This window comes from Tachypleus tridentatus, unplaced genomic scaffold (assembly GCF_004210375.1).
Source record: "Tachypleus tridentatus isolate NWPU-2018 unplaced genomic scaffold, ASM421037v1 Hic_cluster_1, whole genome shotgun sequence".
NCBI lineage: Eukaryota > Metazoa > Arthropoda > Merostomata > Xiphosura > Limulidae > Tachypleus > Tachypleus tridentatus.
Genome location: NW_027467777.1, coordinates 32512727 through 32584815, shown reverse-complemented (window position 1 = coordinate 32584815; position 72089 = coordinate 32512727). Strand labels below are relative to the sequence as shown.

At 33.3% G+C, this 72089-nt stretch overlaps 3 protein-coding genes across 3 annotated transcripts in view; 2 read left to right on the top strand and 1 right to left on the bottom strand.

The window, feature by feature from the left end:
• The window catches only part of LOC143241670 (uncharacterized), a 15081-nt gene extending 5393 nt beyond the window's left edge, over positions 1 to 9688 (top strand). The window contains exons 4-7 of the mRNA XM_076484898.1: positions 320 to 412; positions 3110 to 3205; positions 3674 to 3736; positions 6225 to 9688. Of these exons, the coding sequence (XP_076341013.1) occupies positions 320 to 412; positions 3110 to 3205; positions 3674 to 3736; positions 6225 to 9095 (3123 nt within the window). The 3' untranslated portion in view covers positions 9096 to 9688. The remainder of the gene's footprint in view (positions 1 to 319; positions 413 to 3109; positions 3206 to 3673; positions 3737 to 6224) is intronic.
• Positions 9689 to 11796: 2108 nt separating this feature from the next.
• Positions 11797 to 28621, top strand: LOC143241671 (mediator of DNA damage checkpoint protein 1-like). Its single transcript, XM_076484899.1, has 7 exons — positions 11797 to 11931; positions 12419 to 12487; positions 12728 to 12827; positions 14090 to 14245; positions 23867 to 23892; positions 25810 to 25970; positions 26181 to 28621. The coding sequence occupies exons 1-7, from the start codon at positions 11893 to 11895 to the stop codon at positions 26197 to 26199; spliced, it is 570 nt and encodes a 189-aa protein (XP_076341014.1). The 5' UTR covers positions 11797 to 11892; the 3' UTR covers positions 26200 to 28621.
• A 14340-nt stretch (positions 28622 to 42961) lies between these two features.
• On the bottom strand, positions 42962 to 61512 carry LOC143241854 (uncharacterized). The gene is made up of 7 exons (XM_076485132.1): positions 61368 to 61512; positions 59938 to 60000; positions 57446 to 57542; positions 56244 to 56324; positions 52020 to 53450; positions 47830 to 48720; positions 42962 to 44217 (listed from the first exon to the last, which is right to left on the bottom strand). Exons 2-7 carry the CDS (start codon positions 59956 to 59958, stop codon positions 44195 to 44197), a joined length of 2544 nt encoding a protein of 847 aa, XP_076341247.1. The 5' UTR covers positions 59959 to 60000; positions 61368 to 61512; the 3' UTR covers positions 42962 to 44194.
• Positions 61513 to 72089: the final 10577 nt, after the last annotated feature.

The following is a 72089-nucleotide window of genomic DNA, read 5'->3' as shown; positions in this document are numbered from 1 at the left end:
ACATTGCTCTGTTGGTGTTAACAATGAATTGTGTTAATACCATGATTCCACAGTAATACTAGAGGGATTATCAAAATACGAATTTTGTAATTTGGGACAAGTGGAAATGAATCACACTTTGTTTTCTGTGTGTCTGACATTGGAACAGTCAGTGTATTCATTATACACTATATTGATTTGTGTACTTTCAGCACACTGCCTGATATAGATAAGGAGTAACTCTTCATGACAGTTGTTGAAAACAGTGATTTTAAAGATTTGATATACTTGTAAGCAGCTACTGTGTATTTATATGGACATATTTGTTTTACATGCTTAGGCATTATCAAAACAACATGCTCTGGTTGAAATCCACAACTTCTCAGCTCTAATATGTGATCTGGGAAGTCTGAATAAAACAAGGAAAGGAAAGGTAGGCTGTTATTGTCAGACTCATGTATATTTGTATTGTCATGGATGTAAAATAGTTTCTATGGATAATTATGTCAGTAATTAATAGTTCTTGAATAACCTTAATAACAACTGTATTCCAGGTTTCTAACATTACACTGTAGTCCAGTTTCTAGCCCGCTTTGTAACATGAAACTGTATGTATTCTAGTTTTCTAACATTACACTGTAGTCCAGTTTCTAGCCTGTTTTGTAACATGAAACTCTATGTATTCCAGTTTTCTAACATTACACTGTATTCCAGTTTTCTAACATTACACTGTAGTCCAGTTTCTAACATTGCACTGTATTCCAGTTTCTAACATTACACTGTAGTCCAGTTTCTAACATTGCACTGTATTCCAGTTTTCTAACATTACACTGTATTCCAGTTTTCTAACATTACACTGTAGTCCAGTTTTCTAACATTACACTGTAGTCCAGTTTTCTAACATTACACTGTAGTCCAGTTTCTAGCCTGTTTTGTAACATGAAACACTATGTATTCCAGTTTTCTAACATTACACTGTAGTCCAGTTTCTAGCCTGTCTTGTAACATGAAACTGTATGTATTCCAGTTTTCTAACATTACACTGTAGTCCAGTTTCTAGCCTGTTTTTTAACATGAAACTCTATGTATTCCAGTTTTCTAACATTACACTGTATTCCAGTTTTCTAACATTACACTGTAGTCCAGTTTCTAACATTGCACTGTATTCCAGTTTCTAACATTACACTGTAGTCCAGTTTCTAACATTGCACTGTATTCCAGTTTTCTAACATTACACTGTAGTCCAGTTTTCTAACATTACACTGTAGTCCAGTTTTCTAACATTACACTGTAGTCCAGTTTCTAGCCTGTTTTGTAACATGAAACACTATGTATTCCAGTTTTCTAACATTACACTGTAGTCCAGTTTCTAAACTTGCACTGTATTCCAGTTTTCTAACATTACACTGTATTCCAGTTTTCTAACATTACACTGTAGTCCAGTTTTCTAACATTACACTGTAGTCCAGTTTCTAGCCTGTTTTGTAACATGAAACTGTATGTATTTCAGTTTTCTAACATTACACTGTAGTCCAGTTTCTAGCCTGTTTTGTAACATGAAACTGTATGTATTCCAGTTTTCTAACATTACACTGTAGTCCAGTTTCTAGCCTGTTTTGTAACATGAACTGTATGTATTCCAGTTTTGTAACATGAACTGTATGTATTCCAGTTTTCTAACATGAAACTGTGTGTATTCCAGTTTTCTAACATGAAACTGTAGTCCAGTTTCTAGCCTGTTTTGTAACATGAACTGTATGTATTCCAGTTTTGTAACATGAACTGTATGTATTCCAGTTTTCTAACATGAAACTGTGTGTATTCCAGTTTTCTAACATTACACTGTAGTCCAGTTTCTAGCCTGTTTTGTAACATGAAACTGTATGTATTCCAGTTTTGTAACATGAAACTGTGTGTTTTCCAGTTTTCTAATATTACACTGTAGTCCAGTTTCTAGCCTGTTTTGTAACACCTAACTGTATGTATTCCAGTTTTCTAACATTACACTGTAGTCCAGTTTCTAGCCTGTTTTGTAACATGAACTGTATGTATTCCAGTTTTCTAGCATGAAACTGTGTGTATTCCAGTTTTCTAACATTACACTGTAGTCCAGTTTCTAGCCTGTTTTGTAACATGAAACTGCATGTATTCCAGTTTTCTAACATTACACTGTAGTCCAGTTTCTAGCCTGTTTTGTAACATGAAACTGTATGTATTCCAGTTTTCTAACATTACACTGTAGTCCAGTTTGTAGCCTGTTTTGTAACATGAAACTGCATGTATTCCAGTTTTCTAACATTACACTGTAGTCCAGTTTCTAGCCTGTTTTTCTGACATTATTCAGAAAGCTACAATGTGATACTTTCTACAAAATCGATCCAGTTGTTTTCTAATATTTGTTTTTTTTCTTTCTGAAATAACATTACTTAAAGTAATGAAAACAACAACTTTCTATTTGCACAGTGATTTGGTTACATATATTAACCTGTGAGTTTCTAAATTTGACCCTCAGTAGTTATATTGGTAAATTATGGTAGGGGTTTTGTGGGTCAATAGAAGTAGAAATGTGTGTAATAAAGTTGTGGTAGTTGTTTGATAATTATTATCTGAGTTTGGATAATCACCAGTGTCTAATAATTAATTAATGGTTTTAGTTTTTAATAACTAGATACTTGTTAGTGTTTTAAATATTAATTACTAAAACGTTTTATTCTATTTAGTAATTATTATCTAATTATGAAAATAAAATTACCTGGACTTACTTGGAGCTTATGGACTACTTTACCTAATTACCTTTATTATTAATCCATGACTGATTTAACATGGACATTGGTTACGTTAACGGGTATAACTTAAAATAATCCAATGAACCAAAGTTACTATTAAATCGGTTAATACCACAAAATAATTATCTGACCGTTTAAACCGTCCAAGTCTTGTGAGAACAGTTGACGAGCCTGATGGTTAATTGGTTGTCCAGCATAATTAATACTAGTAACAAAGACAGTGAAAACTGTGGGAATCTACTTGTCTGTATATGTGACTGTTGTAAATTTGTCTTTATGAGGTGTGTTTATTTAATTAAAACTCATCTACTCAAATATGTAAAGTAATTTATGATTTTACACAGCTGTTCCTGAAGCCACATGTTAGGTACAACTTGGAAACAAACGAAAAACTTTTGTTTGGAAATATCCGTGCAAATTTCTGTTGGAGCGAACCTCTGGTATAAGTTCTTTGTTGAATAATACATTTGATGCTTAATTTAAAATGGTTTCTTTTATTAGTACTTTTTATTTGTACAAAAAATCAAATTTTCATTCATATGATTATTGAGGTACTTTATTATTGTCATCACAATATCCTACTCTTTGTTTGATCTGTTACGTGACCTTTAAAAAACAACGTTCAAACTGTGTTGTTTTATATGTTTTAGAGGAAACATATATCGTCAAAATTGTTTTGTTTTCAGTTCAAGACCAATGGTTAAAGTCATAAAAAGTCACTCTGAGTTTATTAATTGTATATACTGCTAACCTTGATTGGATGATACAAATTATAATCACTAGTTTCTATAATGTATTAGGTATTTAACCCCCAAGGGAGATGTCAGTTCTGTTGTGAATGTAAAACCATACAGAAGTTAGGCTGAACTATGACATTTAATAAGATGTTATGTTTTTCTTTCTTACAGCATTACATTCACAAGGATTCAAGTTCTGACACAGAGTCTGAGTCAATGTTACCAGTGCAGAAGGTCAGTAATAACATTTACTAGTCCATTGTATGTCTGCTGGATTCATTTATCGATTCAGGGTGCAAACTTTTATTTGTAAATGTTTCATGTCTGAAGTCTTTTTTTTTTCTGTTGTTCTGCGTATGGGAAACTCAAATTATAAAATGCATAATTTATGTTGATAGAGTTTTTTAGGAATATTATAAATTTCATGCAAGGTAATTATTGATCTGTAATCTATTTTTAACAAGAACTACATGTAATGAAGGTGGTGTTTGTATGTAGATATGAGGAATGCAAAACATACAAGTATTCCTAAAGAATAAGATCTATTGTAGAGACACCTGGTGACTTAATAATTTGTTCACCGTGTCTTTAAAGTTTACTGAGGTGTCATAGTATTGATTGCAAAGCATTTTTACAGACGTTTCAGTTGCTCAGTGGTTTAGGAATGAGGAATTTTTCTTATTATTCCAGTGCAATCCTTCCCTCTGCTTGTAGGATCAACTACTCTCATTTTCTTTCTTCCCTTTATGTACAAACTTTTCTTATTAAGCATGCCACAAGCCTTCTGCAGCCGCCACCCACCCCCCCTTCACCAATAGGAGAACAGTACACTCGCATGATGCACGTGGCTCCCTCTATGAACAAGAACAAGAAGCTGCTGCACATTGATATCTTTCTATAATTTAACTTCATTTCTGTTAAAGTATTCAGATTCCACTACTATTATTCTAGTCGCACGTTTTTTTTCTTCTGTTCACTGATGCAACATTAATTCAAAATTAATGTCGCCACTTTGGGTGTCTCATGTTTGACTGGTGCTTTACCACAGTATTCAGGTGCTGGTAACCTGTCAGGATATTTACCTATGTTTGTTTGCAGGTAGATTATATGGGTCATCTTCTATCTTCAAAACTTTCTGCACTTTCTCCTGAACTTCTAGAACCAGGACAAACAGACTAGGATTTTAATTCATGTTTCCACATCCTGAATTTACTGTCTTTCCATAACTTACCTGAAGATTCTGTTTGGCCTTTCGTGATTTTTTTGTACTTTTTTCTCATGCACGTAATGTTTTGCCATTTGCTACTATGTCTTATGACCCGAGTCCTTCATTATTGCATTGGTTTTTCTCCATCTCTTGACATTTGGGTTCATACAGAACAATTCTCCTCTCGGTTGAGTGATAGTGATAATATGCCTTGTTCTTCATAGTCTTTGGGTCAGTTTGCCTTTTAATATCATTGGATTGACTATTCCTTGGGTTTAGTTTTACCTTTTTGGGGAACAGACCCCAAACCTCTAGTTTGTCTCATCCATGCCCAGTGTTTCCTGATTCGTCTTACTCTCCTGACTCTCTTGCAGTATCTTTACACAGCTCTTCTCCTGCCTGAGGTGCTTCATGGAAATCCTGAAGGAGTTTCAAGGAACATCCTCTGCCTCCTTCCTTCCATGTTGGTTCATTTATCTTCTTTGGCTCTGGCTTTGTAAATGTGGCATATGTGTTGTTGTGACTTTTTAGGTCATGATGCCATCTTATCTCCAAACCCGTTTATCTACTCCTTATCTCTGGGATTTGCATATGGCTCTGTTTTTAAAACATTTCATTTCTGATATGGTGTTAAAGTCCTTGGAGTTTTTGATGGCACCTGTCCAGCGACAACCTACCCTTTCACATATGGTAACTTGTTTATCTGAGTCAGAGCCGGGTGTGGTGCCGATTCTGGATTCCTGTCCTTCGCATATTCAGCCCTTACCTGTCCCTTCTTCTCACAGTGCCAAAGTTTGTTGTTTTTCTCAAAAATGGGTGATATATTGCTAATAATACTGGTAACTATCTGGTAAATTTTGGCCTAGTGGGAGTTTCACTCTCCCTTTGTCACCAATGATTGGGTTTGAATTACTGTATCTTTCTTTGGTTAGGACCACTTTCCCACCTCATTCTCTCCCATGTGGATGTGCTCCTCTCATTTTCTGCCTTGATTTTTTTTTCACATTACACAAATGGACAGAGTTTTCCTGGATCAGAAATGGTTCTTTTACTCTCTTTGTCCATCCTCCTAATCCAGCTAATCTTGTGAGAGAAGGAAAGTACAATATGACAAGTTTTATAATTTTCCTAATGTATTGCTGATAAGTACTTCCCTCCACTTGCACATCTTCCCCACTCACTTCTGGTGCTTCTATCATCTACCAGATTTCAAAGTGATAGTTCAGTAGAGACACCTAGAGTAAATTGCACAATCATGAGTGTACTGTGCTCCTATTGGTGGAGAAGCAACATAGGATGATTTACAAGAGAGACGAGTGGAGGGGTGCAGAAGGCTCGTGACATGCATAATAAAAAGTTCACATATAGAGGGCAGAACCAAACAGGAACAGTAAGGCTTGTGAGGTTAGCGAAGTATCTATTGGAAGTACATTTTCAATATAAAAAAATTGTAACTTCTTAACATATGGAAATGTTTTGTAAAGTGTTATTTGTTACTGTTGTGTTGTCCAACAGGAAGAAGAAAACGAAGAACCACACAGAGAACTTCCACAAAACCAAACAGGTGTGTCTTTAGAAACTGAGAAGAAGGATGGTGGAGAAGAAGGGAACCTTCAGTTGACTGGTAACATTTGTAAGCAAGTTGTACGTACCGAGTCAGAGGTATTTGGTGCTAGTGATAGTGTTTTAGCAACAAGAAGGCATCCAGGAGAGGAAGATGATTGGAAAGGAACTGATGAAACTACTGTAATAGCAACAACCACTCAGCCATTTCAGCCTGATGGTGAAGATGAAAATGACAAGATTGCCATGATGATGGCAGAAACCCAGCCATATGAAGTAGATAGTACTGACAAAGATAATGATGAAACTGAGTTAATGATGGCAGCCACTCAGCCATATGAAGTAGATAGTACTGACAAAGATAATGATAAAACTGAGTTAATGATGGCAGCCACTCAGCCGTATGAAGTAGATAGTACTGACAAAGATAATGATAAAACTGAGTTAATGATGGCAGCCACTCAGCCATATGAAGTAGATAGTACTGACAAAGATAATGATAAAACTGAGTTAATGATGGCAGCCACTCAGCCGTATGAAGTAGATAATATTGCTAAAGATAATGATGAAACTGAGTTGATGATGGCAGCCACTCAACCTTACGAAGACAACAGTGGTAATGAACACAAAGAAACAACTTCTCAGATGGCTGTTGTGGGTGAGTCAGTTAAAACTTTTAGTAAAACAGAGGTGATGATGGAACCCACTCAGATGTACCTGGATGATGATGACGAAACTGACGTAGAAGGTTCTGGTGCAAATGATGAAGTCTTGGAAATGGAGACTCAAGCTTTTGATGAAGAAATTAATTGTAAAGAGACTAAAGATGGTGAAGTTCTGACAACTGGTGCTGATCACATTAAACCTCTTGTCTTTCCAATAGATGGAAGAGACATTGGTAACACCAAAAATAAGAGTTTTAACTCTGGCATAGATTTTCTTGAGAACAGTGATGATGATGATGAAATACTAGATACACCACCACAAGCGTCTGCACGTCCTGCAGAGGAGGAAGATAGGTCGGATGTAAATTTTCAGATGAATGCTGATGTTAGGGATCAGAAACGGAGACTTAGACAGTCTGTTAGTGGAGGTGTAGAAGTGGAATTTGAGGCCAGACTGATGAACTGTACTTCATTAATAGAAGATTCATTATCAAAACAAGATGAAACATTTACTGAAAGTATTCTATGTCCTGCTACTCAGAAAAAATCTGGAAAAGACACCGAAGATGATGAAGATGGTTTTGAGGCGAGAGCACAGACCCCACCTTACGTTGAAGAACTAACAGACGTGACGACTCTTGTTGCAGAGACTCCTCCACGGCTTACGGAATCGACGGATAAACCCTGTTTTGTTGTTTTGCCACGTTTGTCTCGTGATGATGATGGCTGTATTCAAGTTGATGGTCATCTAGCTTCATTAAAGAAAACGGATAAAGGACAAGTGGACGTCAAGCCACTGAAGTCAAAGTCTTTTACAAACCCAGAAAATATTTTGTCAAGAGAGAAAAACAGGGATGAATTAAATAATGAAAGACTGGACTTGGTAAGGGAGTCTGCATTAGTCCATGACCAGTCTTGTACTTATTTTTCTAGGAAGAAGGACACTACATCTGAAAAATGTTATTCTGAGAGTGAAATGTTGGGAAATGATACTTCAAAGGAAATGCTAGCAGCTGAAGAAATGATGGGCAAGACAGATTTTGTTAAAATTCAGAGGAATATCATATCTGAAAAAGCTGTGAGACAAGATGTAACCGTTGAGGGAAAAGAAGAGAAGTCCAAGAGTTATGACTCAAGTACATTGTTAGAAAATATGGGCAAAGAAACTAATGAAACTATGGAAATTAGAAAACCTCACTCGAGCTCAGATGAACAAGAAGAAAGAATAATGGGGGAAAATAAACAACAAGTAATAACAGATGTTAAAGTTTCTAACTTACCAATGAAATGGAATAAAAGAAAACAGAATTTAAAACTCAGTAAGCACAAAGACGTGGTCTTTGAAGAAGAAAGTCATTCACTCGGTGGATTCTCAGGATGTGACAGAAGTAAACGAAGTGGGTGTATAAAAGCAAACAAACAAAACCAGGAAGTACATTTTAAAAAGATGTTTTATACCAACAGTGAAGATATCGCATCACTTGAATCAGGACGTAGAAAAAGTAAAACTAACATTGGTGAGGAGCTAGAAAACAGCCGTACTGCTGACACAAGCACTGAAACTCTCAATACGTCACTTGGATCAGGAAAAAGACGTGGTAGGAAAAGTAAAACTGATGTTGGTGAGGAGCTAGAAAACAGCCGTACTGCTGACACAAACACTGAAACTCTCAATACGTCACTTGGATCAGGAAAAAGACGTGGTAGGAAAAGTAAAACTGATGTTGGTGAGGAGCTAGAAAACAGCCGTACTGCTGACACAAGCACTGAAACTCTCAATACGTCACTTGGATCAGGAAAAAGACATGGTAGGAAAAGTAAAACTGATGTTGGTGAGGAGCTAGAAAACAGCCGTACTGCTGACACAAACACTGAAACTCTCAATACGTCACTTGGATCAGGAAAAAGACGTGGTAGGAAAAGTAAAACTAACATTGGTGAGGAGCTAGAAAACAGCCGTACTGCTGACACAAACACTGAAACTCTCAATACGTCACTTGGATCAGGAAAAAGACATGGTAGGAAAAGTAAAACTGATGTTGGTGAGGAGCTAGAAAACAGCCGTACTGCTGACACAAACACTGAAACTCTCAATCGCCACTTGGATCAGGAAAAAGACGTGGTAGGAAAAGTAAAACTGATGTTGGTGAGGAGCTAGAAAACAGCCGTTACTGCTGACACAAACACTGAAACTCTCAATACGCCACTTGGATCAGGAAAAGACATGGTAGGAAAAGTAAAACTGATGTTGGTGAGGAGCTAGAAAACAGCCGTACTGCTGACACAAACACTGAAACTCTCAATACGTCACTTGGATCAGGAAAAAGACATGGTAGGAAAAGTAAAACTGATGTTGGTGAGGAGCTAGAAAACAGCCGTACTGCTGACACAAACACTGAAACTCTCAATACGTCACTTGGATCAGGAAAAAGACATGGTAGGAAAAGTAAAACTGATGTTGGTGAGGAGCTAGAAAACAGCCGTACTACTGACACAAACACTGAAACTCTCAATACGTCACTTGGATCAGGAAAAAGACATGGTAGGAAAAGTAAAACTGATGTTGGTGAGGAGCTAGAAAACAGCCGTACTACTGACACAAGCACTGAAACTCTCAATACGTCACTTGGATCAGGAAAAAGACGTGGTAGGAAAAGTAAAACTGATGTTGGTGAGGAGCTAGAAAACAGCCGCATCTACTGACACAAGCACTGAAACTCTCAATACGTCCACTTGGATCAGGAAAAAAGACGTGGTAGGAAAAGTAAAACTGACATTGGTGAGGAGCTAGAAAACAGCCGTACTACTGACACAAGCACTGAAACTCTCAATACGTCACTTGGATCAGGAAAAAGACATGGTAGGAAAAGTAAAACTGATGTTGGTGAGGAGCTAGAAAACAGCCGTTACTGCTGACACAAGCACTGAAACTCTCAATACGTCACTTGGATCAGGAAAAAGACATGGTAGGAAAAGTAAAACTGATGTTGGTGAGGAGCTAGAAAACAGCCGTACTACTGACACAAACACTGAAACTCTCAATACGTCACTTGGATCAGGAAAAAGACATGGTAGGAAAAGTAAAACTGATGTTGGTGAGGAGCTAGAAAACAGCCGTACTGCTGACACAAGCACTGAAACTCTCAATACGTCACTTGGATCAGGAAAAAGACGTGGTGGTAAAAGTAAAACCAATGTTGTTCAAGAAGAAAGCAACCAGCAAGGAAAAGAAGGAAACTTGGAACAGACAGAACAAACTTTGTGTATAACCACCACTGAATTTGATTTACAAATTACTGAATCAAAATGGAGTAGAATTAGCAGTGGATCTCTAACAACAGTGGATCCTAAAATGATCGTATCTGAAAGTAATCAGGATGTGTCCTGTACTAAGACAGCAAAACATGTCAAAAAAATTCGAGCAAAAAGAGAAAGAATAACAAAAGCCACAGAGGTAGAAGAAAATAAAATAAACATTTCTCCAGAATCTTTTATTTCAAACAACTCTGAAGTGAGGAAGACAATAAGTTTAGGAAAATTAGTAGAACGTGCTTCAGAGAGTGAGAGAAAAAACATAAGAAAAACTAAAGTTGAGATCACTGACAATATTTCTGTATTACATCCTTTCAGTACTGAGGACAACGATGTAGACACTAGCAGAGTTAATTCTGATGAAAAAGTGTAAAGTATTCAAGTAGAACAAAAGTGTCTGGTGTGTCAGCTACTGAGGTTACTGGTTCGTCACCCGTGGATATAGTGTTGAACTCAAATTTTTCCCGCGTAGCAACAAGGTCTCGGAGAAGAAAAGGAAAAGCCAAAGTTGCTAGTGGTGATCGAGATGACAAAGAAGAATGTAATGCTGACAAGGAAATGAAAACCCTTTCACTGAAGACAGAAAGTAACGAGTCTCTGAATGTAACAAGTGACAGAACTGAAGATAAACAAACTAGCAGTAGTTTTGAAAGTGTAAATACAGATTTAAGACACGGTCGTGATGATATGTCAGTTCTACAAGTGGAAAGAGAGGTTAGGACAAGAGGCACGAGGAAGTCGGCTTTACGAGGCAAGCAATCGGGGTGCTAAGGAACTTAACAAAATTGGTATCTTGATGACCGGAAAGAGACATCGCAAAAATAAAACTGAAAATTTGGTAGGTGTGGATGAATATACAGAACCACACACAGCGCATAAAAGGCCCAAAAAAAATATTCTGATGTCTTCTGCTACGAGCACTGAAACAGTTTGGGAAAAACCGGAAAGTAAAGGCACGAATCAAGCCATTCTAGAAACTTCATATGTGCAGACTAAACACTTGGAGTTGAAATGTGAAAATGGAGAGGTAACCCTATAACTGTGGAAGACTACATGTCTAAAGATGATGAAAAGCTTGTCTGTGATGGCTTCTTTGAGTCTGTGGAACGTAATGATACTGAGAAAAGATCTAACAGAAAGAGAACTTCGACAAACATTAAGTGACTCGTTCCCCTGTGGTACTTCTGTGGCCAGTAAGTCTTCTGAAGTAAAGAACAGAAGGGTAAAAAAGGAACTTGAAACCAGTTCTGAAGAATCCGAGTCGTGTGTGTCAGTAAATAGAAATGGAAGAGAGAAAAGTACTGGTGATAGTGGAACTTGTTCCATTTCTCTTCCAAAACAAAAAAAAGAAGGGGAAAAACCTCAGCTAAATGTGAAAGATAAAATGGTATTGAAGAAGAAAACGTCAAACAGTGACTCCTGTGACCCAAGCGAAGAACACCAGCTCAACAGGTGACAAGCTTATAGTAGGTAGTGTCAAACATAGTCGAGATACGTCTCCTACGCTAACTCCTAAAAGCAAAAGTAAACGGGGCTTGACCACTTCGGTCGTTGATGTTACCCCACAAGATAACATCTTAGTGAGCAACTCTGGACCATCTCCTCGAAGAAATAGATTGGTTAAGTCATTAAAACCGAAGGTGATGTTTACAGGCCTGAATGACGAGGATAATGGAAGAAAGGTAGCTCATTAATATCTTCTGTGTGTTTTAAATCATCATTAATATCACTAAATCTTAGAAATAAAAAAAAAGAGTTTTTTATAAAAGAATTGTCAAACATTAATGTTTGTTCTGTAGATTTTGTAATTGTTTATGAACAGTCATGACTGTTTGTTAAAACAAATTTAAAGACCAAAGATATAAATATATTTTTCTACATCCAACTCTAAAAGATCACTGATGTTATACAGTAAATATTTTTCCTTTTTTTACATTGAATTTAGTTTCACATTTCAGTCATTAAGTATGTGCTGTTATGTGTTATATACTTCTAGTTAATTAATATGTGTGAGAAATTGTTTTAAAGAAATATTAAGACCTGCAGCTTTACTCTGTTGGATGTTTTAACAAGACTGTTGCTGTCATCACAAACAGTTTCTGTTGTACCCGTCTAGAAAGAACTTGTAGTGGTATAGACGTGTACTATAATTGTTCATTTTTCTTCCAGATCGTGTCTTACCTCGAATGGGACCTTGTGGACTCTGTCATGGAGTGTAGCCATCTGGTGACAGATAAGGTAACTATATGGATTGGTATTGTGATAAAGAGTAGAATAAAGTATTGCCTGGCGAAAATGGAAAGCTTTCCTTGAATACTTTGTTCTCTTGTTGTAACACTATATATAATAAATAATAACAACTCGTTTTGTTATTACATAACATCTTTATTATCTATATCATTTGTCCACCTGTTTCGTGTCATTTTAAATTGTTTTTATTGACAAATCTGTAAAACAAATGTTAACAAATTCTTTTAGTTCCATCGCACGGTTAAAATGCTCTGCTGTGTTGCCAAGGGAATACCAATTGTGAGCACAGAGTGGCTAAAGAAGTGTTGTGCTTCAAGAGCATACATCGGTAAGTGATTGAATCTTTGGTTTATTACTGTAGAAAGTTCTTAAAAAAACTAGTTTCCAGTGGCTAACGTTAACGTCCACATGTGTTGACTGTAGTTTCCAGTGGCTAACGTTAACGTCCACATGTGTTAAGACTGTAGTTTCCAGTGGCTAACGTTAACTTTCACGTGTGTCATGACTGTAGTTTCCAGTGGCTAACGTTAACGTCCACGTGTGTTAAGACTGTAGTTTCCAGTGACTAACGTTAATGTCCACATGTGTTAAGACTGTAGTTTCCAGTGGCTAACGTTAACTTTCACGTGTGTCATGACTGTAGTTTCCAGTGGCTAACGTTAACGTCCACGTGTGTTAAGACTGTAGTTTCCAGTGACTAACGTTAACGTCCACGTGTGTTAAGACTGTAGTTTTCAGTGGCTAACGTTAACGTCCACGTGTATTAAGACTGTAGTTTCCAGTGACTAACGTTAACGTCCACGTGTATTAAGACTGTAGTTTTCAGTGGCTAACGTTAACGTCCACGTGTATTAAGACTGTAGTTTCCAGTGACTAACGTTAACGTCCACGTGTATTAAGACTGTAGTTTCCAGTGACTAACGTCCACATGTGTTAAGACTAGTTTCCAGTGGCTAATGTTAACGTCCACGTGTGTTAAGACTGTAGTTTCCAGTGGCTGACATTAACGTCTACGTGTGTTAAAACTGTAGTTTCTCTGTATGTCTTTTTCATAGTTCCATATTAGTTTGGTTTGTATAAGTTGTAACTCATCTTATGATACTTACACCTGGAATAATTTATATGGATTGTGATGTTACATTGTAGCTTGTGGTGTTACTATATGATTTATATTTCATTCATTTTGTCCAAATAAAAAAAATCAGTTTAGAAGATAATTAAATTATTTAAGATAAACTCAGGTAAGGAAGCTAGGCCTAAACTCAGGAAAGGAAGCTAGGCCTAAACTCAGGTAGCGAAGCTAGGTCTGTTTTCTTTTTGTTTGAAGCAATTTGTTAAATAGTAACATGGCAAAACACATTACAGAAAAAACACTTCTTTTAGAACGCCCCCTTGTAACTGTTTGTAAGCTAATAGGCTTCTAATGCTACACTTTGGGACTTAACACCCAAATAACCCTTTGTGCAGCTTAACAATGAAAGTTGATGAATTTTGTAATAATTAATCGATGACTTGTCTTTCTGTTGAACTTTTCTTAGTGTCGGTTTTTTTATCTTTTGTTGTATAAAATAATGAATGGCTTGCTTTTAGATCACAGTCTGTACATCATAAACGACAAAAAGGCAGAAAAACATCACAATTTCAGTTTAGCTGAAACGTTGAAGAAAGCAGCCGAACAGCCGTTGTTAACAGGTTGGAGCATACACGTTACACCAAATGTTGTTCCTAGTCCTGATCAAATGAAAGGTGAGTATCCCGAAGTGTAAGTAATCATGATAGCTGATTGGCTCTCTGAATACATGCTGTTAAAAAGAAATGGATAAAAAATTACAACATAAGCACTTAATCTCTTTCAGTCGTGACATCTTATTGGTTCTTCCTTTGAATACTTTCTTTCTGTATATATATACACGCACATGCACAGACCAATCAAACTAAAATATTAGTATCAGACTGGTGTGAAAGCAGTTGGTTTTTGTTATCAACACCTGAGGAAATATATTTTGTTAGTTACTAGTTCATGTTTAATAAGTGTTCTAGATAATTAAAGTGATTTTCATAAACCTAGAGCTTGTACTTATTTATATGTTTGTTAGTTACTAGTTCATGTTTAATAAGTGTTCTAGATAATTAAAGTGATTTTCATAAACCTAGAGCTTGTACTTATTTATATGTTTGTTAGTTACTAGTTCATGTTTAATAAGTGTTCTAGATAATTAAAGTGATTTTCATAAACCTAGAGCTTGTACTTATTTATATGTTTGTTAGTTACTAGTTCATGTTTAATAAGTGTTCTAGATAATTAAAGTGATTTTCATAAACCTAGAGCTTGTACTTATTTATATGTTTGTTAGTTACTAGTTCATGTTTAATAAGTGTTCTAGATAATTAAAGTGATTTTCATAAACCTAGAGCTTGTACTTATTTATATGTTTGTTAGTTACTAGTTCATGTTTAATAAGTGTTCTAGATAATTAAAGTGATTTTCATAAACCTAGAGCTTGTACTTATTTATATGTTTGTTAGTTACTAGTTCATGTTTAATAAGTGTTCTAGATAATTAAAGTGATTTTCATAAACCTAGAGCTTGTACTTATTTATATGTTTGTTAGTTACTAGTTCATGTTTAATAAGTGTTCTAGATAATTAAAGTGATTTTCATAAACCTAGAGCTTGTACTTATTTATATGTTTGTTAGTTACTAGTTCATGTTTAATAAGTGTTCTAGATAATTAAAGTGATTTTCATAAACCTAGAGCTTGTACTTATTTATATTTTGTTAGTTACTAGTTCATGTTTAATAAGTGTTCTAGATAATTAAAGTGATTTTCATAAACCTAGAGCTTGTACTTATTTATATGTTTGTTAGTTACTAGTTCATGTTTAATAAGTGTTCTAGATAATTAAAGTGATTTTCATAAACCTAGAGCTTGTACTTATTTATATATTTGTTAGTTACTAGTTCATGTTTAATAAGTGTTCTAGATAATTAAAGTGATTTTCATAAACCTAGAGCTTGTACTTATTTATATTTTGTTAGTTACTAGTTCATGTTTAATAAGTGTTCTAGATAATTAAAGTGATTTTCATAAACCTAGAGCTTGTACTTATTTATATGTTTGTTAGTTACTAGTTCATGTTTAATAAGTGTTCTAGATAATTAAAGTGATTTTCATAAACCTAGAGCTTGTACTTATTTATATGTTTGTTAGTTACTAGTTCATGTTTAATAAGTGTTCTAGATAATTAAAGTGATTTTCATAAACCTAGAGCTTGTACTTATTTATATGTTTGTTAGTTACTAGTTCATGTTTAATAAGTGTTCTAGATAATTAAAGTGATTTTCATAAACCTAGAGCTTGTACTTATTTATATATTTGTTAGTTACTAGTTCATGTTTAATAAGTGTTCTAGATAATTAAAGTGATTTTCATAAACCTAGAGCTTGTACTTATTTATATTTTTGTTAGTTACTAGTTCATGTTTAATAAGTGTTCTAGATAATTAAAGTGATTTTCATAAACCTAGAGCTTGTACTTATTTATATATTTGTTAGTTACTAGTTCATGTTTAATAAGTGTTCTAGATAATTAAAGTGATTTTCATAAACCTAGAGCTTGTACTTATTTATATATTTGTTAGTTACTAGTTCATGTTTAATAAGTGTTCTAGATAATTAAAGTGATTTTCATAAACCTAGAGCTTGTACTTATTTATATATTTGTTAGTTACTAGTTCATGTTTAATAAGTGTTCTAGATAATTAAAGTGATTTTCATAAACCTAGAGCTTGTACTTATTTATATATTTGTTAGTTACTAGTTCATGTTTAATAAGTGTTCTAGATAATTAAAGTGATTTTCATAAACCTAGAGCTTGTACTTTCATTTATATATTTGTTAGTTACTAGTTCATGTTTAATAAGTGTTCTAGATAATTAAAGTGATTTTCATAAACCTAGAGCTTGTACTTATTTATATGTTTGTTAGTTACTAGTTCATGTTTAATAAGTGTTCTAGATAATTAAAGTGATTTTCATAAACCTAGAGCTTGTACTTATTTATATGTTTGTTAGTTACTAGTTCATGTTTAATAAGTGTTCTAGATAATTAAAGTGATTTTCATAAACCTAGAGCTTGTACTTATTTATATGTTTGTTAGTTACTAGTTCATGTTTAATAAGTGTTCTAGATAATTAAAGTGATTTTCATAAACCTAGAGCTTGTACTTATTTATATGTTTGTTAGTTACTAGTTCATGTTTAATAAGTGTTCTAGATAATTAAAGTGATTTTCATAAACCTAGAGCTTGTACTTATTTATATGTTTGTTAGTTACTAGTTCATGTTTAATAAGTGTTCTAGATAATTAAAGTGATTTTCATAAACCTAGAGCTTGTACTTATTTATATGTTTGTTAGTTACTAGTTCATGTTTAATAAGTGTTCTAGATAATTAAAGTGATTTTCATAAACCTAGAGCTTGTACTTATTTATATGTTTGTTAGTTACTAGTTCATGTTTAATAAGTGTTCTAGATAATTAAAGTGATTTTCATAAACCTAGAGCTTGTACTTATTTATATGTTTGTTAGTTACTAGTTCATGTTTAATAAGTGTTCTAGATAATTAAAGTGATTTTCATAAACCTAGAGCTTGTACTTATTTATATGTTTGTTAGTTACTAGTTCATGTTTAATAAGTGTTCTAGATAATTAAAGTGATTTTCATAAACCTAGAGCTTGTACTTATTTATATGTTTGTTAGTTACTAGTTCATGTTTAATAAGTGTTCTAGATAATTAAAGTGATTTTCATAAACCTAGAGCTTGTACTTATTTATATGTTTGTTAGTTACTAGTTCATGTTTAATAAGTGTTCTAGATAATTAAAGTGATTTTCATAAACCTAGAGCTTGTACTTATTTATATGTTTGTTAGTTACTAGTTCATGTTTAATAAGTGTTCTAGATAATTAAAGTGATTTTCATAAACCTAGAGCTTGTACTTATTTATATGTTTGTTAGTTACTAGTTCATGTTTAATAAGTGTTCTAGATAATTAAAGTGATTTTCATAAACCTAGAGCTTGTACTTATTTATATGTTTGTTAGTTACTAGTTCATGTTTAATAAGTGTTCTAGATAATTAAAGTGATTTTCATAAACCTAGAGCTTGTACTTATTTATATGTTTGTTAGTTACTAGTTCATGTTTAATAAGTGTTCTAGATAATTAAAGTGATTTTCATAAACCTAGAGCTTGTACTTATTTATATGTTTGTTAGTTACTAGTTCATGTTTAATAAGTGTTCTAGATAATTAAAGTGATTTTCATAAACCTAGAGCTTGTACTTATTTATATGTTTGTTAGTTACTAGTTCATGTTTAATAAGTGTTCTAGATAATTAAAGTGATTTTCATAAACCTAGAGCTTGTACTTATTTATATGTTTGTTAGTTACTAGTTCATGTTTAATAAGTGTTCTAGATAATTAAAGTGATTTTCATAAACCTAGAGCTTGTACTTATTTATATGTTTGTTAGTTACTAGTTCATGTTTAATAAGTGTTCTAGATAATTAAAGTGATTTTCATAAACCTAGAGCTTGTACTTATTTATATGTTTGTTAGTTACTAGTTCATGTTTAATAAGTGTTCTAGATAATTAAAGTGATTTTCATAAACCTAGAGCTTGTACTTATTTATATGTTTGTTAGTTACTAGTTCATGTTTAATAAGTGTTCTAGATAATTAAAGTGATTTTCATAAACCTAGAGCTTGTACTTATTTATATGTTTGTTAGTTACTAGTTCATGTTTAATAAGTGTTCTAGATAATTAAAGTGATTTTCATAAACCTAGAGCTTGTACTTATTTATATGTTTGTTAGTTACTAGTTCATGTTTAATAAGTGTTCTAGATAATTAAAGTGATTTTCATAAACCTAGAGCTTGTACTTATTTATATGTTTGTTAGTTACTAGTTCATGTTTAATAAGTGTTCTAGATAATTAAAGTGATTTTCATAAACCTAGAGCTTGTACTTATTTATATGTTTGTTAGTTACTAGTTCATGTTTAATAAGTGTTCTAGATAATTAAAGTGATTTTCATAAACCTAGAGCTTGTACTTATTTATATGTTTGTTAGTTACTAGTTCATGTTTAATAAGTGTTCTAGATAATTAAAGTGATTTTCATAAACCTAGAGCTTGTACTTATTTATATGTTTGTTAGTTACTAGTTCATGTTTAATAAGTGTTCTAGATAATTAAAGTGATTTTCATAAACCTAGAGCTTGTACTTATTTATATGTTTGTTAGTTACTAGTTCATGTTTAATAAGTGTTCTAGATAATTAAAGTGATTTTCATAAACCTAGAGCTTGTACTTATTTATATGTTTGTTAGTTACTAGTTCATGTTTAATAAGTGTTCTAGATAATTAAAGTGATTTTCATAAACCTAGAGCTTGTACTTATTTATATGTTTGTTAGTTACTAGTTCATGTTTAATAAGTGTTCTAGATAATTAAAGTGATTTTCATAAACCTAGAGCTTGTACTTATTTATATGTTTGTTAGTTACTAGTTCATGTTTAATAAGTGTTCTAGATAATTAAAGTGATTTTCATAAACCTAGAGCTTGTACTTATTTATATGTTTGTTAGTTACTAGTTCATGTTTAATAAGTGTTCTAGATAATTAAAGTGATTTTCATAAACCTAGAGCTTGTACTTATTTATATGTTTGTTAGTTACTAGTTCATGTTTAATAAGTGTTCTAGATAATTAAAGTGATTTTCATAAACCTAGAGCTTGTACTTATTTATATGTTTGTTAGTTACTAGTTCATGTTTAATAAGTGTTCTAGATAATTAAAGTGATTTTCATAAACCTAGAGCTTGTACTTATTTATATGTTTGTTAGTTACTAGTTCATGTTTAATAAGTGTTCTAGATAATTAAAGTGATTTTCATAAACCTAGAGCTTGTACTTATTTATATGTTTGTTAGTTACTAGTTCATGTTTAATAAGTGTTCTAGATAATTAAAGTGATTTTCATAAACCTAGAGCTTGTACTTATTTATATGTTTGTTAGTTACTAGTTCATGTTTAATAAGTGTTCTAGATAATTAAAGTGATTTTCATAAACCTAGAGCTTGTACTTATTTATATGTTTGTTAGTTACTAGTTCATGTTTAATAAGTGTTCTAGATAATTAAAGTGATTTTCATAAACCTAGAGCTTGTACTTATTTATATGTTTGTTAGTTACTAGTTCATGTTTAATAAGTGTTCTAGATAATTAAAGTGATTTTCATAAACCTAGAGCTTGTACTTATTTATATGTTTGTTAGTTACTAGTTCATGTTTAATAAGTGTTCTAGATAATTAAAGTGATTTTCATAAACCTAGAGCTTGTACTTATTTATATGTTTGTTAGTTACTAGTTCATGTTTAATAAGTGTTCTAGATAATTAAAGTGATTTTCATAAACCTAGAGCTTGTACTTATTTATATGTTTGTTAGTTACTAGTTCATGTTTAATAAGTGTTCTAGATAATTTCATAAACCTAGAGCTTGTACTTATTTATATGTTTGTTAGTTACTAGTTCATGTTTAATAAGTGTTCTAGATAATTAAAGTGATTTTCATAAACCTAGAGCTTGTACTTATTTATATGTTTGTTAGTTACTAGTTCATGTTTAATAAGTGTTCTAGATAATTTCATAAACCTAGAGCTTGTACTTATTTATATGTTTGTTAGTTACTAGTTCATGTTTAATAAGTGTTCTAGATAATTAAAGTGATTTTCATAAACCTAGAGTTTGTACTTATTTATATGTTTGTTAGTTACTAGTTCATGTTTAATAAGTGTTCTAGATAATTTCATAAACCTAGAGCTTATTTATATGTTTGTTAGTACTTATTTATATGTTTGTTAGTTACTAGTTCATGTTTAATAAGTGTTCTAGATAATTTCATAAACCTAGAGCTTGTACTTATTTATATGTTTGTTAGTTACTAGTTCATGTTTAATAAGTGTTCTAGATAATTTCATAAACCTAGAGCTTGTACTTATTTATATGTTTGTTAGTTACTAGTTCATGTTTAATAAGTGTTCTAGATAATTTCATAAACCTAGAGCTTGTACTTATTTATATGTTTGTTAGTTACTAGTTCATGTTTAATAAGTGTTCTAGATAATTTCATAAACCTAGAGCTTGTACTTATTTATATGTTTGTTAGTTACTAGTTCATGTTTAATAAGTGTTCTAGATAATTTCATAAACCTAGAGCTTGTACTTATTTATATGTTTGTTAGTTACTAGTTCATGTTTAATAAGTGTTCTAGATAATTTCATAAACCTAGAGCTTGTACTTATTTATATGTTTGTTAGTTACTAGTTCATGTTTAATAAGTGTTCTAGATAATTTCATAAACCTAGAGCTTGTACTTATTTATATGTTTGTTAGTTACTAGTTCATGTTTAATAAGTGTTCTAGATAATTTCATAAACCTAGAGCTTGTACTTATTTATATGTTTGTTAGTTACTAGTTCATGTTTAATAAGTGTTCTAGATAATTAAAGTGATTTTCATAAACCTAGAGTTTGTACTTATTTATATGTTTGTTAGTTACTAGTTCATGTTTAATAAGTGTTCTAGATAATTAAAGTGATTTTCATAAACCTAGAGTTTGTACTTATTTATATGTTTGTTAGTTACTAGTTCATGTTTAATAAGTGTTCTAGATAATTAAAGTGATTTTCATAAACCTAGAGTTTGTACTTATTTATATGTTTGTTAGTTACTAGTTCATGTTTAATAAGTGTTCTAGATAATTAAAGTGATTTTCATAAACCTAGAGTTTGTACTTATTTATATGTTTGTTAGTTACTAGTTCATGTTTAATAAGTGTTCTAGATAATTAAAGTGATTTTCATAAACCTAGAGTTTGTACTTATTTATATGTTTGTTAGTTACTAGTTCATGTTTAATAAGTGTTCTAGATAATTAAAGTGATTTTCATAAACCTAGAGTTTGTACTTATTTATATGTTTGTTAGTTACTAGTTCATGTTTAATAAGTGTTCTAGATAATTAAAGTGATTTTCATAAACCTAGAGCTTGTACTTATTTATATGTTTGTTAGTTACTAGTTCATGTTTAATAAGTGTTCTAGATAATTTCATAAACCTAGAGCTTGTACTTATTTATATGTTTGTTAGTTACTAGTTCATGTTTAATAAGTGTTCTAGATAATTTCATAAACCTAGAGCTTGTACTTATTTATATGTTTGTTAGTTACTAGTTCATGTTTAATAAGTGTTCTAGATAATTTCATAAACCTAGAGCTTGTACTTATTTATATGTTTGTTAGTTACTAGTTCATGTTTAATAAGTGTTCTAGATAATTTCATAAACCTAGAGCTTGTACTTATTTATATGTTTGTTAGTTACTAGTTCATGTTTAATAAGTGTTCTAGATAATTTCATAAACCTAGAGTTTGTACTTATTTATATGTTTGTTAGTTACTAGTTCATGTTTAATAAGTGTTCTAGATAATTTCATAAACCTAGAGCTTGTACTTATTTATATGTTTGTTAGTTACTAGTTCATGTTTAATAAGTGTTCTAGATAATTTCATAAACCTAGAGTTTGTACTTATTTATATGTTTGTTAGTTACTAGTTCATGTTTAATAAGTGTTCTAGATAATTTCATAAACCTAGAGCTTGTACTTATTTATATGTTTGTTAGTTACTAGTTCATGTTTAATAAGTGTTCTAGATAATTTCATAAACCTAGAGCTTGTACTTATTTATATGTTTGTTAGTTACTAGTTCATGTTTAATAAGTGTTCTAGATAATTTCATAAACCTAGAGCTTGTACTTATTTATATGTTTGTTAGTTACTAGTTCATGTTTAATAAGTGTTCTAGATAATTAAAGTGATTTTCATAAACCTAGAGTTTGTACTTATTTATATGTTTGTTAGTTACTAGTTCATGTTTAATAAGTGTTCTAGATAATTAAAGTGATTTTCATAAACCTAGAGCTTGTACTTATTTATATGTTTGTTAGTTACTAGTTCATGTTTAATAAGTGTTCTAGATAATTAAAGTGATTTTCATAAACCTAGAGTTTGTACTTATTTATATGTTTGTTAGTTACTAGTTCATGTTTAATAAGTGTTCTAGATAATTAAAGTGATTTTCATAAACCTAGAGTTTGTACTTATTTATATGTTTGTTAGTTACTAGTTCATGTTTAATAAGTGTTCTAGATAATTAAAGTGATTTTCATAAACCTAGAGTTTGTACTTATTTATATGTTTGTTAGTTACTAGTTCATGTTTAATAAGTGTTCTAGATAATTACATAAACCTAGAGCTTGTACTTATTTATATGTTTGTTAGTTACTAGTTCATGTTTAATAAGTGTTCTAGATAATTAAAGTGATTTTCATAAACCTAGAGTTTGTACTTATTTATATGTTTGTTAGTTACTAGTTCATGTTTAATAAGTGTTCTAGATAATTAAAGTGATTTTCATAAACCTAGAGTTTGTACTTATTTATATGTTTGTTAGTTACTAGTTCATGTTTAATAAGTGTTCTAGATAATTAAAGTGATTTTCATAAACCTAGAGTTTGTACTTATTTATATGTTTGTTAGTTACTAGTTCATGTTTAATAAGTGTTCTAGATAATTTCATAAACCTAGAGTTTGTACTTATTTATATGTTTGTTAGTTACTAGTTCATGTTTAATAAGTGTTCTAGATAATTTCATAAACCTAGAGTTTGTACTTATTTATATGTTTGTTAGTTACTAGTTCATGTTTAATAAGTGTTCTAGATAATTTCATAAACCTAGAGTTTGTACTTATTTATATGTTTGTTAGTTACTAGTTCATGTTTAATAAGTGTTCTAGATAATTTCATAAACCTAGAGTTTGTACTTATTTATATGTTTGTTAGTTACTAGTTCATGTTTAATAAGTGTTCTAGATAATTTCATAAACCTAGAGTTTGTACTTATTTATATGTTTGTTAGTTACTAGTTCATGTTTAATAAGTGTTCTAGATAATTACATAAACCTAGAGTTTGTACTTATTTATATGTTTGTTAGTTACTAGTTCATGTTTAATAAGTGTTCTAGATAATTTCATAAACCTAGAGTTTGTACTTATTTATATGTTTGTTAGTTACTAGTTCATGTTTAATAAGTGTTCTAGATAATTTCATAAACCTAGAGCTTGTACTTATTTATATGTTTGTTAGTTACTAGTTCATGTTTAATAAGTGTTCTAGATAATTAAAGTGATTTTCATAAACCTAGAGTTTGTACTTATTTATATGTTTGTTCATTTTTCCAGAGATTATTCTTTGTGCAGGAGGAAAAGTAAGTGAAAAATATTATTATAACCAGTTTTTAACTTTATAACCAGTTTTTAACTACCTTTATAATCAGTTTTTAACTACCTTTATAATCAGTTTTTAACCAGCTTTATAACCAGTTTTTAACCAGCTTTATAACCAGTTTTTAACCAGCTTTATAACCAGTTTTTAACCAGCTTTATAACCAGTTTTTAACCAGCTTTATAACCAGTTTTTAACTAGCTTTATAACCAGTTTTTAACCAGCTTTATAACCAGTTTTTAACCAGCTTTATAATCTGTGTTTAACCAGCTTTATAATCTGTGTTTAACCAGCTTTATAACCAGTTTTTAACCAGCTTTATAACCAGTTTTTAACCAGCTTTATAACCAGTTTTTAACCAGCTTTATAACCAGTTTTTAACCAGCTTTATAACCAGTTTTTAACCAGCTTTATAACCAGTTTTTAACCAGCTTTATAACCAGTTTTTAACTAGCTTTATAACCAGTTTTTAACCAGCTTTATAACCAGTTTTTAACCAGCTTTATAATCTGTGTTTAACCAGCTTTATAACCAGTTTTTAACCAGCTTTATAACCAGTTTTTAACTAGCTTTATAACCAGTTTTTAACTAGCTTTATAACCAGTTTTTAACTAGCTTTATAACCAGTTTTTAACCAGCTTTATAACCAGTTTTTAACCAGCTTTATAACCAGTTTTTAACCAGCTTTATAACCAGTTTTTAACTAGCTTTATAACCAGTTTTTGATCATTACGTGTAATGCTAGTTAGATGTATTTTAACCGACATCCAGTTTTTGATCGTTACGTGTAACATCACGTAAGATGTATTTTTAACCGACATCCAGTTTTTGATCGTTACGTGTAACATCACGTAAGATGTATTTTTAACCGACATCCAGTTTTTGATCGTTACGTGTAACATCACGTAAGATGTATTTTTAACCGACACCCAGTTTTTGATCGTTACGTGTAACATCACGTTAGATGTATTTTAACTGACATCCAGTTTTTGATCGTTACGTGTAATGCAGGCTAGATGTATTTTTAACCGACATGCAGTTTTTGATCGTTACGTGTAACATCACGTAAGATGTATTTTAACCGACATGCAGTTTTTTGATCGCTACGCGGTAACATCACGTAAGATGTATTTTTAACCAACATCCAGTTTTTGATCGTTACGTGTAACTCACGTTAGATGTATTTTAACTGACATCCAGTTTTTGATCGTTACGTGTAATGCAGGCTAGATGTATTTATACTTACAGGTTAAATGTAGTGTTACTCCATATTCATTTTGTGTTTTTGCCAGCTCTGTGTTGACTATCACAACCAAACCAGACCATGGAGAGTCCAGGATAGAATAAATGTTTATATTTCATTATTAATTTTGTGATTGGTAGAAAGAATCTTCTATATTAAATATTTCTTAGAAACATATTATATCAGTGTTTTTTCTGAGTACTTTGTTTTATGCTTACATTATAGATGTAACTTGGTTTTTTTATACTCAGAGTTCTGATGTACTAGTAGTTTATATGTGTAGAAAGTTAACTAGAAATCAACATTATCACAAACTGTATGTAGTTGTGCATTTAGAATTATTGGAGACTGTAGCTAAAAGTGTTTATATTTTCTCATATACAAATTTTATATTAGTTGGAGAATATCACCTTTTTATCTTGCTTATTTCCCTGGTGTCATCTCTGCTCTGCATGATACCTTAAACTTACTGGTTGTGTGGACTCAGATTTATTGTGTCCCTTCATTGGTATGATTTTCACTATGAAGTGGTGAACGAGTTAGGAGATGGTGACAGTTCCTTTTCAAGCTAGAATGTAAATTAGATATAGTCTGGCTTGTGGTATATCTTGTGTTTGTTAATATTTGTTACAGTAAAAACTTTGTCTCTTTGTACAGTTTGTTCGGAACATGCCCACTCGACTAGCTCCTCGTCTGGTTATTGTCTCAACTCCAGAAGATGTGAAACTTTTGAAACATGCCGTAAAATGTGGGATTCCAGTTGTGGAAACAGAATTTATTCTAACAGGGCTTCTTCGCTATGAGTTAAACACAACCATATATCCTTTTTTGTTTAAAAAGAAAAACTTATTGATATCTTTGTCTTTGATTTCCAGATTTCTCCCTAAATATCCTGTTTGTCTCAGATTTGTTTTATTTTTCAAAATTTCTTAAAATACCCTATTTCTTTCTTGTTTCTCCTGTTTTCAATACATTTTCTACATATTCTATTTGTTGTTCCATTGTTAACAGTTCTTAACTTCAGTTACTTTTTCATTGAATATTTAGAAATTCCTCACTACTTCCTTGTGGCTAATTCATGTGAACATATTCCAACAAAAATAATCCTCCTCACTTGTCCAGTTTGGATGTATTCTCACAGAAGAATCCTCATGAATAGTTCAGATTGGATGTATTCCCACAGAAGAATCCTCATTTATAGTTCAGATTGGATGAATTCCAACGAAAAATTCTTCTGGCTAGTTCAGATTAGATGTATTCCCACAGAATAATCTTCATTAATAGTTCAGATTGGATGAATTCCAACAAAAAAATTCTCCTGGCTAGTTCAGATTGGATGAATTCCAACAAAAAATTCTCCTGGCTAGTTCAGATTGGATGTATTCCCACAGAAGAATCCTCATGAATAGTTCAGATTGGATGTATTCCCACAGAAGAATTCTCATGAATAGTTCCGATTGGATGAATTCCAACAAAAAATTCTCCTGGCTAGTTCAGATTGGATGTATTCCCACAGAAGAATCTTCATAGCTAGATTACATGAACTGTTCCAAAGAAGAGATTGTGAAACCATCTGATACTTTGTTTATGGTTTCTTATCTTATAAAAATATATTTTTTATTTTAATTACGAAGAAGTGTATATAGGAAACTTGTGAAAAGGTTTTTTTACGTTTATGTGTACAGTCATTGTAAATACTACATTTTCCTGTGGTACGGCAGACAATTTATGAACATGCTGTACATTTATTAAAAGAATGGTACTTGAAATGTTTTCTTGTTTAAGTAGAAAAAGTTCCAACATGTTTTTAAACCTACAGGTTATTACATATTTTCTCGATAGATGGCGAAGTTTTTTTTTTTTTTTTAGAAATATTATCGGGTTTCACCAAAGTGAATAGGAAAAAAAGTTATTATGAGAGAAGAAATCACATAACTGTTCTAAAAATTGGACGTTTCTTGATCTGGAATATGGGGCTCGTTTATTTTATATTTTTCTTATAATCTGACCTAATTGTCATTGTACTTTCGGTCTCGTCACATTTGTCATTGTGACATTCAGTCTTTTTGTGTAATATAGTAACCACTAGAGCGACGAGTACTTTTTTATTAAAATAAAATAAAAACATGGTTTTCAATTAATAAAATATAGGATATAAGAAAAGGTGAATCAGAAACTTTGAAAGAAAATTAAGATAAAAGTGAAGGCTCGGAATCGAATCTTAAGCAATGCCAATATATACAAGTCTTTTTGAGGATTTTGTTGAAGATGGCAGCACAGTAGCAGCCAACGCATAGGATAAAACTAATTAATAATTGGTTTCTTGTTATATAAAACTTCAACTAATTAATAATTCAACTTAGGTTACTATCTATGTCAGGCAGTGAAATATATGATCAGACATGTTTTTAAAGTTCACGTCACTGAGTGTGTTTGGAATGCCATTTTATTCATCAAAAACCAAAAGTTTTGATCCCAGAATACAAAGGCGTTTATTGTAGTTATAATTTTCAATTTTAAAAAAAAATGTGTTTACGCTACATTTTTATAAGAAAACGAAGTTTCTTTTAAAATACTACAAATGAATAATATATGTAGTTAATAAACTGTGCTTAGTTGTTGAAAATCATGGTTATGGTAACAATAAGTGTCTACAGATTAAGTCGTTATTCATAAATTAGTTTCGTACTTATTTTCACACAAAAATCCTGAGAACTTGTTTCTCGTCATACAAACTTTTAATTCTTGAAAGTCCCTAACGTACTACGTTAATAATTTGATGTTTAACAATGTAATAGGCTTAATACTATTGTCTTACAAGTGTAATTGTAGTCATTTATCGTTATCTTGTAAAAGGCTTGCCGTAACAAATGACTTGTATAAACAGTGTTACGAACACTTGTATTTGTTGTATCCCAGCCAACCTGTTGGACTCTGGACTGAACGAAATGCATCGTCGGTAATAAATATGACGAACGCAGTGTGGTTTCCTTATTTTATCATGAGACAGTTTTAAAGTGTAATTCTAAATAGGAATCTAATGAAGACCAACTCCCTAATGATATTTCAGTCGGAAACGTATTGAATTTTATATCTCAGAACGGCTGGTATGGGTATTAATATTTTTATTTATAAGGAGAAAACAACGTGTCGACCTTGTCTTCTTCAGGTTAAGAAAACAAAAACAACCTGAAGATGACCTAGGAAGGTCAAAACGTTGTTCTCTCCTTATCAGTAAAAGTGTTAATACTCATACCAGCCGTTTTGAGATACATTTTTATTTCAAATGATATTGTCGTCATCAACAGTTACTTCACCATGTATTGAATTTTGTTTTCTAAGCCTAACTTGTAATCGTGTATTAAACGTGTAATTTTCTACTTGTTTAAAGTCCTCGCAGTTTTGTGTGGGTGTAAGTTCTGTATGTTGTATATAATATTTTTACTTGAAATAAAATGTTTTAGAAACAGTGTGTGTACAAAGAAACCACTCTTTAACAGAATAAACTTTGACTTCAGTGACTTGCTTACAACGCTAAAATTAGGGGTTCGATTCCCCTCGGTGAGCTCAGCAGATTCTACTCTTCAATTAAAAAAAAAATCTACCTTAAAATACTTGATTTATATAAGAAAGTTTATGATTCAGAAATAACATGGTTACTGTAGAAACTGGCTGTAAACAAAAGACACTTGATGCGATCCTTACTAAAACCTGATATGGAAATGTTGACAGCTAAAAGAGAAATCTAATAATATTGTAACGCTACTCTTGCTAAAACTTCAAAAAATGTCCATACGGGTATTCTCACGCTTTTATAATGTTTAATTACAGGAGTTTGGACAAAGTGTAGAAATCTTAATAACTGAGCATGTTGTAACTGGAAAGTAACAGAAGCTAAAACGACTTACATGTGAACTGTAGGTGTATTGTTTTAATAACTCACATTTTGTTTATAGTTAAAAATACAGATCGTATTTTACACGAACATTTGTAACTTCAAAAGAAATGAAAATATATTCTCAATATACAGTTAAATTGTGTATTTCAATAAAGGAATTTCAGCTGATTGTATAAACTATGGTAAGCAGTGAAATAGAAACAAAACTGTTTTTCATTCCGCTTGTGTTTGTCATAACAGACACGTACTTGGGAATTTTTCAAGGTTCACATCTCGCAGATGTAGAATTTCCAAAAATTAGGCTTTTCAGTTTGTTTTTAGATAAATGTTATCAGCTTTAGATCGTCCAAAACAAAACAAATTAAAATGTAACTGGGAAAAGTTCTAACGGTACAACACGAGTGAACTGCTTGTCAGACTCGAAACTGCCAAGTGGTTATCTGGGGATCGAACCTGTAGCTTTAAATATCTGAGCTACTAAAGAGAAAAACTCTCATGAAAAACTATAATTTAAACTTCATAGGAAAAATGATAACCTGTAAGAAGTCCATAGCCTCCAAAGTTTATATATATACATTCGTATAATGAACATTCATATCACTTAAGTACAAGCGCTTTCAAACTAAAAATGGATCAGAATACAACATGTTTTAAACAGCTGGGCCATTTAAACATGTTTGAAACTCGCAGTGCAAGAGAAATATGATTTTCTTGTTACGAGTGTTAGAGTGTGAGGTACTCGCTTTATTGACTATGAGTCAGAAAAAACTTTAAAAATCGGTTGCTGTGGATTCAATTGACATGAATATATTTATATTCGTGGAACATTTCTAGAAAAGTTTTTTCTCGGTCGTGTTAAACAAACCCGTTTAAACAAATATATAAGCCGTATATTACATAGAATTGTCTACCGCATCGATAACCAATAATTCCAACATCAGAGATACGTGAAATACAGTTACGAAGAAAGTACAAGTTTTATTTATAGTGGTAACCCTAATCTCAGTGGTGGCTTCCGCAGACAAGGTGGTGGTGGTAGAGGAGGAAGCCAAGGAATGACTGGAGGTGGTGGTTCTGGGAGAGACAACGACAACGGGATTGGTGAAGGAATCGACACCAATATAAGCTAAGGAGGTTAAGTCTGAGGTTCTAATACTAATCAAAGAGGTAAGAGTACAGAGAAAGATTTTAGTGTAATAATCAAGTTGTGTTTATAAAACAAACACTATTGTGAAACATTAAGAATTAGTTGTTCAATATGACAATTTGAGATGTTTTTTAAATTCGTTATTTGGTTTGTTTTGAATTTCGCGCAAAGCTACAGGATGATTGTTTCTGCGCTAGTGAAACACTGGAAGCAAGAGACCTAGTTATCATCCTTCACAGTGCTACTGAAAGGGTGAACATGACTGGATGGGACTGTGATTCGAATCCGCGACCCGCAGGTTGCGAGTCCAACAACCTGGCTATGGTTGTTAAACATTACGTTGAGGCGAATTTGTAATATTTGGTACAATGATTGTAACATTGACAACTTTATAAGCCCAAACTATGTGATGAATTTATAAAAATATGAAATTGGTTGCCTCTGCTAGTTTTGACACACCACGTGCGTCATTTTTAAGGGTGTAGATTGTATACAGTGACATCTAGCGAGTGTTGTTTTCTCAGTCTATATGTCGATACTAGCCGGGGTGGGTATTGACTTTTTATTTCAGTAAATTTGTTTGTACTTTGATACTTAATTTGTGCTTATAAAACTCTTATTTTATACAAAGCACTACTTAACTTTGTTAATTATGTAACACTGTTAAAGTTCTCTGGTATTTTAGCTTATACTTTGTATTTGATTTCGAATTAGAAGCCATTTTCATTTTCTTTAATAAGCAGATTGAAATATAATAAAGTGAAATATAAAAGTGTTGGTGAAAATTAGATGAATATTTTGTCTTTTGTTTGTGAATGTCGCACAAAGCTACTCGAGGGCTATCTGCGCTATCCGTTCCTAATTTAGCAGTGTATACTAGAGGGAAGGTAGCTAGTCTTGGGCTATTCTTTTACCAACGAATAGTGGGATTTGCCGTTATATTATAACGCCCCCACGGCTAAAAGGGCGAGCACGTTTGGTACGACTGGGATTCGAACCCGTGACTCTCAGATTAGCAGCCAAACGCCTTAACCCAGCCGGCCCATGTTATCTTCTGCCATACTCAAATCGTGGTAGGTTGTATAAAGAAAATATCATATTTGTAGTCACATTTTCTCTATACCAATATCAGGTTTTAGTGAAACTCAAAGCCATGATGAGTTACGTTGATATATTATAACAGGCTTAAGCAGGTTGGAGAAACAGATTTTTGTTTTTTTATATAATGAATTCACGATTACTCTTAAAAGGCAAAATAAAAACTTCAAATAAAATATCATAAATATTTCACAAAAATAATAATAAACGAGGAAGCGCGAGATTACCCCTCGTCTTAACCAGTAAGGAACTAGTTACTTCGGTTTGTAGATGACATAACATTGTTTTCGTTTGTAAAAAAGTTATTTTCTTACCGCTAGTCTTCACAGCCACTTTAGTCTTAGCGAATAAGAGTTAAAATTAAAATAATGATTATTCTTATGGGTTTTTTTTCAATCATTTTTATGAAACGTAAGCGTCCTTTATTCCATACTAAGCTATTTTTGTTGAAGTAGACCCATCGTTGATACGTTTTTAAACAACCAGTATGTTGTAATTAATTTACAAATAACGTAACAAACCTTTGTCCCTTCCAAGTAAGTTAAGTATACATTTAGAGATTACAAACACCACAAGAGGTATTAAGACACTGGTGACCAGATTAAGCGAAATACAGTTATAAGTTAGTTTAAAATACGGTTTTTTATTTGGTCATAACCATTCCTTAAATGTTCCCTTTTCCCAAACGCCAGTAAAGAATAAAGAAAGATAAAGTCATCAGATATCAGTGTCCACAAGGTAGAAATCTGTGTATTCTGATCAGTGTCCACAAGGAAGAAATCTGAGTATTCTGATCAGTGATGATTAGTGTCCACAAGGTAGAAATCTGTGTATTCTGATCAGTGTGCACAAGGTAGAAATCTGTGTATTCTGATCAGTGATGATTAGTGTCCACAAGGTAGAAATCTGTGTATTCTGATCAGAGATTATTAGTGTCCACAAGGTAGAAATCTGTGCATTCTGAGCAGTGTCCACAAGGTAGAAATCTGTGTATTCTGATCAGTGTGCACAAAGTAGAAATCTGTGTATTCTGATCAGTGATGATTAGTGTCCACAAGGTAGAAATCTGAGTATTCTGATCAGTGATTGATTAGTGTCCACAAGGTAGAAATCTGTGTATTCTGATCAGAGATGATTAGTGTCCACAAGGTAGAAATCTGTGTATTCTGATCAGTGATGATGAGTGTGCACAAGGTAGAAATCTGAGTATTCTGATCAGTGATTGATTAGTGTCCACAAGGTAGAAATCTGTGTATTCTGATCAGTGTGCACAAGGTAGAAATCTGTGTATTCTGATCAGTGATGATTAGTGTCCACAAGGTAGAAATCTGTGCATTCTGATCAGTGTCCACAAGGTAGAAATCTGTGTATTCTGATCAGTGTGCACAAAGTAGAAATCTGTGTATTCTGATCAGAGATGATTAGTGTCCATAAGGTAGAAATCTGTGTATTCTGATCAGTGATGATTAGAGTCCACAAGGTAGAAATCTGTGTATTCTGATCAGTGATGATTAGTGTCCACAAGGTAGAAATCTGTGTATTCTGATCAGAGATGATTAGTGTCTACAAGGAAGAAATCTGTGTATTCTGATCAGAGTGCACAAGGTAGAAATCTGTGTATTCTGATCAGTGATGCTTCTGTTTTTTCTTTTTTTTAATAACCCATGGAAAATAAATGTAAATAAGTTTTATAATCCCTTTTTTTGTGAGAAAGTAAAGTATCAAATGTTACAGTATAATTTCTGTTGTGAGATAGTAAAGTATCAATTGTTACAATATAATTTCTGTTTTGTTGTGAGATAGTAAAGTATCAATTGTTACAGTATAATTTCTGTTTTGTTGTGAGATAGTAAAGTATCAATTGTTACAGTATAATTTCTGTTTTGTTGTGAGATAGTAAAGTATCATTTGTTACAGTATAATTTCTGTTGTGAGATAGTAAAGTATCAATTGTTACAGTATAATTTCTGTTGTGAGATAGTAAAGTATCAATTGTTACAGTATAATTTCTGTTGTGAGATAGTAAAGTATCAATTGTTACAGTATAATTTCTGTTGTGAGATAGTAAAGTATCAATTGTTACAGTATAATTTCTGTTGTGAGATAGTAAAGCATCAATTGTTACAGTATAATTTCTGTTGTGAGATAGTAAAGTATCAAATGTTACAGTATAATTTCTGTTGTGAGATAGTAAAGTATCAAATGTTACAGTATCATTTCTGTTTTGTTGTGAGATAGTAAAGTATCAATTGTTACAGTATAATTTTTGTTGTGAGATAGTAAAGTATCAATTGTTACAGTATAATTTCTGTTGTGAGATAGTAAAGTATCAATTGTTACAGTATAATTTCTGTTGTGAGATAGTAAAGTATCAAATGTTACAGTATCATTTCTGTTTTGTTGTGAGATAGTAAAGTATCAATTGTTACAGTATAATTTTTGTTGTGAGATAGTAAAGTATCAATTGTTACAGTATAATTTCTGTTGTGAGATAGTAAAGCATCAATTGTTACAGTATAATTTCTGTTGTGAGATAGTAAAGTATCAATTGTTACAGTATAATTTCTGTTGTGAGATAGTAAAGTATCAAATGTTACAGTATAATTTCTGTTGTGAGATAGTAAAGTATCAAATGTTACAGTATCATTTCTGTTTTGTTGTGAGATAGTAAAGCATCAATTGTTACAGTATAATTTTTTGTGTGAGATAGTAAAGCATCAATTGTTGCAGTATAATTTCTGTTGTGAGATAGTAAAGTATCAAATGTTACAGTATAATTTCTGTTGTGAGATAGTAAAGTATCAAATGTTACAGTATCATTTCTGTTTTGTTGTGAGATAGTAAAGTATCAATTGTTACAGTATAATTTTTGTTGTGAGATAGTAAAGTATCAATTGTTACAGTATAATTTCTGTTGTGAGATAGTAAAGTATCAATTGTTACAGTATAATTTCTGTTGTGAGATAGCAAAGTATCATTTGTTACAGTATAATTTCTGTTGTGAGATAGTAAAGTATCAATTGTTACAGTATAATTTCTGTTGTGAGATAGTAAAGTATCATTTGTTACAGTATAATTTCTGTTGTGAGATAGTAAAGTATCATTTGTTACAGTATAATTTCTGTTGTGAGATAGTAAAGTATCAATTGTTACAGTATAATTTCTGTTGTGAGATAGTAAAGTATTAATTGTTACAGTATAATTTATGTTGTGAGATAGTAAAGTATCAAATGTTACAGTATAATTTCTGTTGTGAGATAGTAAAGTATCAATTGTTACAGTATAATTTCTGTTGTGAGATAGTAAAGTATCAATTGTTACAGTATAATCCCTTTGTTGTGAGATAGTAAAGTATCAATTGTTATAGTATAATTTTTGTTGTGAGATAGTAAAGTATCATTTGTTACAGTATAATTTCTGTTGTGAGATAGTAAAGTATCAATTGTTACAGTATAATTTCTGTTGTGAGATAGTAAAGTATCAATTGTTACAGTATAATTTCTGTTGTGAGATAGTAAAGTATCAATTTTTACAGTATAATTTATGTTGTGAGAAAGTAAAGTATCAAATGTTACAGTATAATTTCTGTTGTGAGATAGTAAAGTATCAATTGTTACAGTATAATTCCTGTTGTGAGATAGTAAAGTATCATTTGTTACAGTATAATTTCTGTTGTGAGATAGTAAAGTATCAATTGTTACAGTATAATTTCTGTTGTGAGATAGTAAAGTATTAATTGTTACAGTATAATTTATGTTGTGAGATAGTAAAGTATCAAATGTTACAGTATCATTTCTGTTTTGTTGTGAGATAGTAAAGTATCATTTGTTACAGTATAATTTTTGTTGTGAGATAGTAAAGTATCAATTGTTACAGTATAATTTCTGTTGTGAGATAGTAAAGTATCAATTGTTACAGTATAATTTCTGTTGTGAGATAGTAAAGTATCAATTGTTACAGTATAATTTCTGTTGTGAGATAGTAAAGTATCAATTGTTACAGTATAATTTCTGTTGTGAGATAGTAAAGTATCAATTGTTACAGTATAATTTCTGTTGTGAGATAGTAAAGTATCAATTGTTACAGTATAATTTCTGTTGTGAGATAGTAAAGTATCAATTGTTACAGTATAATTTATGTTGTGAGATAGTAAAGTATCAATTTTTACAGTATAATTTATGTTGTGAGATAGTAAAGTATCAATTGTTACAGTATAATATATGTTGTGAGATAGTAAAGTATCAATTGTTACAGTATAATTTCTGTTGTGAGATAGTAAAGTATCAATTGTTACAGTATAATTTATGTTGTGAGATAGTAAAGTATCAATTGTTACAGTATAATTTATGTTGTGAGATAGTAAAGTATCAATTGTTACAGTATAATTTCTGTTGTGAGATAGTAAAGTATCAATTGTTGCAGTATAATTTATGTTGTGAGATAGTAAAGTATCAATTGTTACAGTATAATTTATGTTGTGAGATAGTAAAGTATCAATTGTTACAGTATAATTTCTTTTGTGAGATAGTAAAGTATCAATTGTTACAGTATAATATATGTTGTGAGATAGTAAAGTATCAATTGTTACAGTATAATTTCTGTTGTGAGATAGTAAAGTATCAATTGTTACAGTATAATTTATGTTGTGAGATAGTAAAGTGTCAATTGTTACAGTATAATTTATGTTGTGAGATAGTAAAGTATCAATTGTTACAGTATAATTTCTTTTGTGAGATTGTAAAGTATCAATTTAAATCTACAGAAGTCTATGTATTTGAACTTTTTCAAACTGCAGTATCTGAACCAAGTTGTTACTATAATGTTTGTGGACATTAAATAACATCTAATATAACTATATTAGCATATGATATGGAAAATAAATATTAACTCACTGGTAGTCTTTGGACAGGTGTTTGAGAACAACAATTTGACCTGTGGTCAGGACGTTGTACTTTATTTTCAATAACAAAATTTTATCCACAAGGGCATTTGACGTTAAAAAGACTAATACAGGCAATATAAGATGGCGCTTACCGGTTAAAATAATTAAAATATAAAATCAATTTCTAAAAATGCGTCATATGTACTGGTTCACTGTGAAACTGGCTGGTGGTGGACCAGTCATGTGTACTGGTTCACTGTGAAACTGGCTGGTGGTGGACCAGTCATATGTACTGGTTCACTGTGAAACTGGCTGGTGGTGGACCAGTCATATGTACTGGTTCACTGTGAAACTAGCTGGTAGTGGACCAATCCGTCCGTTTATTCACTTAAGCTGTTTTATTACATCTTTCAATTTACGAATATTTTGTTTCCTATTTCAACATAAATCTTGAATTCGTGTAGGGTCACAAACTAAATTGTATTACAAATGAATGCAGGTTTTTGAAGAGATTAGTTTAAAAACAACATGTTAGGTTAAAACTTACTTCGAAAAGTTGGTTTCAGTTTCTTGGAATTATCGTGTACTCGATGTTCTCAGCCTCGAGTGGCGTTTTGACGCTTGTCTTCCACTGAGAACAGAATGTGAAACCCTATGATCAAATCGGTTTCTATATTTCGAAGTTTCATACTTTTCAGAGTTGATCGGTAACGCGTGTGCTTTTTTAACAGCTATTTTTTTCCAGAGAATAAACACGTAGACTTACATAACAAGACCCTAGGGAATGTAACTCAGACGTATTGGTCATTCTATACAGTGACATCGGCTTTTAAACTAAGTATTTGTAGTTTAAAATAGTAGGTTTTATCTCTGTGATGAATATCAGGTAGTGTGACTTCTTTAGGACTTAATGATAGTAAACTGATGGACATTTGTAAATTTCTCTCGTATGACTTTTTATAAATTGATAATACTTAACGGATGTAAATTATAAAAATAGTTTTTGAATTATTGCAGTTTATGGCTTAAGCACCCACATCTCGCTCTCATAATTTCTATTTCTATATATGTGAGACTGGTGAATGGAGGGTAAGAATGAAAGACGGTGTATCCCCATCATAATATGGGTTCTACTTCTGCAGTCACCTCCAAAACCTAGGGTACATTTTATAATCCCACATTATAGCTTGTGCTGTGGGATATTTTGAATTAGTGCAGCGTGTTTAAGTTATTCTTGTTTTGGTCTCTTTTTCAAGTTACAACAAATTAATATAATTACTCAGAGGTTTGGATTTGCTGTTTTAACGTAATTCTTCCTTGTGATTTTGTTTACTGAACTTCATCACAATGTATTCATCTTCACTAAAATACACACATATATGTATGTTAAATAAATGACAAACTTTTTGAATAAGAAATTGTCCTGGGAAATTTATTTCAGCTGTATTTTGAACAACGACAGAAACATTAAAGACAAAACAAAATTATGTTGTTTCTGCTTTTCATAATTCCACAGAATAAACGAAAATACATGTGACACAAAATTATTTTGAAGACTGAAACAGAAACCTTTAGGGCAGTGTTAGGCCTAAGTGAACGTCAAATTTTACTTTAAATGTAATATTATTTAATATCTTAAACATAAACATTGAATTATTTTGAAACTATAAGGATTTTATAAAGGACTATCCTTACATCTCCGACTAATTATATAAGAATCAACAACTTAAAACGATAATTTTTACTGCCTAAAACGTTTTAACGAGTTTTTATTAATTTCAACGAGTGTCATGTGTTGTGCCATCTATCGGACTTAATGCACGTCACACGTTTTTAAGGAATTATATTATGCTTGAATGTTTTAATCTCTCTCATCACCCTTGTGCAAATTAATTGAAACAAATGGTCATTTTACAATATTTTCAGCATGACGACCGGTGTTGGCTTGCTGGACCCGCTGATTTCCTTTAATAGTCATTTTTTCACACAGATAGCGTCATTAGCTGTGTTTTGCAGTACGGTCGATCCAATTTTAGGATATATGACGAAATTTTGAAGAATACTACGTCATTCGAAATTGCGTTAGAAGGGCAAGGAGACCAGTCAAAACAACTTCTTACCAACTCAATGAAGAAAAAACGGAATCAATTGGGTCTGAAATACAAGAACTGGACACAAGAACAATGGAGGAAAGTGTTATTCAGTGACGAGACTCATTTCTTTGTATGAGGTCAAAAAAGTCTGCATGTTCGCAGATCTCCAGATGAGAAACTTCGAGAATCTCACATCAATCAGTTTGTAAAATATCCATTGAAGAAGATGTTTTGGGGCTTTTTCAACGACTATGGCGACGGAGGCTTACACATCAGAGAAGGTATGATGCGAGGACCACAGTACATCGAAGTTTTTGCAAAGAAGAGTCGTTCCAGAATTGAAAAAGAGATTTCCAGATGGATCTGGAATTTTTCAGCAAGATTTGGCTCCGTGCCACACATCGAAACTTGTGAAGAATTTTATGACTACAACGCAAACAAAGGTGCTGGACTGGCCTGGAAATTCTCCGGACTTAAATCCAATTGAAAATATTTGAGCGATTTGTAAAGAAAGACTTCGGGGAAAAGACTGTACTACGAAAGGTAAGCTAATTGAGGCCATAATTAAGGTGTGGTACCGCGATCCAAACATTAGTAAAGATTGCAGTCAACTCGTGGACTCGATGCCAAAGCGGATTAATGATCTTCTGAAAAATAAAGGTGGTCATATTATGTATTAATTTGTGAGTAATTTTTGGATCCTCAGAAATAAAACGCAAAACACTGAAACAATCGTAATTTTCTGTATTGTTTCAATTAATTTGCACAAGGGTGTAGGTACGCAACAATTACAACTATAACTTAAAACAAAAACATTATTATATGAACTAATAATAAAAATGAACATAAAAAACAAACAAACGTCATAATATCGCTTTTTGAACTTCACTGTGGTACACGTACCGTTCATTGGCTATTACGGTACGAACTAAAACAGATATCACTTAGAAACTTGATCTAATTGAGGAAAGACCCTGTTTTGAAGATTATATCGGACGTTATTTGGACTAACTGTATTGACAGAACCTATACTAGCATGAAACTGACTTGTTAGAGGGAGATTTATGTATGACAAATTATTTTAATCTTCTATGAAACTGTTCGAGTGATACAGAAATTTTGCTTGAGAACAAAGTTTTGACTACATATAATTAAGTTTGTATCTGACATTAAAATAACTGATTATTCTGAGAACGTAATAAATATTCGTTCAAGTTTTGGTTTTAACAGCTTGTTTTGAATTTTGCGCAAACCTAAACGACAGCTATCTGCGCTAACCGTCTCTAATTTTGCAGTGTAAAACCAGAGGGAAGGCTTAATTAATCATCACCACCCACCGCCAACTATGGGGCTATTCTTTTACGAACGAATGGTGGGATTGACCATGACATTCTAACCCCCCACAGCTGAAAGGGCGAGCATGTTCGGTGCGACAGGGATTCGAACCCGCGGCCCTCGGATTACGAGTCGAGTGCCTTAACCACCTGGCCATGCCGGGCCTGCTTTAACAGAAATAACCTAATGTTCCTTAGAGAGTTGGGCTACGAGTGTTTGTTTTTAAAATAATAATTTCTGGAGTAAGTTTAAAAATTATACACATTAAAAGGATTGGTGTACATTTCACGTAAAGCTACACGAACGCTATCTGCGGTAGCCGTCCCTAATTTATCAGTGTAAGACCAGAGAGAAGGCAGCTAATCATCACCACCTTCCGCCAAAACTGGGGTACTCTTTTATCAACTAATAGTGGAATTGATCGTAACATTATAACGCTCCCACAGGTGAAAGGGCGAGCATGTTTGATGTGATGGGGAGTAAAACCCGCGACTCTCAGATTACAAGCCGAGTGCCTTAACTACCTGGCCTCATTAAAAGTAACAATGGGAATATTTGTTTCACGCACGTGCCTCGTTGTTTGTAATGATGTAGTAAGTTACCCTTAGGTTGTTCCTTCACAATTAACAAAAACAGGATTTAACTGGTTAATTATCCTGCAAAATACGACTCAAAACAGTATCTCCCCCCAAAAAAAACAAACTTTTTTTATCATCATATTGTTATTTTAAAACATGTTAAGAACAAACACACAAGTGCTGAATACAACCAACTAAGAACCTTTCTCTGATAAACTATATTTGCTTGTTCACTAAAATCAATGTCTTCTAAACCCGGGTTAATGTGACGTCACTAACCGACTCTGTTAGGAAAATAATAAATAACGTCGCTAGCCTAAGTCTATATATACATATGAAACCGACACTGAATACACAGGTGACTTTAGGACGTATGACGGTTTGTTGGTGAGTTACAGGGTTTACAACGCTAAAATTCAAGGTTCGATTTCTGTAGTGGAAACAGAGCAACTAGTCCATTGTGCAGCTACCAAGAAGCAAACTAACGAAACAGAAGAACAAGCAGTTTTAACCATTTCGTGCAATTATGACATGGAATTCATCATATAAAGTTGTCACCAGACTGACCTGTCTTTCGTTCAATATATACTCTTCAAAAAAAGAAACGCAAAAGGCAAAATATGAGACAAATTGTTAACAAGTTTATTCCGGGTAGTTCTGTATGACATGTGTGAAACTTTGCACATTCACTGCTGAACATCCAAAGTCTGCAAAGGCGAAGTCCATGCTCACTAGTTGAAGTTTAACGTCACTCAACGTCAATAACGAGTATGCCCCCCGTGAGCATCAATAACTGCTTGGCATCTCCTGCCCATGGAAGCGATGAGATGACGAATCGCATCCTGTGGAATGGCTGTCCACTCAGCCTGCAAAGCTGCTGCAAGCTGAGGTAGAGTCTGCGGTTGAGGTTGTCGCCGTCGCAGACGTCGGTCCAACTCGTCCCAAAGATGTTCTATGGGGTTTAAATCTGGTGATCTGGAGGGTCAGGGAAGAACGTTGATGTTGTGGTGTCTCAAGAAGACAGTGGTGAGTCGGGCTGTGTGAGGACGGGCGTTGTTATGTTGGAAAACGTCGTTGACGTTCACCATGATGGGTTGCACATGGGGCCTAAGAATCTCGTAGACGGTTGCGTACGGTCTGATCGGAAATCCTACGCAGCCCTGGTATGGTTGAGGCAGTAGACGTCGCAGTGGTGGTCCTATCCCGAAGGTGACGTAACCGGATGTAGCGATCTTGTGCGGGCATGGTCACACGAGATCTGCTAGATCGTGGACAGTCACGAGTTGATCCATGTTATTGGTGACGATTCCATAGCCTTGTGATGGTGCTTGGGTGGACATTCACAGCTCTGGCAACATCTGATCGAGATTCGCCTGCTTCCAATTGACCAATGGCGTTGTTGCGTTGTGCTTCAGTCAGTCTTGGCGTAACTGTATTACGTGTCGGTGGCTTAACAATGAGCTATGGAAGCCGAGAACCCGTCACTTTTATAGGGATTTTGCACATGTTGCACTTGCAGAACATGCAGATCTCTCAAACAAATTTATTGGACACGAATGCGTTTTGGCGAAAAATCCGATGTTTTCCTCCGTTTTCAAAGTGCACAACTTTTATTGTCATTTTGGTCTGACAATCAGTGTCTTAACACGTGTTACATCACATACTCTGAGCTTGTAACGTTATTACATATATTTCTCTTTAAAATAACAAAAAATATCCCTTTTGCGTTTCTTGTTTTGAAGAGTATAGTTGTAAGTCACTAACAGGTTACTAATAGCACTGTTGTGTTGAGTTGTGTTAAGGATTCTTCTAAACGATTTAAATAAGTTTTCATTTCATCCGTCAACTTTCTAAAAGTTATAGATGTTGTAACACCAAAACATTTGAACACTTTTAACACATTAAAGACGATATAATAAAACACTTAACACATTCTAAAACATTACGAATGCTGTAACACAAAACATTTGAACACTTTCTAACATATTATAAATGTAAAACAAACAAAAAACGTTTGAGCATTTTTTTAAATGTTATAGACGTTGTAATAAAAAAAATATTTTTTTATGAAATATTACAGAATCTCTACACTACGACTTTAAAACCTCGAAAACGTTACAAGGGTTGTAATATAGAACAGTTGAACACTTTTTTAAACAACAGATAGTACAACATAAAATATTCAAACACTTTCTAAAGCATGAAAAATCATGAAACAAAACCTGTAACACATTCTAAAACATTATAGTCGGTGTAGCTGTTGATCACTTCTCAGTATGTTATGTATTTTTAACATAAAATGTTTGAACATTTTCCACTATATTGCGTCAGTGTTATAAAGGAAAACTCTCTAAACACCCTACTGAAACATTACTGAATTGTGGCTAAGTAAAACTGTGTACTTAGTACAAAATGTGGTCACTAGGTGGTGAGAGTTGTGGCTCGGTAAAACTGTGTAGTACAAAATGTGGTCACTAGGTGTGAGAGTTGTGGTTAAATATCTTTGTTCAGTGCAAACTGTAGTTACCAGGTGTTGAGAGTTGTGGCTGAGCAATGATGTGTAATACAAACTGTGGTCACCAGGTGGTGGGAGTTGTAGCTAATATGTTATAATGTAACCCCTTTTTTGATGTTTGTACATATTTTTAGTCAATAAAAGAGTAACCATCATGAATAGGTCTGTCTTAAGTTCTGTACAGTACGGATGTACAGACAGACAGATACAACAACAACACATACAAAAACCAGTAGTTTATCAAACTGTGAACAAAAGACCACATAACACCGGAAGAGCATTACAATGTAAAAAGAAGATACAAGGTCATCACTGGATAAATAATTTACAGATAAAACTCAACAGTGGAGCACAAGGCTACGAATATAAATAAACACGACGATCATTGGATTACTAGTCTATAGATAGAAGTAAACATAACGGTGATTGGATCACTAGTTTATAGATAGAAGTAAACATGACGATTATTGGATCATTACTTTATAGTCAGAACTAAACACGACGATCATTGGATAATTAGATTCCACAATCCAATTAAGCTGTATGATTCTTTATACTTACACAGCTGATATTTAGAAATACAAATACAACGACAGTCTTACGTCTTTCTCTGGTACGAAACGTAAAATAGAGGATAATGTTAAACTCAGTGCGAACTATTTACTTATTTATATCTTACAAAAGTAATATTCGAATTACTTCCTGGCACGTATACTTTTGTCGGGGGTATAAATACAAAAGTATACACAAAGTATAGCATACTTTTTGCTATGCGGTACAAATACGACAGTAGTCACTTCGGTACACTAAACATACGACAGAAGCAACTTAAAACGACACAAATACGATAGTACCCATTTTATACGGAAAATATATAGCACATTTTATTTCATTCATCAAATACACAACCGTGTACTTTACTTATGGTACATACAGCGTGCGTAACGTCAAATTATAATACATGACGTCAACACTTAAAAAACTTTGAACAATATCTTATTCTTTTGATAACAAAACGACACCAAACAAAACGTAAGAACACGGACGGTAAAGAGACCATCTACACACAATCCGAATAGAACCTTATAGTTGAATCCATTAATACGGAACGTGTTATTACGGACATACAGACATGAACAATAAATAAAGATTTTCAACACGAAACAACAACTAACATCAGTTCGAATAATATTTTAGTGTTACCAGTTGTAGCACCTCCGAACATACATCATATGTAATTAAGAAATTATCAAATGCTTTGCCTTATTTTTCATTTTCACAGACAGACAGACAGACAAAAACATCCATGATGTGACGAACATCATACTGTTTATTGTGAGCTTCGTAAAATCTGTACTTGTGGATTCTAAGAGAGATCCTTCAACACTGCGGGCTTGTTGCATAGTTTGTTTGTATTTGGCTACACCTTGAAAAATTATGGATTGTGAGTCTTTTGAGCACAACAACGCAGTCTAGTGTTCAGAAACACGAACATTCTAGTCCTCTGAGGGAGAGTCACCTGAAAGAAGAAAAGGCAGTAGGTATACTACATCTCATATGTAAGTTATTTAATTTTCATCAATAATGTGCCCCCCCGGTGGCTCAGCGGTATGTCTGTGAACTTAAATGCTAAAATGCGGGTTTCGATATCCGTGGTGAGCAGAGCACAGATAGCCTAGTGTGTAGCTTTGTGCTTGATTCAAAACAACTACACTATCAATAATAATTAGAATACAAGATTTAATGTGACGGAAATATTTAACATTGGGCATAATTTAAAATGATGACCACAACTTAGACCACTTAAATAAGAATATAATACATCTAAATTAAACTTCGTTTAAAATGTGTTCGTCAGATAAATGAATTTGTACTTTCAGTGTTTTGTTGCCCGAATAAATCTCGCAATTAAAGCAACAATTATTTAACGCAGAGACCAGTTCGTATATATATATTTATGCATGTATTATTTTAAGTACAAGTTTTGAAAACAAGACTTAATATCTATGAATCTGATGAAAATCACATTAAAAAGTAATAGAAATTAAGAGGCCTAATGTTTGAGATAAAAAAAACAACAACATAACAGAAATCATTAGTTCAAAATTCCTTGACAAAATTCGTGTTGGAACAGTAAAATAAATCATTAGGTTTAATATCTGGGTTAAAAATAAGTTTGAAACAGTACAAGAACTGAAAAGGCCTAATATTAGTAACATTAATCGCGTTGAAATTCTAAAAGAAGTCACTAGGGATAAATATCACATTAAAATATAACAGAAAGCATTAGGCCTAGTATTCGTGACAATAATCACGTTGAAAATGTAAAATAAATAATTAAGCCTAATATATGGGATAAAATTTATATTGAAATGTGTGTGTTTTCTTACAGCAAAACCACATTAGGCTATCTGTTTGGTCCATACTGAAATGTAACAGAAATAATTAGGCCTAGTATTTGTGATAAAAATCACTGTAGCTGAAATCATTAGACTTAATACGCGTAGTAAAATACGATGTTATAACCGAAATATAAGTTATTGTGAACGCTCGCTTGAACTATTTCTGTAGAAAATAAAAAAATAAGTTCTCTCGTTAGCAAGGGCTATGATATTTAGCAAATTAAATGAAACCCACAGCATATCCCTGAACACCAAAATCAATAAAACTTGTTACTTACACTGAGTAATTTGTGTTACGAAGAGAGAAAACATAACTGTTATTACTGTTGTATTACTTCACATAAAAATAAAAAATAAGCGTAAAGCATTTCAAATAACTGACAGCAATAAATAGGATATAAAATAACATATAAGATATAAGAATGTAACTGGTTGCTTAAATTTACAAGAAACAAGCCATTTCCAGAAAATGGGGTAATAGAGGAAAAATACCTCGTAAGAAACGACGTACAATAGATATTCACCAGTTAAAATTTTATAAATATTCTAATGATATCTGGCAATAATATAGAATGATATTATTAAAATTATTATCTGTTTTATTGTGATAACATCATACAGGAAGTTGTCTCGGTAAGGAACGCAGACGACGTTTACGAAAAGCAGTCCAGGATAGCGAATAATATCCTAGTACCTAGTTGTTTGTGCTATTTTATATTTTAAAATGTAGTTAAAAACACACACACACACACAAACACATTTTATACACTGAAAAATAGATCCTAGAGCCTTACTTATATTTAAATAAAAATTAAATTTGCTACTGATAATTGCCACAAGATGGCGGTAAAATGTTCTTTCGGAAATAAAGGTTGTTGAATGGGTTGCATACAAAGATTATAATTGACCTCACTGTGCTATTTGTAACGCTCACTCCCTTCGTTGTTATAAAACACATATATTACTAGTAGATATCTATGTATCTTTGTACCACTGATTGACATGTCGAACCTGTTTCAAAAATGTATTTCCTTACCGTAAAAACTGAACATTGTAATAAAATATTACTTACAAGCAGCTCATAATATTATCATTTATTCAAGTTTTAAAAATTACAAAAGGAATTTTATCTCTCTGAAAACAGTGTTTATTTTTTCTTTCAAGGGCGAGATAGTAATAATCATATTAAATTAATTACTATATTAATTATAGATTATTTAAGACTATATTTTGTTGCGGATAATAATAATAATAATTATTATTATTTAGATTTATAGTTTTTCTCAAAAATGTTTGTTTTTGAATTTTGCACAAAGTAACACAATAGGCTATCTGTGCTCTGACCACCACGGGTATCGAAATCTGAATTTTAGCGTTGTAATAATAGAGGGAAGTCATCACCACCCACAACCAACTCTTGGGCTACTCTTATATCCAAGAATAGTGGGATTGCTCGTAACTTTATAACACCCCCACGTCATGTTTGGAATAACCCTAACGAGCAGCCCAGTCAAGCCGTCACAAAAATGAGGGGGGGGTATTATATATTTAAAGCGTCTTAAACACCTGAAGTGATGTGGCCCTAGCGGCGATTTACACAAATAACAAATAAACAAATGTTTCGAGATTTTATTTGCTTTTTAAATTCCTGTACTGGATCTGTTTTATAACAGTTTTAAAGATGTTTAAACATACCTGAGTTCACTGGAAGAAGGGGAACATTTATAGGTAGAGAACCTCGCCTGTACTGGATCTGTTTTATAACAGTTTTAAAGATGTTTAAACATACCTGAGTTCACTGGAAGAAGGGGAACATTTATAGGTAGAGAACCTCGCCTGTACTGGATCTGCTTTATAACAGTTTTAAAGATGTTTAAACATACCTGAGTTCACTGGAAGAAGGGGAACATTTATAGGTAGAGAACCTCGCCTGTACTGGATCTGTTTTATAACAGTTTTAAAGATGTTTAAACATACCTGAGTTCACTGGAAGAAGGGGAACATTTATAGGTAGAGAACCTCGCCTGTACTGGATCTGTTTTATAACAGTTTTAAAGATGTTTAAACATACCTGAGTTCACTGGAAGAAGGGGAACATTTATAGGTAGAGAACCTCGCCTGTACTGGATCTGTTTTATAACAGTTTTAAAGATGTTTAAGCATACCTGAGTTCACTGGAAGAAGGGGAACATTTATAGGTAGAGAACCTCGCCTGTACTGGATCTGCTTTATAACAGTTTTAAAGATGTTTAAACATACCTGAGTTCACTGGAAGAAGGGGAACATTTATAGGTAGAGAACCTCGCCTGTACTGGATCTGTTTTATAACAGTTTTAAAGATGTTTAAACATACCTGAGTTCACTGGAAGAAGGGGAACATTTATAGGTAGAGAACCTCGCCTGTACTGGATCTGTTTTATAACAGTTTTAAAGATGTTTAAACATACCTGAGTTCACTGGAAGAAGGGGAACATTTATAGGTAGAGAACCTCGCCTGTACTGGATCTGTTTTATAACAGTTTTAAAGATGTTTAAACATACCTGAGTTCACTGGAAGAAGGGGAACATTTATAGGTAGAGAACCCCGCCTGTACTGGATCTGTTTTATAACAGTTTTAAAGATGTTTAAACATACCTGAGTTCCCTGGAAGGAGGGGAACATTTATAGGTAGAGAACCTCGCCTGTATTGGATCTGCTTTATAACAGTTTTAAAGATGTTTAAACATACCTGAGTTCACTGGAAGAAGGGGAACATTTATAGGTAGAGAACCCCGCCTTCGTTGGCATCTTGCAGAGTTGGGGACCACTGAAGGTTGAATAAAGCCGGCTGCAGTAGCTGTAAGGCTGGTGTTCCTGCACAAAGCGTGGCTTAAGGTTCCAGGTTGGAGAAGCCAATCGGGATATTCTACGGAGTCTAGGGAACACGAATGTTGGGGAAGTTTCATCCGCTGTCTGGTGGCGTGAGGTTCGGGGGACTTCTCTAGAGGTTTGGTGCGCCAGAATCCGGAGAAGAGCTCTAACCCTCCCGAACCTCCCTGTTTTCCTGTACGACCCGGGATAGCCACAATGTCCTGTGCTTCGGTGTTTTGTCCTTTGCTGGGCCCCGCAATCAAACCCTGGAGAGCGAAGCGACTACCTACTGGACCCAGAAGTACTTGCAAAAGTTCTCCCATGGAATTTCGTCGAGAAATTGGGTTTGTAGATGGAGAAACCCTGTCTAGTTTTTGAATGGATTCCATTCCACAAACAGGTGTTTGATGGGCGGGGGTTTCGACGGGCTGCACACAGCACATGAGGGACAGGGGCACGTCTGCGGGTAGAGAACCTCGTCTTTTTGCAAGCTGGTTTCTAGAAGGTGGAACGCACGGTAGGAATATATCCTGATCTTCTGAGCTCTGGCTGCCTCTTCCTGGCCGACCAGAACCGTTACCTCTGGTACTGCAGATGGTTACTGTGTTCGTTAGCCCAGTGCCAAAGCCTTCCTTAACCGGTCCCGGTGATGGTACAACAAGCAAGCCAAAACTGTGTCGTCGAACCAGTTCTTTCTGTGAAGTCCTGTAATGAGAAGTTCTGTCTTGCTTGTTTTTCAAGTTTTGAGACTCAGAACGGCCAAGTAAACCTTAAAGATAAAACCATATTTTCAAATATTCTAGTTGCGTAATAAAGTAATATTTAAACACGAGAAATCATACTATAATGGAACTCTCACTTATATTAAACCGGAGAAACTTTTTATTACTCGATGTGCAACCCCTATGTGCAATAGGGATCACAATTTCCTCCGTTTCCCATAACGGAGAACTTTGTTTTTGTCCCTTCTCAAGGTGCAGATATGACGTCAAGATTACGTCACACGCGGTTCTATTGCACTGGCGCCACGGGTAATCGGTTACTGTTTCTAATACACTTAACAACAGACGTCGTTGGTAATTCAGAAATACAACTAAAATATTAATCCAATATTCTTTAAACACGACTTTTAATCACTCGATAACAAACAAAGTTATTATTAATCCATTTTTAGAACATTTAGGTTACAAAACCCCACAACGACAACAGTGCGTTAGAAATTCAAAAGTTCATTGTTCGAAAATTGAGACACTGATTTGAGAGGGCTGGAAACACACAAAGTTAAATATTTACAAACGTTATTCAGTAAGGACATACGTTTGATCAAAGCTAAACTTAAACAACATAATCATTATAAACTGTGAGTAAAAAATGCGAAAATACCCGAACGCACTTGGAAATCAATGAATTGACTTTACGTGACATAAGAAGGCCAGGATATACGTAAAACTGTTGTAGGCTGTTTTTTTTTAATATTTCAATTTGGATGTGTGTTTTTTGTTGTTGATAGAGAGAATTTGACATAACGTAATGATTTTGTGTAACGTCGAAAAATTTCTCGAGTTCCATAATTTACGATAAATGCACAACATCTCGAAGTTTCTATAACCTTTCAAAACCAGTGTGGCAAAATACCAGAAAATTATTGGAGAACCAATCAGTTACTTAAGAGTTAATTCAGTTAACGAGCGAGCTTGTTGAATAAACAGTCTTTTAATATATTAGCAACCCATGATTGCAAGTGTTATGTGGTAGATGGGAGAGATGTTTTTCCACGTGACTGATTATATTTCCGATTTAGGCTTATCAAGGAACGTACCCTGCAGAAGTTGAAGGGTATACGGTTAAAAAAATACACCACTTTCGCTAACGTTAGGTGGTCAGGACTTTGCATTACTTTCACTGTTTCAATTATCATATGAACTTTCACCCATTTTGTTTTACAACACTTCAGCGTTGTCTTGAAAACAGATTACTGTCAACTGTAACCTAATATGTTGATTCAGACGTCATGTCTGTATATCTTATACTTGCTTTAGTCCTAAAGTTAATTCATGAAGTCTTGTTTTGTACGACACATGCTGATTAATCTTTGTTTTTCTCTTCTTTACCGTCCGTATATTTTTAACTGCTTCACCTATCACATCCCATGACGTCATACTTCTTGCAGAGAAAATAAATGTTTATTTATACATGTGAAGTCAAATTATAATATACAACAACATTAGACACTTAATGGCCAGGCGGGTTAAGGCGTTCGACTCCCCGTCGCACCTTTCAACCGTGAAGGCGTTATAATGTGACGCTCAATTCCACTAATCTTTAGTAAAAGAGTAGCGCAGATAGCCCTCTTACGCGCAGTTCAAAAACAAACAATCAGTAATTAAACTGTGTGTTATTTATTAATATAACTCTCCTCGAGTGAAAAGCCGTGTCGATCATACCAACAGAAGTTGGTCCACGGGCAGACACTCCTATTTGTTAGAAACATCTCTAACTCTGTCATTTAGGACACAAAGAAGTGTGGGGGATGTGCAATGATACAGAGAATACCCTGAGTGTGCATGGAAAGCTACAGAAGATACCTTGAGGGTTCATGGAAAGCTACAGAGGATACCTTGAGGGTGCATGGAAAGCTAAAGAGGATATCCTGGGTGTGCATGAAAAGCTAAAGAGAATATCCTGCCTGAGTGTGCATGGAAAGCTAAAGAGGATATCCTGAGTGTGCATGGAAAGCTAAAGAGAATACCCTTAGGGTGCATGGAAAGCTACAGAGGATACCCTGAGTGTGCATGGAAAGCTACAGAGGATACCCTGAGGGTTCATGGAAAGTTACAGAGGATACCCTGAGGGTGCATGGAAAGCTACAGAGGATATCCTGAGTGTGCATGAAAAGCTAAAGAGAATACCCTGAGGGTGCATGGAAAGCTACAGAGGATATCCTGAGTGTGCATGGAAAGCTACAGAGGATACCCTGAGTGTGCATGGAAAGCTACAGAGGATACCCTGAGGGTGCATGGAAAGCTACAGAGGATATCCTGAGTGTGCATGGAAAGCTACAGAGGATACCCTGAGTGTGCATGGAAAGCTAAAGAGAATACCCTGAGGGTGCATGGAAAGCTACAGAGGATACCCTGAGTGTGCATGGAAAGCTACAGAGGATACCCTGAGTGTGCATGGAAAGCTACAGAGGATACCCTGAGGGTGCATGGAAAGCTACAGAGGATATCCTGAGTGTGCATGGAAAGCTACAGAGGATACCCTGAGTGTGCATGGAAAGCTAAAGAGAATACCCTGAGGGTGCATGGAAAGCTACAGAGGATACCCTGAGTGTGCATGGAAAGCTACAGAGGATACCCTGAGTGTGCATGGAAAGCTACAGAGGATACCATGAGGGTGCATGGAAAGCTACAGAGGATACCCTGAGTGTGCATGGAAAGCCACAGGGAATACCCGACTAAGCCTTCTAAAAAATGTCTTATTATTATTTCACTTCACATGATAATTACTGTTTTTCGTGATGAAATACAAATTACTATTTGGACATTCTTCTATTGCATACCAAAAACAGTTCGCATAATATATTAGCCACCAGAGGTCGCTGTTACATTACATTTTTTTAGGCTTGCGTCAGCGTAACATGTGATTCAATACCTATCTGAGTACGTGCTTGGAATGAAGTACAAAAGCTTCACATTTTTGTAATTCGGAAGCAAAAATCTGAATAAAAGGAAACTTTTGGTAATGGTTTTGTTTTACTGAACTTAATTAACTTTCCTTTTGAAGATAATTTAGTTCAACAAGAAAGCGGAGTAAACTCTGGTGTGATTAACAAAACTTGTAAAAGTTTGTAGGAATGACAAATTGCGTCATTTAATATAATTCTGTGACTAGATTAAGCCATCTAGTGACTTAAGTTATAACTACAAATATCTGGTACTAAATCCGTTTCAGCAACTCCAAGAGAAAGCAATAGTAATTAATATCTGGTATTAAACGGATTTCAGTAAATCTAAGAAAAATCAGTGGTGGGTGAATTAACACTGGGAAACATTTTGAAACACAAACCTTTTACAGGTTCCACTGGAATAGACCATCGGCGACCGAAAGCTGAAGCACGTGGACGTGCATTTGAATCAGAAAATTCACTTAGACCTTGGATACCAGAAAGGGTACTGCTTGTGATAATCATGGGAGCTGAACCTCTCCGACAAGTAAGTCTTGAACTGATTGAAGTCAAACTGCTTGTGGAACCCTTTAACGATGGCGCTGGGGAATCAAACTCCTTGCTCGGAGGTTTTGGGCGTTCTTCTGACAAAGTACGACTGACGTGGGTTGACCAAGAAGGTTGTTTCTCGTGTTTGCTTGGTTCTTTACCAGGACTGTCTTCTCCCAGTGAAAATGTAACGTAGCAGCTCTCGTCCTTTTGTTCTGGTAACGAAGAAGCAGGAGTTTCTGAAGTGAAGGAATGGTTCTCATTCTCCTGAGAACCTGCACATTGTTCAATAAGTTCTACGCATTCACTAACAATACTTGCTGGTTGACCAGATGCAGAAGGTTTTTGTGAGTTACCCTGTTCACCCGGAATTGAACTAGAAATTGATTGTCTGAGAGACTGAGTTTTTTGAGCATTTTTTGTATAAACTTGAAAGCATTTAAGTGACGAGGGCTGTTCACAGCAACCATGATTACATTGGACAACTGGGTCATCCAACATCCCTAAATCACCGTGCATCTTAACGGGGTCATCAGTTTCTGACGAGCTACCACTGGTATCAGTTGATGAAGCTACTGCTCTCTGAGCATACACCAGAGTGGGTAATACCTCCCCAAGAGTAGTGGAACATTCTATCGCTTCTGGTTTATCAACACCCTCAGGTTTTGTGATTTGAAGACAAGTTTTTGTCCTTCTTGTACAAGAAGCAGACAGCTGTCTTTTTTCTACTTCTTCTAAAGTCTGAAACCTTTCAACAAACAGTTCATCAGAGTTGGCTGAGAGTGAAACAATGGTCGTTCTGGGTCGAAGGAGCTCGAATGCTGTAAGTTCTTCAGAAGGTTTGTACATTTTGGGGCTAGGAACTCGAAATGATGGAGAAGACAACACTCCTATACTACTACTCCTCCGATACCGGAAAACCTGAGGGACACTTTTCTGGAAGATGCTGTCACGTGGAGAGACAAAGAATGTTTTTGCAGGCATGCTGTATCGACGTCTCTGAGAGGTTCTTAAAGTTTCTTCCAAGAAAAAGCTTTTACTAAATAAACTTCCACACTCGTCTGTCGGGTCCTCTTCATCAGATGCCAGTGGGGCACCCTCTTCCATGGCAGCCAAACCAAGTGTTGTAGTTGTGTCTTCTCTGTCTGCCAACTCTCCATCAAGCTCGCCCTTCCACACAGCATGATTGTGTCTCAGGTTCATCATCAAGTGATTTGAGAGAGAAGTGTTCATAAATTGGTCCCAGATTTCGAACAGAGGAGACACCACATATCGGAAGAAATCTGAAAATGGAAATCAAACGAGATAACACAACTCTTGATAACACTGTACATACCACAACTCTTGATAACACTAGATAACACAACTCTTGATAACACTATAGATAACACAACTCTTAATAACACTGTAGATAACACAACTCATGATAACACTAGATAACACAACTCGTGATAACACTGTAGATAACACAACTCGTGATAACACTGTAGATAACACAACTCTTGATAACACTAGATAACACAACTCTTGATAACACTGTAGATAACACAACTCTTGATAACACTGTAGATAACACAACTCTTGATAACACTGTAGATAACACAACTCTTGATAACACTAGATAACACAACTCTTGATAACACTGTAGATAACACAACTCGTGATAACACTGTAGATAACACAACTCTTGATAACACTGTAGATAACACAACTCTTGATAACACTAGATAACACAACTCTTGATAACACTAAATAACTCAACTCTTGATAACACTATAGATAACACAATTCTTGATAACACTAGATAACACAACTCTTGATAACACTGTAGATAACACAACTCTTGATAACACTACAGATAACACAACTCTTGATAACACTGTAGATAACACAACTCTTGATAACACTACAGATAACACAACTCTTAATAACACTGTAGATAACACAACTCGTGATAACACTGTAGATAACACAACTCATGATAACACTAGATAACACAACTCTTGATAACACTGTAGATAACACAACTCTTGATAACACTAGATAACACAACTCTTGATAACACTAAATAACTCAACTCTTGATAACACTAAATAACTCAACTCTTGATAACACTATAGATAACACAATTCTTGATAACACTAGATAACACAACTCTTGATAACACTGTAGATAACACAACTCTTGATAACACTACAGATAACACAACTCTTGATAACACTGTAGATAACACAACTCTTGATAACACTGTAGATAACACAACTCTTGATAACACTAGATAACACAACTCTTGATAACACTAGATAACACAACTCTTGATAACACCAGATAACACAACTCTTGATAACACAATAGATAACACAACTCTTGATAACACTATAGATAACACAACTCTTGATAACACTAGATAACACAACTCTTGATAACACTGTAGATAACACAACTCTTGATAACACTAGATAACACAACTCTTGATAACACTAAATAACACAACTCTTGATAACACTAAATAACTCAACTCTTGATAACACTATAGATAACACAATTCTTGATAACACTAGATAACACAACTCTTGATAACACTGTAGATAACACAACTCTTGATAACACTGTAGATAACACAACTCTTGATAACACTGTAGATAACACAACTCTTGATAACACTAGATAACACAACTCTTGATAACACTAGATAACACAACTCTTGATAACACTGTAGATAACACAACTCTTGATAACACTAGATAACACAACTCTTGATAACACTGTAGATAACACAACTCTTGATAACACTGTAGATAAAACAACTCTTGATAACGCTAGATAACACAACTCTTGATAACACTAGATAACACAACTCTTGATAACACTATAGATAACACAACTCTTGATAACACTGTAGATAACACAACTCTTGATAACACTATACAACACAACTCTTGATAACACTATAGATAACACAACTCTTGATAACACTAAATAACTCAACTCTTGATAACACTATAGATAACACAATTCTTGATAACACTAGATAACACAACTCTTGATAACACTGTAGATAACACAACTCTTGATAACACTGTAGATAACACAACTCTTGATAACACTGTAGATAACACAACTCTTGATAACACTAGATAACACAACTCTTGATAACACTAGATAACACAACTCTTGATAACACTGTAGATAACACAACTCTTGATAACACTAGATAACACAACTCTTGATAACACTGTAGATAACACAACTCTTGATAACACTGTAGATAACACAACTCTTGATAACACTGTAGATAAAACAACTCTTGATAACGCTAGATAACACAACTCTTGATAACACTAGATAACACAACTCTTGATAACACTATAGATAACACAACTCTTGATAACACTGTAGATAACACAACTCTTGATAACACTATACAACACAACTCTTGATAACACTATAGATAACACAACTCTTGATAACACTGTAGATAAAACAACTCTTGATAACACCAGATAACACAACTCTTGATAACACTAGATAACACAACTCTTGATAACACTAAATAACTCAACTCTTGATAACACCAGATAACACAACTCTTGATAACACAATAGATAACACAACTCTTGATAACACTATAGATAACACAACTCTTGATAACACTAGATAACACAACTCTTGATAACACTATAGATAACACAACTCTTGATAACACTATAGTTAACACAACTCTTGATAACACTAGATAACACAACTCTTGATAACACTATGGATAACACAACTCTTGATAACACTGTAGATAACACAACTCTTGATAACACTATAGATAACACAACTCTTGATAACACTATAGATAACACAACTCTTGATAACACTATAGTTAACACAACTCTTGATAACACTAGATAACACAACTCTTGATAACACTATAGATAACACAACTCTTGATAACACTGTAGATAACACAACTCTTGATAACACTATAGATAACACAACTCTTGATAACACTGTCCGTACAATAACCGTTCTCTAAGAACTTCTGGAACAAAGTTATTTCTTTACATAAAACAAACAAACAAACTTACCAGTCTGTATTCTAGCTACTGAGGTTCTAGTCCGGTCAAACATTGGAGTAACAGAAAGATTCATTTCACGTTCAATGTCACCTACGGTTCAGAAATAAAATAGATAAATTATGGCATTCATGTTTTGGTGTTTATATCAGATGAACAGAAATGTTCGGAAATATGGTAACACCTGACAAGCCGTTGTTTCTCACATAATACCTAGACCAGCATATATCCATTGTTCCTCACAGGTGGTAATACCTACACCACTATATATCCGTTGTTCCTCACAGGTGGTAATACCTAGATCAGTATATATCCGTTGTTCCTCACAGGTGGTAATACCTAGACCACTATATATCCGTTGTTCCTCACAGGTGGTAATACCTAGACCACTATATATCCGTTGTTCCTCACACATGGTAATACCTAGACCACTATATATCCGTTGTTCCTCACACATGGTAATACCTAGACCACTATATATCCGTTGTTCCTCACACATGGTAATACCTAGACCACTATATATCCGTTGTTCCTCACACATGGTAATACCTAGACCACTATATATTCGTAATTTCCTTTCTTTGCAGATAACCACTAAAGATATGTCTTTTTCCGAAACGTCAACATGCTTTCACAGTGAAACGGCAGGAGAAAATTATATAACAATATTACCTGAAGGAACCAACCAGAAAGTTACGTAACAATCTTCCCCGAAGGAACCAACCAGAGAGTTATGTAACAATCTCACCTGAAGGTACCAACCAGAAAGTTATGTAACAATCTCACATGAAGGTACCAACTAGAAAGTTATGCAACAATATTCCCTGAAGGAACCAACCAGAATGCCATGTAACAACATTCCCTGAAGGAACCAACCAGAAAAATATGTAACAATCTTCCCTGAAGGAACCAACCAGAAAGTTATGTAACAATCTTCCCTGATGGAACCAACCAGAAAGTTATGTAACAATCTTCCCTGATGGAACCAATCAGAAAGTCCTATAATGTAATCGTTCTTGAAGGAGTTAAAGTGCCAACAGGGTTTTCGAATCATCACGACAAGGTAACTGGACATACAGATTATAACAATAGAAGCATTCTTAATAAAGAACTTAAATGCAACCTTTATCGGTTATTTCAAACATGCATTCATATTACATTCAAATGATAACTTATATGATAAACCATACAACAAAAGTAAAGGACGAATCTACCTTGACGATAAAATTCCTGGCACACTTGGTAACTCCACTGTTGACTAATAACCCATGGACGACAGGGGTTACAGAGGTCAGCACATTTCAGACCCATCTGGATGAAAAAACCAACATTCAATTATCAGTTGCTTTATTTCTTTTCGTTAAGTAAACAGAAACGCCCCCTATAAAATAAGTAAAACGTGAAAACATCTGTAGTTTAAGTTATTTTTTAACGAACTGTAGACAAAAGATACATTTTGTTTATTATTACAGGGACGTATCTCGCCTGACAGAAGCTTACACTGAGCACATGTCCAGTTTCACTGCCTACCAGTTAAAGTTGTGAATAAAATACTTTAAATATGAACTGAAATAGTCTGTCCACAAGAAGACTGAGAAATGTTAAAAACTGAACATCGGACGTAACAAACTTGGCCAAAGTTCAACAGTATTCTGTTGATTTTACATATATTGTTAGATCTATGAACTGCCCATGTTGGTTTTACATATATTGTTAGATCTATGAACTGCCCATGTTGGTTTTACATATATTGTTAGATCTATGAACTGCCCATGTTGGTTTTACATATATTGTTAGATCTATGAACTGGCCATGTTGATTTTACATATATTGTTAGATCTATGAACTGCCCATGTTGATTTTTACATATATTGTTAGATCTATGAACTGCCCATGTTGGTTTTACATATATTGTTAGATCTATGAACAACCCATGTTGATTTTACATATATTGTTAGATGTATGAACTGCCCATGTTGGTTTTACATATATTGTTAGATCTATGAACTGCCCATGTTGATTTTTACATATATTGTTAGATCCATGACTGCCCATGTTGATTTTTACATATATCATTAGATCTATGAACTACCCATGTTGGTTTGTACATATATTTTAGATCTATGAACTACTCATGTTGATTTTACATATATTGTTAGATGTATGAACCGGCCATGTTAATTTTTACATATATTGTTAGATCTATGAACTGGCCATGTTGATTTTACATATATTGTTAGATCTATGAACTGCCCATGTTGGTTTTACATATATTGTTAGATCTATGAACAGCCCATGTTGGTTTTACATATATTGTTAGATCTATGAATTGCCCATGTTGGTTTTTACATATATTGTTAGATCTATGGACTACCCATGATGATTTTTACATATATTGTTGGATCCCTGAATTGCCCATGTTGATTTTTACATATATTGTTAGATCTATGAGCTGACCATGTTGATTTTTACATATATTGTTAGATCTATGAACTGCCCATGTTGGTTTTACATATATTGTTAGATCTATGGACTAACCATGTTGATTTTTACATATATCATTAGATCTATGAACTGCCCATGTTGGTTTTACATATATTGTTAGATCTATGAACTGCCCATGTTTATTTTTACATATACTGTTAGATCTATGAACTGCCCATGTTGAGTTTTACATATATTGTTAGATCTATGGACTGCCCATGTTGATTTTTACATATGTTGTTAGATCTATGATCTGCCCATGTTGATTTTTACATATATTGTTAGATCTATGGATTGACCATGTTGATTTTTACATATATTGTTAGATCTATGAACTGACCATGTTGGTTTCACATATATTGTTAGATCTATGGACTGACCATGTTGATTTTTACATATATTGTTAGATCTATGAACTGCCCATGTTGGTTTTATATATATTGTTAGATCTATGAACTGACCATGTTGGTTTTACATATATTGTTAGATCTATGAACTGCCCATGTTGGTTTTACATATATTGTTAGATCTATGGTCTACCCATGTTGGTTTTACATATATTGTTAGATCTATGAACTGCCCATGTTGATTTTTACTTATATTGTTAGATCTATGAACTGCCCATGTTGGTTTTACATATATTGTTAGATCTATGGTCTACCCATGTTGGTTTTACATATATTGTTAGATCTATGAACTGCCCATGTTGGTTTTACATATATTGTTAGATCTATGAACTGCCCATGTTGATTTTTACTTATATTGTTAGATGTATGAACTGCCAATGTTGATTTTTACATATACTGTTAGATCTATGAACTGCCCATGTTGATTTTTACATATATTGTTAGATCTATGAACTGCCCATGTTGATTTTTACATATATTGTTAGATCTATGAACTACCCATGTTGGTTTTACATATATTGTTAGATCTATGAACTGTTCATGTTGATTTCACATATATTATTAGATCTATGAACTGGCCATGTTGGTTTTACATATATTGTTAGATCTATGAACTGCCCATGTTGATTTTACATATATTGTTAGATCTATGAACTGGCCATGTTGATTTTTAAATATATTGTTAGATCTATGAACTGGCCATGTTGGTTTTAGATATATTGATAGATCTTTGAATTCGGCATGTTGATTTTACATATATTATTGATTGTAATTACAATTTTCACCATTTTTTATAAAACTTTTGTAAAACCTACCTGTAAAATAAAATGTCTCATTTCTTTCTTTGATAAATCAAGTGTTTTTTCTTCTAAATAGTTCTGAAAATAAAAACACGATAAAATAACAGTAAAAGGTGAGACAAAAACTCCAGAAATAACTTGTTGTGAGCAGACTCTTATGTTGAATATAACTTACAACCATTATTTACCAAGGTTGAATATGACATTTGTTTCGAAAACGCACGTCATGACCACGTGTTAAGTGAATTTTTTGTCAACCAAGTCAGATAAATATCGTCTTACGAACATTAATAGTAAAAAGACTATAATATAAACAAACTGACAGCGATTTCCTATTGTAGTGATTAGTACCAATCTGATGTTCGACACTGTATATATATATATGTGTGTGTCAGTTATCCTCTTGTGGGGGTGATAGTATATCTTTATACAGTTCTTGTGAACTTAGAATGTTGTTAACATCCAACGTTTCTCATTATCGTTATAAAGAATAATAAACATTCCAGATTAAAGCGAAGTATCTATATACAAGGAAGTACAGTTCAGAGTAATAAGTTTGTTTTAATACATTAATAACTGGTACAGCTTAACAGTATGACTAGAATACGACTGCGGGTTCTGAGATTTAAAATTAAAACAATTCAATTTTTCATGTTCTTTTATTCAACTTTTGGGATTCTTTTCCAGATTCTCCAAGTTTTCCACTTTGTATAGTATCGGTACTATAAATATAATTATATCTTGGTTAGTGGTTCAATTACGGCTATCACCACATTCTTAAAAATATGACTAACCAACCTTTTAGCCATGGACTCCAAACATTGGAGGGCCGTAACTTCGTGCTTATATGACCAGTTGAAATTTATTGGTGAATCTATATTTAGTAAAGCGTAAATGATTTGCAAGACGTTATTCACGAGTGCGAAGTAGAGGATAGATAAAGGGAGGGGCTATGTGGTCGTTAGCTCCAGGCTAAGAGTCTACAAGAGTCTTATGGAGCTTTAGGTTTTTTTTTTGTTTGTTTTTTTTGCCTTAGAATTGAGGAAGGATCATAATAGGTCCCCGTTGAAAAATTTAAGGGTCAGGCCATTTTGTTGCGAGAAACAGAAAAATTCATTTGTAAGCCCCCACGAGGCTGCCAGTTGAACCACTGTTGTTAAAATGTAACATTAAGGATAATAAATACTACTGTTAGGGTAAACGAAAATTAAGGTCAAGGATAACGAAAAGTTAAGGCTAATTAAAAGTAATGTTAGAAATAATGACAGGTAACTTTAGGCTTAATAAAAGGTAACGTTATGGCTAGTGACAAGCAACGTTAAGACGAATAACACGTAATGTTAGGGTTAATGGAAAGCAACATTTAAAACTTATATAAAACAATGTTTGGTTTAAAACGCTGTTTTGTAATAGCAACAGCGAAATGGTGAAAAATTGAATCTTACTTTAAACGTTGTTAAAAATTCCTGCTGTCGGGTGATGTCAGTAGCTAGAATCAGAGACCTCACTTGAAATTCAACGTTGTCACTGAAGAAAAACGGAATTATTAAATCAAAATTAATATTTAAAAAACAAGTAAAACCTTTATTACAAAAGATGGTATTGCTAAAGAGATATATTAATGTTCAGGACGGGACGTCCGCCCTGTAGTCATTTTAAACCTTGGAATAAAAAATTTGATACCAAAAAAACAACAAAAGATCAAAAATAAAATACAAATGTCTAACTTTACACACTAATCACTGGCAAATGAATAATGTTAATTTGGATAATATTAACACATACGTATGTATCATAGCAAACAGAAATGACAGTTAGAAACTAAAGTTTCATTTAAATATAGATACTTTGTAAATGTCAATAAAACAGTTATGTAGGGTGTTGTGCACTATTGCTAGGAGACAATGTCCACTTCCCAATGTTCACTCCTCCGCGGTTCAAAGAAAAGTCTGTTGTCTTATAACGTTAGAAACCTATTTCGCACAATTAACACTGGAAATATACCTAGTTCTCTGTTGTCCAGAAATGAAATATAAAAGTTAATCTTAAGAAGTAAACATGTACGTGTGTTCGTGTATCTACATATACCAGGAAAACCTAGATTTGAACTTGGTCATAAGTATGTTCATATGCTCGCATATGGTCGCACGTAGAAACACAAGGCTGTAGAAAATAAAACATTTCATTTATTTCCTTCGAGACCAAACCGATAGAATGGCTCATGACTGCGTTGTTGTCCAGTGTGTTGAAGTAACAGATATCGTGTCCACGATCGTTGTGATATATAGCTACAGAAGTGTCTGGATCACGATTCTGAATGTGTCCAGACAACATTCCACTCGTTGTCCAGTACAGTTTTCCAGAATATAAAGAAACAATAGAATGAACTAATCACTTGGAAGTAGAACAATTGTTTGATTGGATAGAAGGGGTTAGGTTCATGTATAGAAGTTGATGTAACATTACAAACTGCAAAGATTAAAGGTAGAATGTTACATACAGTAAGTTTACATTATAACGTCCCCACAGCTGAAAGGAAGAGCATGTTTGGTGTGACAGGAATTCGAACTCGCGGTCTTCAGATACCGAGTCGAGTGCCCTAACCACCTGGTCACGCCAGGCTCGTAACATTACCTATAATCACCGCAAGGTGACTACAACCAGTTAATTTAGTTTACCGAACCCTGAGTTACGGATAAGTTTAGGGAACGTACAACCCATAGACATTCAGGGTTCGATTCTATGTGGTGGACAGACCAAATAACTCAAGTGGATTAGCTGTAAAACAAACCACTAAATCGTAAACAATGAAAACTAAAGGGTTTTGTAACAAATGAATAATTTAAATAAGTTTCAACTAAACAAAAAACTCAGTCTGTTAGAATGAAATATAACCACTTTTTTCCCATATTAATATAACCGTGATGTAAAAACAATTAGGCATTCGCATTCAACGTTTTTAACATGCTACAAACAGTAAAGGTTTATTAATGAGTCAAGTCCTGTTGTGAGCTAACAATGACGAAGCTGTATACAAATATATAAGCAGAACAATTTGTTTTATTAGTTATTTAGGGTTTATGAAAATGACGTCAAAATAGACAAGTTTGTACACCTGTCTGTGTAATATGTGTCTAAACAACTGCCCGTGTTCATTTCACAGCCACGTATCACACGACTTAAAACAGTTACATACAGACCGTGTCCATTCATAGACACGTGGTTTCTTTGTAGTTTAAAAGATGGTTTAGCCCGACACGTCAATTGCAAGAAGAGTATAAGAAAAAATAGCGACTCGACCACAACTCTCATCAAAGAGTCTGATTATTGTCAAATGTAAATACAGCGCCGCGTGCCATTTCTGACGAACATGACAAGTATCCTGTACCCGTTAGTCTTAAGGCTGAGTCAAACATTCAATACGCAATGTGCTGTATTTTTCTTTTTTTGAGAATCATGTGACATTATTTAAGCAGTTGTCCTAGGAATTTGTAGAACTGTGTAACCTTTCTTTTCAAATTTGTAGTGATTCATGTTTAACAAATCCATTCAGGAAAGTATATAAGTAATGCATCGTTCAGAGTTGTCTATCACTTCGATAACCAACAATTCCAACACCAGATAAACGTGAAATACAGCAGCCAGTTATGAAGAAAGTACAAGTTTTATTCATAGTGGTAACCCTGATCTCAGTGGTGGCTTCTCGCAGACAAGGTGGTGGTGGTGGCCAAGGAATGGCTGGAGGTGGTGGTGGTAGTAGAGGAGGTAGTCAAGGAATGACTGGAGGTGGTGGTGGTAGAAGAGGAGGTGGCCAAGGAATGACTGGAGGTGGTGGTCAAGGAATGACTGGAGGTGGTGGTAGAGGTGGTGGCCAAGGAATGACTGGAGGTGGTGGTAGAGGAGGTGGCTAAGGAATGACCGGAGGTGGTCCTAATTTTCCAACTGGCGGAGAGATTGGAAACTGAGGTGAGTCTAACTAGAAATTATATTACAATGTGAAAAAATAAAGAAAACGAACAAGTAATAATTATTTTAAAACGCATAACGTATCTCAAGTTAAACTTACACGAAGATTTGGTAAAAATGATAAGGAACAAAATACAGGTTCTGGACGAACACGAAACGATTCTTGTGTTATCGCAGTTGTCGCGTATTTTCGTCGCATGTTCACAGAAATTCCAATATTAAACTTAGACTCGAAATATTCCCTACTCCAGTTCTCCCTAGAAATGAAACGTGCATGCGAAACTTATTCCAACCAGCTTTTCTTACTTGGATTCGAAACGTTTCCTAACTCGGTTTCCATGTTTGAAAAGAAGTGAGTTTAAAATTGTTCCCAACTTGGAAATAAAAACTTGGATTCGATACCTTTCCTGAACTGGTTCTCCCATCAAATTATCATAAACATAACTTTTACCCAGCTATTAACAGGACACATAATACAATTAGAACACAATAACATCCAGTGATCGCTGAAATACTGGAAAGAATAATTAAAAAGAACGTAAGACTGACTCTAATAAATCAATCACAAGTTACATAATCTCCTTGAAATAAATCCTTCGGTTTCAATGTGGATAAGAAACATTCTAATGGAATGACACTGAAATCATATGGGATTCGAACCCAGAATTCTGTTAATTGGCCAGACACAACATCGACCTAAGATGTTGCATTTGAGAAGTGGTATATTAACTGTATTAGAATCTGGATGGTAAGCAGAATTAGAGATTCGAGTCCTGCATTGGTCTCGCCGATCACTTCTCCTAAAGCAAACCAAAACATGTTAGTGTCCCTACAGCCAGTTCAAAGTTATTTAGAGTTGCACCCTCTAAAGTCAAGTGAAATTGAACTTATGAAAATATGTGTAGGACCGGAATAATCAGGTGGTTAAGAAGCTCGACTCGTAATCGTAGGGTCACAGATTCGAGTCCCGTCATACCAAACATATTCGCCCTTTCACATTATAATGTGACAGTCAATCCCACTATTCGTTGATAAAAGAGTAACCCAAGAGTGGCGGTGGGTGGTGATAACAAGATGCCTTCCCTGTGGTCTTACACTACTACATAGTCCTCGTGTAACTTCGCGCGACATTAAAAACAAACAATGGAGATATGTACTTCATATGTTTAAAATGATGCTTCATACCCTGAAAATTGCTGTTTGATACCTCTTAGTTAACGTGCTGAAACAAGAAAAAATGAGTTCTAAATATATGTATGCAAGAATTGCTTCTGTATCAGTAAGTTGTTCTTTCTTTTATTAAAAGTACTGATCTTTATTTATTGTTTATTAAAAGTACTGACCTTACCTTATTTATTATTTATTAAAAGTACTGACCTTATTTTGTTTATTAAAAGTACTGACCTTACCTTATTTATTATTTAGTACAAGTACTGATCTTTATTTATTGTTTATTAAAAGTACTGACCTTATTTTGTTTATTAAAAGTACTGACCTTACTTTATTTATTTATTCCAAAATCTCAGAAATGAAAAAAGAAGACCGAAGAACAGAGAATAAAACTACACAGAGAAGTCTGGGACGAGTATTTTATTTTAATTCGTGTAACGTGTGGAAATTTGTACTCGACAGAACAATAAAAGTTTAAAACATATCAAATCTGTCTTTCTTCCTCTCTTAAAAAAGAAAATATAAAGTTTGTTTGTTTATAAACTTTACATGAACGACACTTTGTGCACGTGAGAGTCACGCTTTTTTAGTTTAAAGCGCTAAGCCAAATTCACTTATAACGACCTTGTACTCGCACATAAGTAATTCGGTAGATCTTAAGCCTAACATTTTTGATTCAGCTTTTATTCCGTAAAACATATTTATTTATCTTGAGTTAATATTGCAGTATAATGATTAAATAAACATTTTAACGCTGTAGGTATTGTGAACATTAACTAACTTATCGAGTTCTTCTTAGGGCTACTCTTTCACCAACGAATAATGAGATTGACCGATACATTATGACGCACAACGGCTGAAATGGCGAGAATGTTTGGTGCGACAGGGATTCGAACCCGCGACCCTCAAATTGCGAGTTTAGTACCATAAACACCAGACCTTCTTAAATGTAAAGTGTCAATCTTTATAGTAATCATTGACCACTTTGTTGTTTTAAAATATAGCACACAACATTTCGTTAGGGCTTCGAGTACCATTGCCAAATATATGATACAGTAAATTAAAAGATTTGTAGCGAAAGTAAGGTTCTTCACATCCAGACGCCATTTTATGAAGAAAAAAAGCCCAGAGAAATATTTAAGTACTGATCATAAATAGTAGGACAAGGGAAAAGTAAAAACAAGCATTGAAAAACACACTAAACGTGGTAGGAAATTTATTTGAAGAAGTGTAAAATAAAACAACATGATAGTTACTTCTCTTTCCGAAAGGGGGCGTTCACGACAGTAATTCTCCTGAAACCTAGTACGTGAGTAAGATTTAAAATTGTGGTTATTTTTGATTTCGTGGATTTGATTTCTTGCAGTCATATCTCAGATGTGTTTTTGAGGTAAGCGCTTGTATGTAATGCAGCTGTAAGTTTGTTTCTTTTATCCACTTTACTGGAGTATTTGTAGGTGAGATAAGTAAGGTTATGCGGATAATTTATGAGAGTGAATTCTGGCAACTTTAGGCCTAGTATATTTGCTCTATTTTTTATGATATTTTTTGACGTGTTGAATATTAAATAAAAGCCTTATACTATGATAAGCTACACAAGTGTTTTATATATTTTCATCGGTGTTTCCGGGATGTAGCCAACATGTTTGCCAGTAATTAATCTGATATAATTAATCCATTTGCTAACTGGTTTGATTTGTTTTTAAATTTCGCGCAAAGCTACTCAAGGATTATCTGCGCTAACCGTCCCTAATTTAGCAGTGTAAGACTGGAGGGAAGGCAGCCAGTCATCACTGTCAACCACCAACACTTGGGCTACTCTTTTACCAACGAATAGTGTGATTGACTGTAACATTATAACGCATTGTTTGATTTACGAATCAAACGCCTTAACCCACCTGGCCATGCCGGGCCTTCATTTGCTTACTGAGGTGTAATATTATCTAATATCATTTGCTTACTGAGGGATGTATGTTTATCTAATATCATTTTGTTACTGAGTGATGTATGTTTAATATCATTTGGTTACTGAGGAGTGTATGTTTATCTAATATAATTTGCTGACTGAGGGATGTATGTTTATCTAATATCATTTGGTTACTGAGGAGTGTATGTTTATCTAATATCATTTGCTTACTGAGGAGTGTATGTTTATCTAATATTATTTGCTTACTGAGGGAGGAGTGTATGTTTATCTAATATCATTTGCTTACTGAGGGGTGTATGTTTATCTAATATCATTTGCTTACTGAGAGATGTATGTTTATCTAATATCATTTGCTTACTGAGGGATGTATGTTTATCTAATATCATTTGCTTACTGAGGGGTGTATGTTTATCTAATATCATTTGCTTACTGAGGGATGTATGTTTATCTATTATCATTTGCTTACTGAGGAGTTTATGTTTATCTAATATCATTTGCTTACTGAGGATGTATGTTTATCTAATATCATTTGCTTACTGAGGATGTATGTTTATCTAATATCATTTGCTTACTGAGGGATGTATGTTTATCTAATATCATTTGCTTACTGAGGGATGTATGTTTATCTAATATCATTTGCTTACTGAGGGATATATGTTTATCTAATATCATTTGCTTACTGAGGGTGTATGTTTAAGGGGTGTATGTTTATCTAATATCATTTGCTTACTGAGGGATGTATGTTTATCTAATATCATTTGCTTACTGAGGAGTGTATGTTTATCTAATATCATTTGCTTACTGAGGGATGTATGTTTATCTAATATCATTTGCTTACTGAGGGTGTATGTTTATCTAATATCATTTGCTTACTGAGGGTGTATGTTTATCTAATATCATTTGCTTACTGAGGGATATATGTTTATCTAATATCATTTGCTTACTGAGGGGTGTATGTTTATCTAATATCATTTGCTTACTGAGGGGTTATATGTTTATCTATATCATTTGCTTACTGAGGATGTATGTTTATCTAATATCATTTGCTTACTGAGGGGTGTATGTTTATCTAATATCATTTGCTTACTGAGGGGGTATGTATGTTTATCTAATATCATTTTGCTTACTGAGGGATGTATGTTTATCTAATATCATGAGGGTGTATGTATCTGCTTACTGAGGGGATGTATGTTTATCTATCTAATATCATTTGCTTACTGAGGGATATATGTTTATCTAATATCTAATTCATGCTTACTAAAATGAGGCTTTCTGAGAGGTGTATGTTTATCTAATATCATTATGCTTACTGAGGGATGTATGTTTATCTAATATCATTTGCTTTACTGAGGGATGTATGTTTATCTAATATCATTTTTGCTTACTGACTATGAGAGGGTGTATGTTTATCTAATATCATTTGCTTACTGAGGGATGTATGTTTATCTAATATCATTTGCTAATACTGAGGGGTGTATGTTTATCTAATATCATTTGCTTACTGAGGGATGTATGTATGTTTATCTAATATCATTTGCTTACTGAGGGATGTATGTTTATCTAATATCATTTGCTTACTGAGGGATGTATGTTTATCTAATATCATTTGCTTACTGAGGGATGTATGTTTATCTAATATCATTTTGCTTACTGAGGGTGTATGTTTATCTAATATCATTTGCTTACTGAGGGATGTATGTTTATCTAATATCATTTGCTTACTGAGGGATGTATGTTTATCTAATATCATTTGCTTACTGAGGATGTATGTTTATCTAATATCATTTGCTTACTGAGGGGTGTATGTTTATCTAATATCATTTGCTTACTGAGGATGTATGTTTATCTAATATCATTTGCTTACTGAGGGTGTATGTTTATCTAATATCATTTGCTTACTGAGGGATGTATGTTTATCTAATATCATTTGCTTTCTGAGGGATGTATGTTTATCTAATATCATTTGCTTACTGAGGAGTGTATGTTTATCTAATATCATTTGCTTACTGAGGGATGTATGTTTATCTAATATCATTTGCTTACTGAGGGATGTATGTTTATCTAATATCATTTGCTTACTGAGGGATGTATGTTTATCTAATATCATTTGCTTTCTGAGGAGTGTATGTTTATCTAATATCATTTGCTTTCAGAGGGGTTTATGTTTATCTAATATCATTTGCTTACTGAGGGGTTTATGTTTATCTAATATCATCATTGCTTACTGAGGATGTATGTTTATCTAATATCATTTGCTTACTGAGGGGTGTATGTTTATCTGATATCATTTGCTGAGGATACTATAGAGGAGGTGTATGTTTATCTAATATCATTTGCTTACAGAGGGGTTTATGTTTATCTTATCATGAGGAGTGTATATGTTTATCTAATATCATTTGGTTTCTGAGGATGTTATGTTTATCTAATATCATTTGCTTACTGAGGGATGTATGTTTATCTAATATCATTTGCTTACTGAGGGATGTATGTTTATCTAATATCATTTGCTTACTGAGGGTGTATGTATGTTTATCTAATATCATTTTTGCTTACTGAGGGATGTATGTTTATCTAATATCATTTACTTACTGAGGAGTATATGTTTATCTAATATCTTTGCTTACTGAGGATGTATGTTTATCTAATATCATTTGCTTACTGAGGGATGTATGTTTATCTAATATTTGCTTTCTGATTTGTTTATCTAATATCATTTGCTTACTGAGGTAGTATGTATGTAATATCATTTGCTTACTGAGGGATATGTTTATCTAAAATGATTTGCTTTCTGAGGGGATGTATGTTTATCTAATATCATTTGCTTACTGAGGGATGTATGTATGTTTATCTAATATCATTTGCTTACTGAGGATGTATGTTTATCTAATATCATTTATGTTTATCTTATCTGAGGGGATGTATGTTTATCTAATATCATTTGCTTACTGAGGGATGTATGTTTATCTAATATATTTGCTTTCTGAGGGATGTATGTTTATCTAATATCATTTGCTGAGGGATGTATGTTTATCTGATATCATTTGCTTTCTGAGGGATGTATGTTTATCTAATATCATTTGCTTACTGAGGAGTGTATGTTTATCTAATATCATTTGCTTACTGAGGGATGTATGTTTATCTAAAATGATTTGCTTTCTGAGGGATGTATGTTTATCTAAAATGATTTGCTTTCTGAGGGATGTATGTTTATCTAATATCATTTGCTTACTGAGGGATGTATGTTTATCTAATATCATTTGTTTACTGAGGGGTGTATGCTTATCTAATATAATTTGCTTACTGAGGGATGTATGTTTATCTAAAATGATTTGCTGACTGAGGGATGTATGTTTATCTGATATCATTTGTTTACTGAGGGATGTATGTTTATCTAATATAATTTGCTTACTGAGGGGTGTATGTTTATCTGATATCATTTGTTTACTGAGGGATGTATGTTTATCTAATATAATTTGCTTTCAGAGGGGTTTATGTTTATCTAATATGTTTATGAGGGATGTATGTTTATCTAATATCATTTGCTTATCTGAGGGGTGTATGTTTATCTAATATCATTTGCTTACTGAGGGATGTATGTTTATATAATATCATTTATGTTTATCTTACTGAGGGATGTATGTTTATCTATCATTTGCTTACTGAGGGGTATGTTTATCTAATATCATTTGCTTACTGAGGGTATGTGTATGTTTATCTAATATCATTTGCTTACTGAGGGGTGTATGTTTATCTAATATCATTTGCTTACTGAGGGGATGTATGTTTATCTAATATCATTTGCTTACTGAGGGATGTATGTTTATCTAATATCATTTGCTTACTGAGGGATGTATGTTTATCTAATATCATTTGCTTACTGAGGTGTATGTTTATCTAATATCATTTGCTTACTGAGGATGTATGTTTATCTAATATCATTTGCTTTCTGAGGGATGTATGTTTATCTAATATCATTTGCTTACTGAGGGGTATGTGTATGAGGGATGTTTATCTAATATCATTTGCTTACTGAGGATGTATGTTTATCTAATATCATTTGCTTACTGAGGGATGTATGTTTATCTAATATCATTTGCTTACTGAGGGATGTATGTTTATCTAATATCATTTGCTTACTGAGGGATGTATGTTTATCTAATATCATTTGCTTTCTGAGGGATGTATGTTTATCTAATATCATTTGCTTACTGAGGTGTATGTTTATCTAATATATCATTTGCTTATGTTTATCTAATATCATTTTACTGAGGGATGTATGTTTATCTAATATCATTTTGCTTACTGAGGGATGTATGTTTATCTTATCATTTTGCTTACTGAGGGGATGTATGTTTATCTAATATCATTTGCTTTCTGAGGGATGTATGTTTATCTAATATCATTTGCTTACTGAGGGATGTATGTTTATCTAATATCATTTGCTTACTGAGGGATGTATGTTTATCTAATATCATTTGCTTACTGAGGGATGTATGTTTATCTAATATCATTTGCTTACTGAGGAATATCATTTGATGTATGTTTATCTAATATCATTTATTTGCTTTCTGAGGGATGTATGTTTATCTTATCATTTGAGAGGATGTATGTTTATCTAATATCATTTGTATGTTTATCTTATCATTTGCTTAGGGATGTATGTTTATCTAATATCATTTGCTTACTGAGGAGTGTATGTTTATCTAATATCATTTGCTTTACTGAGGATGGATGTATGTTTATCTAATATCATTTGCTTACTGAGGATGTATGTTTATCTGATATCATGAGGGGATGTATGTTTATCTAATATCATTTGCTTACTGAGGGATGTATGTTTATCTAATATCATTTGCTTACTGAGGATGTATGTTTATCTAATATCATTTGCTTACTGAGGGATGTATGTTTATCTAATATCATTTGCTTACTGAGGGATGTATGTTTATCTAATATCATTTGCTTACTGAGGGATGTATGTTTATCTAATATCATTTGCTTACTGAGGATGTATGCTTACTGAGGGATGTATGTTTATCTAATATCATTTGCTTACTGAGGGGTATATGTTTTATCTAATATCATTTGCTTACTGAGGGATGTA

Bases quoted from the DNA above. Each gene is read 5' to 3' on its own strand.
- LOC143241671 (XM_076484899.1), top strand. From the start codon at position 11,893: ATGTTTACAGGCCTGAATGACGAGGATAATGGAAGAAAG. The intron at 12,488-12,727 runs GTAACTATATGG...AAATTCTTTTAG, and splicing joins GCCATCTGGTGACAGATAAG to TTCCATCGCACGGTTAAAAT. The intron at 12,828-14,089 runs GTAAGTGATTGA...GCTTGCTTTTAG, and splicing joins TGCTTCAAGAGCATACATCG to ATCACAGTCTGTACATCATA.
- LOC143241854 (XM_076485132.1), bottom strand. From the start codon at position 59,958: ATGAGACATTTTATTTTACAG. The intron at 57,543-59,937 runs GTAGGTTTTACA...TTTTTCATCCAG, and splicing joins TGAGACATTTTATTTTACAG to ATGGGTCTGAAATGTGCTGA. The intron at 44,218-47,829 runs GTATGTTTAAAC...TTCTTCTTTCAG, and splicing joins CCTTCTTCCAGTGAACTCAG to GTGACTCTCCCTCAGAGGAC.